The sequence below is a fragment of the Eschrichtius robustus genome, chromosome 1 (genome assembly GCF_028021215.1).
Source record: "Eschrichtius robustus isolate mEscRob2 chromosome 1, mEscRob2.pri, whole genome shotgun sequence".
Lineage (NCBI taxonomy): Eukaryota > Metazoa > Chordata > Mammalia > Artiodactyla > Eschrichtiidae > Eschrichtius > Eschrichtius robustus.
This window is the reverse complement of record NC_090824.1, coordinates 76124312-76196400: the sequence shown is the minus strand read 5'-3', so window position 1 is coordinate 76196400 and position 72089 is coordinate 76124312. Positions and strand designations below refer to the sequence as shown.

The window sequence follows — 72089 nt, the reverse complement described above, 5'->3', positions numbered from 1 at the left end:
TCTTGTTTTCTCATCCCTTTTTACCTCTAAGTCTCATCCATACTTACTTCCTGACACCGTATTTATAATCCCTCTGTCTTACTTCTTCTAATCTCCTGTGCCTTCTTCATTGCCTGTTCTGTCCCAACCTCAAGGCTCCCACCTACCCAGGGTCTGACTGAGAACAGATCCTGCTGGTGGTTCCAGGACTTAGAAGCATATCATAGGTCTCTCCACCAATACAGAGCTGCCTCTGTGGAAAAGAGAGGGCAGAGGGAGGAAGGTTTAGGGTTTTGAAGTTAGGGGGCTTTTGTTTGTTTGTTTGTTTGTTTTTGCATGTGGATGTTCAATCACAATTTGTTGAAAAGATTATCCTTTCTTCCTCGAATTGCTTTGCACTTTTGTCAAAAATCATTTGACAGTATTTGTGTGGGTATGCCCTGGGCTCTCTATGCAGCTCCGTTGATCTATGTGTCTATTCTTCCACCAACTCACACAAAAATATGTACACAGATGTTTAAAGCAGCTATCTTCATAATCACCTGGAATGGAAACAATGCAAGCGTCCTTCAACAGGTGAATGGATAAATAAGCCATGGACCATCCACGCAATAAAATGCTACTCAACGATAAAAAGGAACGAACCACTGATCCATACAACTTGGATAAATTTCATAGGCATTATAGTGAGTAAAAGAAGCCAGTCTTGGAAGGTTACATACTGTGCAATCCTATTTGTATGATTTTTTTAAAAAATAAATTTATTTATTTTTGGCTGCACTGCGTCTTCGTTGCTGCACGCGGGCTTTTCTCCAGTTGTGGCAAGTGGGGGCTACTCTTCGTCGTGGTGCGTGGGCTTATCGCTGTGGCTTCTTTTGTTGCAAAGCACGGGCTCTAGGCGCACAGGCTTCAGTAGTTGTGGCATGCGGGCTCAGTTGTGGCTCACGGGCTCTAGAGCGCATGCTCAGTAGTTGTGGCACACGGGCTTAGTTGCTCCGCAGCATGTGGGATCTTCCCAGGCCAGGGCTTGAACCCATGTCTCCTGCATTGGCAGGCGGATTCTTAACCACTGCACCACCAGGGAAGCCCTGTATGTTATTTTGAAAAGACAAAACTGTAGTGACAGAGAATAGATCAGTGGTTGGCAGGTGTTGGGGTGAGGGGAGTGTATGACTATAAAGAGATAGCACAAGGGTATTTGGGGGGTGGAACTGTTCTGTGTCCTGATAGTGTGCAATTCATTTATACAAGTTAAAAATTCATAGAATTGTGTACCAAAAAGATCAATTTTCCTATATAATCATTTTTTAAAAAAGAAAAAATAAAAACAGAAAAAGAAAGAAAATGTGGAAGCAAGGCATAAACGCACACACTCTGGGAGTCAGCAGACCTGGCTTTCATCATTCCATACTTGGCTTCATGCCTCAGTTTCTCTCTTTTTTTTTTTTTAATTTTATTTATTTATTTATTTATTTATTTATGGCTGTGTTGGGTCTTCATTTCTGTGCGAGGGCTTTCTCTAGTTGCGGCAAGTGGGGGCCACTCTTCATCGCGGTGCACGGGCCTCTCACTATCGTGGCCTCTCTTGTTGCGGAGCACAGGCTCCAGACGCGCAGGCTCAGTAATTGTGGCTCCCAGGCCTAGTTGCTCTGCAGCATGGGGGATCTTCCCAGACCAGGGCTCGAACCCGTGTCCCCTGCATTGGCAGGCAGATTCTCAACCACTGCGCCACCAGGGAAGCCCTCTCTTTTTTAAAAAAATATTTATTTATTTATTTTATTATTTATTTTGGCTCCACCGGGTCTTAGTTGTAGCATGCAGGCTTTTAGTTGTGGCATGTGGGATCTAGTTCCCTGACCAGGAATCAAACCCCGGCCTCCTGCATTGGAAGCATAGAGTCTTACCCACTGGACCACCAGGGAAGTCCCTCTTTGTTTTTAAGGTGAAAGTTTTAGAGCCAGATTACAAAAGACCTTCCCTGCCCTGATGTTCCTTAATTCCACAGATCTACAAACATGATCACATTCATATTAGGCATGTGCACACACACTCATGGTCCCATGCAAACAGATTTTGTCTGTATGTTACAACAGCCCAAGCTCTCCTTATCCCAGAGCCCTTCCCTTAAATAATCGTCTGGCAGTATTTATGGGAGAGGAAGGGGGAGCTTGAGGGAGGTGGCGAAGAGAAGCTGCCAAACATGTTGGCCTGAAGCAGGGCCAGCTCTCAGCCTCTATGAGGAATGTTTCCAAGAAGCTCAGGAAATTCCTGGTCCCACTCCCACATTCTCTTGTTGTTGCCTTGTTCTTGCCTCCGCATTACTCTTTCCCGTCTGCGGACCTGAGCCAAGCTAAAAACCTCCATGGGCTCTCAGGTCCCAGGAAGCCTAACAAGGCCTAGCAGAGGCTAGCTGCCAGCCTTGACTCTCAGAGGCTGCCTAAAGTTGCCTGAGAGGAAAATCTGCCCTAGAAGCATGTTTGAAGTCCTCTGGGATGACCTAGACCTCTGAACATGGCTTTGCATTGAGAAGAGCTCTGAACCAAACCAGATCTCAATGATGTGACTCTTCTAGAGATGCCTACCCATGAAGAGCCAGAAACTGCATGTCAGGGCTCAGCACTCACTGCTAGACATGGATGTTCATCTAGAAGGTCCTAAGTACTTCCCTGGTGGTCCAGTGGTTAAGACTCCCTGCTTCCACTGCAGGGGGTGCGGGTTCAATCCCTGGTCGGGGAACTAACTGCCAAAAAAAAAAAAAAAAAAAATAGGGAGTAGAAGGCCCTAAGCGTAAGGGGACTTTGAGATGACCAAACCCAAGCCCTGGGTTTTACAGATTAGACAACTGTGGTCCAGAGAGGGCTACAGAGTTGTCTTAGAGGCACAGCACAGGGAGCTGATAGTAGGGCAAGGACTACATTAGGTGCCCTGGCCCAATTATCCACCCAGCTGCAGACTGAGGGAAGGTGGAAAAGGAAGGAAACTGACCCTGAATACAGGCCCTGCTCAGACTTGTAGCAAGAAGAAACCAGAGGATGACATACAGTAGTGATGAGCTTTAAAGTACAGTCACCACACTGGCTAGTAAAACAGGCCTAGTGAGACTCTGTCCATTCAGATGAACAACTCCTTCTCTATTGTTAAGTAAGAAGACAATAAGGGAGTGGGAAGGGAGATAAGCGCGGAGGGAGGAAGCTGAGATGAAACCATCCCACCTACACTTGCTGCAAGCCACAAAGAAACCTAAAGTACATGGGAATTTACTGTACATGGGAATTTACTGAATGATTTGCAGAGATGTTTGAGATTAGTCCCCTAGAAAGTGGCTCCTGGGAGACAGTTTTGAGATGCTTCCAGGTATGCCACGGTTTAGTCTTCAGGAGGTACACTTTCATTCTGAAACTTCTATGCAGGACCTCCATCATGCATCATGAATCATGCATCATGAATCATGCACATGGAGGGCTGCCCCACATTCGTGATCAATTTCCCAAACCAATACTGAGGCGTCTTCTGCCACGGGCAGGTAGATTCAAAGCCCTTTAGTGCTCCCACTTGCTCTGTGAGGGCTGAATCAGTCTAAGGAGGCAAGAGTGGAGACTGGGAGCAGCCTTTCATTTTCCAGTTAGACAGAAAGCACAAAGTGCAAATACTGATGAGGCAGCACTTGGAAAGAAAGAACCTGACGCAATGGCCCTTTACTCTGTTCATTGAAGGTATGGGTGACCGATCTGTTTCAGGCTGGAAGACTATTGGCTGCTGGAATTGAAGGGGAATTTACCAGAGAGAGAGACAGAAGAAAATCAGCATGTCAGAAGAGGCAGAAGACACTATGATTTTGTCGGTACAGGTAAAATTGCAGGAGTAAGGAGGACGCTGGGATGCATTTACCTGTCCACTGAGATTGCAGAATTCCGAAGCTTGTTTGGTTTGAAGACTCTTCTGAAAATTAACATTATCCTTCTTAGAAGAATCACTGGATATGGTCATTTCTGTCTTTAAGCAGGTATCCATCTTCACATGTTAGCACCTCAATTTTAAGATTAATCTGCCTGGGTCAGTCTCCTAGAAGAGGTTAACACTCCTGTATCTGTGGGATAGCAATAGTCGCCCCACAGAACAGACACCTCTGATTTGTCTCCCGATGACTGGTGTTTATCCCCTTGACTCCGCCTGATGGCTCTAGGACAAGACTCGATCTTCCCCCTCCCAGAGTCCTCCTATTCAGAGCACTTTCTGCCCCACCGCAGCCCCGTTTCCCTGGCTGTGCAGGTCTGCACCCGGACCATCCGCTAGCACCTATCACTTGATTCCCCGGGTGGAGACTCACAGTGGTCCCATGGCCAGGAAGGTGCATGGAACCAGTAGCCAGAGCTGGTGATTGTGCAGAATAGATGCAGCAAAGCTCCAAGTGAGTGTTCAAAAAAGATCTACTAAAGTGTTCTCTTAGCACTAGCAGGAGGGAAAATGAGGAGCTTTGGGTTTGGAAACAAGAGTGAGATGAACTGAAGAAAAATTCTATCTAAAGAAAACAGAACTAGAAACTTAAAGTTTCCCTTTTTTCCCTCCTCCATCCTCACTGTTTGTAAGGAGTGAGATCCCCACTACAACCAAAATAGCTGGCCACCCCTCTGACCCACAGGCCTTCTTCCTCTTACAGAGGCCCCAGAGCTAAGCGTTCACTTCACCTAAAAAACACACCATCACTTCCAACATTTATAAATGTAGTACACAAAGACAATGACAGAACTGGTCAAACTGGTTGGCAGTAGGACCTTTCTCTAGTTCTATGACCTTGTCTAGAGCTTGATGCAGGTGTAAACAGGGGGTCATATGAAATGATTAAGTGATGACAGAAGCCAAGTTTAGTCTTTTCAATGGATGTAAGAAAGGGTTGCCAAGAAGTGAGCAGACTCATAGGCCAAGTGCCCTGGGAACCTGTGGGAGCCCCCAGCAAGCTCAGGCAGAGAAAGCCGTGACTCCACAGCACTCAGTGAAGGAGGGAGACTGGGGAATTTCCTTCTTGAGGAGACTCCAATAGCAGAGAGAGCAACGACAGGGAAGCCAGGAGACCCAAGGTCTAGTCTCAGTCGGACACCAACTAGCAGCTGCCGTGAGCAGGTCACTTAACCTTTCTGAGATTCAGGTTGCCCCTCTGTAAAAGGCGGGGGTTACATTAGGTCAGGGGTGGCCAGTGGGTGGCCCACACACCCTCACCACTCTCGAGCCTTCGGTAGAGGCCACTATTCCATCACTTCACTCTTTAGGTATTTTTCTACAGCGTTCTAGGCAGGCACTTCCAATTAGAGTTGGTCCACAAGCTGAAATCTGCTTATCCTTCCCCCACCTGATGATCGCTGAAGTCCTTCCTAGCTCCTGAATGGAGGGTTCCAACTCTGCAAGGAAGAGAGGACCAGCTTTCTGATTTAGCCATAGCTCCCTCAAAAAAAGGAAAATGGAAATTTAGGGTCATAAGTTCATACACTCCTCCTCCCCACCTGAGGCTGAGGAGGGTCTTCCCAGGGTCACGCTGTCCTTCCTTCTGTGCCAGAGATTTTTGTATCTGAGCTTCGCCCTCTGTCAGCTCGCCCAGCGTGACACTGTCCCAGACCGTAGCTCCTTTTTATCTAAAATAGCCCACACTTTAAAACTAATTGGGCATCAAGGAACCTACAAAGAGAGGAATTATCTCAGGTCAGTGAAAATCAAAAGTCAGAAGAGGTGGCATCTAAGGATTCCATTTGCCACTCACCAAAGCTAACCAGATTCACGGTTCTCACCCCTGTCAGGAGAGCGATCACACAGACAGCACCTGGATGGGGACAGCATCAGGAATTCAAGTGGTTGCAACTGTGTTTTATTGAAAGAAGCAGTGAAGTGGTTAACATAGGCCCCATCTCACAACCCTCTCCTCACCCCCCAAGCCACGCAGGGGCAAGCCTCAGGCCAGGGGCGCGTGTGTGTGTGTGTGTGTGTGTGTGTGTGTGTGTGTGTGTGTTGGATAAGAGTCCTAATTAACTTGAGTGATTGCCCTCAAGCCAGGGAAGCATGTGCTTGTGTGTGTGTGTGCGTGGAGGAGGGGGGAAGGTAAGAGCCCTAACTAACTTGAGTTCTTGCCTGCGGGGCAAGGAAGCAAGAGGGGGAGACGCGATGAAGTGGGGCATCTCTGGCTTCAGGTAGAGACCTACACAGAATTGTCAAAGTGGACTGGCACGTACGGGTCCCCCTCACAGGCCACGATGATGTGTTTCTCCTTCTGGCTGGTCTTGTAGGCACAGTTGGGGTACTTGGAGCTGCCCGTCTGGCGGCAGTCTGTGATGTGCATGATGGAGTTGCTCTCATAGCAGTTGGTCCGCCCATTCTTGCAGAGGACGTTTTTCTGGGAGCAAACGGCCTTGACATCTTCCAGGGACTCGTGCACAAAGGTGTTCACCGGCTTGCACCGTCCCTGGGTCATTTTTCGGCGCATCATCATTTGGTTGCAGTAGTTGGGGTTGTTGCCTGGGGAGTTGCCGGAGTCCATGTGCTGCCGCTGGAACTTCATGGCCGGCGATTCCCTGCCCAGGGAAGGCTGGACCCACCCCAGCACCAGCAGCACCAAGACCAGCCATGGCAGCAGGACCAGGGACTTCGGAGCCATGGTGGTCTCACTTTCCTGGAGGAGCCTGCCCGAGAAAAGGGGGAGAGGAGGAATAACATCGCCTTAGAAAGAGAACCCCAGCTCCCACCTGTAGCCTCCCTGGCTCACAGTCTCTAGGTCAACCAGAAAGATGTCCCTCTTCCTGCGAGCTTTTCCAAGTAACGAGACAATCACATATACTCTTCTCCACAAACATTTGATTCCCACTCCCTACAGAGAGGCCGTCCTCCCCTCTGGGTGGTGACCCCAGAAATGACCTAAAATCCTAGTAGCCCTGTCTTTGACTACAGAAACATTTTTGATACGAAATACCTTTGAAACATAAAACACCTCTGTACCCAGCGCTCACATGGCTCATTAGAAGATGCTTTTGAATAAACCATTAAATAAATAATCCAAATTTTGAATATGCCAAATTGTATCCCTGAGATAACCACCAAGTATTCATCCAGGATCACGGTGGACAGAGCCCTGTTGTCCTACAACACACGGGAAACTCAGCCCCAGTGTTTTACACTGGCACCATAAAGAGGTGCCATGGTATTCCAAAGAGAGATGCTCTCCTCCCCCAACCTGGGGGCTGCTCCTTCTCCAGCCCCATGGGCTCTCTGCAGCCTATGTGCTCCATTCCTGACTCCAGCTCTGCCCCCTGCCCACGTCTGCCTGGCCCGATTCTCAGGCTAGCCTCACCCACCCTGGCTCACCCCTCTCCAACCCTTAAGCAAAAACAGCTCCTGTGTGCCTCTTGGGCTGCTTACCTGGGTCTCTAGCTTGGTCTCTGAGAGAGAAAAGGCAGTTTCTGCAATCACTCTATCCCAGGGGAGTGGACCTTATACAGATTAAAAGGGGGCTTGGCTTCCAGGAGGAGACGGGTGGGAGGAGCATCTTGGTCTCGGTCCATAGGAAAACAAGGTCATGTGAGGAAGGGGTGGGGAATTGCCCAGGCCACCCTTTTTCCGGGGTTGCTGGGGAGAGTGAGCCTTTGTCTATAAGAACCTTTCTTTCTATAAGCAGCAGAGAAAGCCACTATAGCACTGATGCTCGAACCCCAACCAAGTCCTTGTTATCTCTTTGCAAGCTATTTTCACCAAATAGCCCTTGGAGGTTAGCAAAATGCACATAACATGTGATCACGGGAAGGGGAGAGAAAGGGAGGTCCTCTCTTGCCCTGGGTGTCCTGGAGCTGCTTTGGCCAGAATTCCACATCTCCCACCAGCTCCTCTGCTGGGGGAGCAGGGAGAGGTGGCCAGCTGCCCCCAGCTGGAAGGCTTCCCGGATCTGGAGAAAAAGGGGCAGAGTACCTGAACACGGAGGAGTAGAAAGCAGCTTCGGCGTGACCTCACCCAGTTCTGGCCACATCAACACTCCTGGGCTGTTGAAGGAGGGTGTGTGGCCATTCCTATCTATAGTGACCTCTCATCCCGTAGGCCAGAGTGGAGGAGAGGAACTAGGGATAAGCCAAAATGCAAAATCCCCTTTAGAGAAGAAATAGAGAACATCATATTTCTTAGCAGTAAAATTTCATCCTAGAAAGAGACGTGTATTTGCTGGAAGACAATTTTATTTTTATTTATTTATTTTTAAAGTATAGTTGATTTGCAGTATTGTGTTAGTTTCAGGTGTACAGCAAATTGATTCAGCCAGATAAAATGGAGGACAATTTTAATCCCTTTGGAGTGAGAATTATCAAAATATCTCTCCATGCTCTAGGTTTACACTATCTCAGTCCAAATTCTGGTTTAGCACCTTAAGCCCTGGGCAAGTTTCCTCATCTCTAAAATGGGGATGATAATAACATGTTCCTTTTAGATTTGTTATTAAGACAAAATAAGATACAGAGGGTTTAGAACAGTGCTTAGAAAGCCAATGATGGTTCATGTAGGGTGGGGTTAAGACCTCCCACAAGGAGTCTGTTTAAATAATACTGGGTGATCTCGGATTTGCTTTCCACAGGAGGCGGGGTCAAGTAACTGCCTGGCAAAACTTTTGTTTTGCTAAAATCCAGAGCTGAAAATAGCAGGCAGTTTCAAAGCCCTGGGGAGCAAAAGGGAGGGGGGAAGAGAGAGGAGAGGAAACTTGACGGGAACTTGACGGGAAGAACAGAATTCTTTAAGGGGAAGTTTTTAAATTGTTTTGCCACATGAAATCCAAGAAATTTTTGGTAAAGTCAGCATTATTTTCTAGTGTGTATAAATTTGGAAGTGGAAGTGGGGTCAAGGAGAACGTGGTGAGGCATGAGCTTTTAGTTTCATGTTTTTGTAGTTTACCTACCACCCAGGTTTTCTTTGCCTCTTAGTCTTTGGATCATACTCATACCATCTTGAGTGGTGTTAGAAGGAAAACTTTTCCTCTACCCATTTATGTTCTTCTCTGGAGGCCTGTGAATTAACTGACAAAAGACAGATTAACAGAAGAATTGACCAAGTTTATTCATCTGCATATGGAGGAGCACAAAAGAAGTAGTTCCCTGAACAGCTAGGGATAAATGTTTATACATCAACTTAATGGGAAGGGGGGGGGGGGCAAATAGGGACTCTTAAGGAAATAAATGGGTTTTTTTAAAGGAAAGATAAATGAGCTTTTGGGGGAATAAATGGGACATAAAATAATTTGTGATAATGTTTGTCTTTGCAAGTGTGAGTAGTGTGTCTTCTTCCTGGCTGTAAAACTCCCCTAAGGGGATTTATAGCAGCTTTACTCTCAGAAGACTCTGCCTTTATTCAGATGAGGGAAGCTCCAAAAAAGCTTCTTTCTGCATCTGCTGGGTTTCAAATATCTTCAGTTTAAAACAACCTTCATATTAACTCTGCAGATCTGAGACGGTATCCACAGTAACAAATTTAGAATTTGTTCATTTATTCATTCAACAGTGGGAATACAGAAAGAAGTTACAGGGCCTGCCCTAAAGGTACCTGATAGGATAGTTTGTATTCATGAGGTGAGTCCCACCAAGGTGTTGGGCATGGCTGCATGAAAACAGTCATTCATTTGGCACCTTTCCAGTGCCAGAAGAATTTCAGGGAGTTGGTCCAACAAGAAGATTTCAGAGTCACAGTTCAAATATGAATAAGTTTTCTGTAACCCAAATAAGTTTCCTCAACCCAAATAAGTTTCCTCAATAGCCTACCCCAGAGCATCCCAAACTATAAGAAGTCATTTTGCCTGTTTGTGCATGGCAATCTGGACAAACCCATGGGGTTGTTTTTGTTTGTTTGTTTGGGCTGTGCCGTGTGGCTTGGGGGATCCCAGTTCCCCAAGCTCACACCTGGGCCTCCCCGCAGTGAAAGCGTCAAGTCCTAACCACTGAACTGCCAGGGAATTCCCACCCTTGGGGTTTTAATTCAACTTCATGGAAACAATCAAAAACCCATCCTTGCTATAGCCTTACCCTTGGCCTTCTTGCCTTAGGGCAAGAGCTACAGTTGCAAAAGTTGATGCTTTGGGCTTCCCTGGTGGCACAGTGGTTGAGAATCTGCCTGCCAATGCAGGGGACACGGGTTCGAGCCCTGGTCTGGGAGGATCCCACATGCCGCGGAGCAACTAGGCCCGTGAGCCACAACTACTGAGCCTGCGCGTCTGGAGCCTGTGCTCCGCAACAAGAGAGGCCGCGATAGTGAGAGGCCCGCGCACCGCGATGAAGAGTGGCCCCCACTTGCCGCAACTAGAGAAAGCCCTAGCACAGAAACGAAGACCCAACACAGCCATAAATAAAATAAATAAATTAATTAATTAATTTAAAGAAAAAAAAAAGTTGATGCTTCTGCTGAACTAGCTCTAGGCTCCCTGCTTGATTCATGGTTCCTCATGCAGTAAGACATTACTACTGACTGAGAACACACAACACTTTCCAGCCAGTCCACTGACTCCTTGTAAGATTCTATTATTCTCTCCGTCTCACGTACTGTTCACCACGGAAGCACCCTGAATCCTGCCATTCTCCTGCTGCTACCAGAAGAAGGGGAGCCTCATGATCATCTTACGTTGGTAGGGAACTTTCTGTATCTCACTCAGATTTATTATAGACTCCTATTGAGAGCCCTGACCTAATTTTATTTGTTGATGGATCATACCTCAAAACTGAAACTGGAGGTTATCAAGCAGTATATACTATCACTAACCTAAACTCTTCAAAATAGAGCTTGTCAACTAGCCAAAGGCCAGCGAGTAAACATACAGATAGCAGGTATGCTTTTGGAGTAGTATATGATTTGGGGATGCTTTAGAAACAAGCACCAAAATGGACAACAAGTTAAGGAAATTTTAGATGCATTCCTACTTCCTAGAGAGTAGTTATTCTAAAGATTGAGGCCCACATTAAAAGAGATGATATGGAAGGTAAAGGATTGCTCTAGCAGATCATTATGCCAAAGAAGCTGCTTTAACCAAGATTATGATTTTATCTAAACCCTCAAAGAATAAATCTCTGGAAGGATTCAACAAGGTTCTAATAAAATACCAAAATTTAGCCCCTGATTTTTGAAAAAGAAGAATGAAAAAATTCTGGTTGTACTCTTCACTTAAATAATCCCTGATGTTCTCAAGACAGCTGCTTGGTGACTTTCATAGCTAGAGAGGAGAAGTCAATACCTGTCAAAGGACAGGCTGACTCTTGTTAAGAGGTTAATGCAGCTGGTGACTTTAAGTTGAAGCCAGTGCTCATTCCCATTCTGAAAATCCTAAGGCCTTTAAGAATTATGCTAAATCTACTCTGCCTGTGCTCTATAAATGGAGCAACAAACCCTGTTGTAAGCACATCGGCTTACAACATGGTTTACTAAATATTTTAAGTCCACTGTTGAGATCAACTTCTCAGAAAAGAAGATTCCTTTCAAAATATTACTGGTCTTTGACAATGTACCTGGTCACCCAAGAGCTCTAATGGAGATGTACAATGAGACTCATGTTGTTTTCATGCCTGCTAACACAACATCCATTCTGCAGCCTATGGATCAAGGAGTAATTTTTAATTTCAAGTCTCATTATTCAAGAAATACATTTTGTAAGGCTATAACTGCCATAGATAGTGATTCCTCTGATGGATCCGGGCAAAGTAAATTGAAACCCTTCTGGAAATGAGTCACCATTCTAGGTGCCATTAAGAACATTTATGATTCATGGAAAGAGGTCAAAATATCAAATTAATTGGAGTTTGGAAGTTGATTCCAATCTTCATGGATGACTTTAGGGGAATCAAGACTTCAGTGGAGGAAGTCACTGCAGATGTGGTGGAAATAGCAAAATAACTGAGGCAGGAGATAGATGGGCCCCAGGCTAAGCAGCTGAAATCTGTCCCCTGTGGACAGATACTCCAAGATAAAGATAATGGCAGGAACAAGGAGGAGCTGAGTCCTGCCCAGATAAGAGATAAAGAGACCACATATTTCTCATTCTTGAGGTCAAGGAGACCTTCCCAACTACGCATGTGCAGAAAGGCTCCTCAGGGGCCAAAAAGGAAGGGGGCACCACCCCATAATAGGTGGTGTCAACCTTCCCACAGTCCTCTTCGCTGGAATCCATCTTGGCTAAGAGATGCGTGCACACACAGGGGAGACTCTGAGTTATAACAAATACAGACTCAGAGCCAGGCAAAGCAAGATGATTGGCCAGAGGGAACCTGGAAGAAATGCCCCATATAAGTGATTCAAGCTACCACTAGGGCGCGACTCTCTCTCTGAGCCTGCCCCTGTGTGTCTATTCACTAGTAATTTCTTTTTCCCCTTCTAATAAACACTTTACTTGTTTCACTACTTTCTGTCTCTTTGTTGAAATTCATTTCTACAAAGCAGACAAGCCAGGGCCTCATCACTAGCCACTGACCCTCGTGGTCTAATGGTTAGGATTCAGTGCTCTCACTGCTGTGGCCTGGCTTCCATCTCTGGTGAGGGAACTGAGATCTTGCTTCAAGCTGCTGCCGGCTGAGGCCACTTGAGAGCAGAACCAGAATTAGAAGTAGAGCCTGAAGATGTAATTTAATTGTTGCAGTCTCATGAGAAAACTTTAACAAATGAGGAGTTACTTCTGATGGGTGAGCAAAGGAAGTGGTTTCTTGAGATGGAATCTACTCCTGGTGAAGGTACTGTGAAGATTATTGAAATGACAACAAAGGATTTAGACTATGACATAAACTTAGTTGATAAAGTAGCAGTTTGAGAGGATTGACTCCAATTTTGAAAGAAGTTCTACTGTGGGTAAAGTGCTATCAAACAGCATTGCATGCTAGAGAAATTGTTCGTAAAAGGACGAGTTAACTGATGCAGCAGACTTCACTGTTGTCTTATTTTAACAAACTGCCACAGCCACCCCAACTTCAGCAACCACCACCCTAATCAGCTATCAACATCAAGGCAAGGCACTCCACCAGCAAGAAGATTATGACTTGCTAAAGGCTCAAATGATGGTTAGCATCTTTTAGCAATAAAGTATTTTTATTAATGTATATACATTTTTTTAGAAATAATGCTTCACACACTTAGTAGACTACGGTATAGTGTAAACATAACTCTTACGTGCACTGGGAAACAAAAAAAATTCATGTGACTGGGTTTATTGCAATGTTCACTTTATTGCAGTAATCTGGAACCAAAGCCATAATATCTTCAAGATATGCCTGCATACATTTTTTTGTTTGTTTGCTTCATCTACTTTTTAAATTTGGTTTTACAATAAGAGTTTGCTAAACATTTTTTCTCTTAAATATAGCCAATTCAAAGGATCCGTCATCTGGCCATCAGTGAATAGGATCTTATATTCATCTCAAATAGCGACTCAAACCAATAAGTCTTTCCATGGCTTACCAAAGACATCAGTCATCTCAAAAAAGAGTATGCAGCCTTCACAAGATCCAGAAAGTTCACACCTAGTGTTAGTCTAAGAAAGTAAAAGCCTTCATTGTTATAGGCGGTAAGAATGGTGTAGTGAAAATGGTGTCTCCAGTTTCCCAGGAGAACGTGGGATGCCTCCAGTTACAGACCCGCTAATCTGTGACACCAGGTAGGTGCTACTGGAATGGAATTTTTTGAACACTGAAAAAGCAACAAAAATTGAGATGACAAAGGCCCCTTAGGAACTGAGACTCCTTCTGACAAATTACCCTGAGAGCTGGTTATTAGACTGGCCACCAAGTTGCACCTGGGTAAGTGCACCCTCTGGATAGCGGAGACCAAAGTGAATATTCTCGTTGGTTACAAAGCCAAGCTATCAGGATCTAGAACAAGACAAAAGGAAAAACCTCATCTTGTCTTTACATAGGGGACCCACGGCAAAGTTTGCCCAAACAGATGCCATTCTGGTGAGAACCATTAACTCACCAGTCTGTGAGGCCAGCTTGAACAGCAGGCTTATAGGGTCTACGCCTCTGTTCTGCCCCATGGGTTTTCCTCCTTATGACAAATGACAAAGACACAGAAATACAGTGACCATCTCTGAGAGGAAAAGGAGCAATACCAGAGTCACTAAGTCCAGGAAACTAATTCTGAAAATACTTTTTCCTTCTAATTTAAATTTAGAAAGAGAGAAAAGGGACTCACAAATTTCCCTTCCACTGAATCCTGCCGGCAGATATCCAGGAGGCTGATGTGGTAAGAAAGCTCACCTTCTGCCAGCCTACCAGATGTCCCAGGATCTCTCAGCTGCAGCAGCCTTGGGGGAAAGAGGGGTCCAGGCAGCATCATGCTAACTATGCCAACTGTTAGGGATGTCAGGGATGGGGACATCCTTAACAGGAGGGGAAAAACAAATTTAATTCGTATATACAGAGGTCTCATAGAAGTGGGACCTAAGAAGTGTCCAAGGCAGGTAGCTTTTATACTTTTTAGACAAAGAAACAATAAATTGCTGAGGAATTGTCAGAGCAAAGAAACTTAGTCTTGGGTGCTTAATCGGTGAAGAACCTAAACAGAGTTTGGGGTTGGGGTAGTAAATTAGTAAAGAAATAACAAGGTTAGTTTATACAGCCTTCTTGGCCCTGATTTCCTTAACTCTGGTGATAAGGGTGTCTCTTTCTACCTCCTAGTACAGAGAGGGTACCTTTCACATGGGAGATTTATTTACTGCTTTCAGGGAGACAAAGGGCAGGATCAGAGTGTCCTTTTTGCACTGGCTGTTTCTTAAGTAAATTTAATTCAAAATACTCAGTATGCCACTTCGGCCTATTTTGCACCGGCCTGCCCTGAGCCCTAACAGGGTCACCTATTATGCGTCAACAACACAATTCTGGACAAATTGTAAAGGTGGGACATGGCCATGAACCAAAGCCTCAAGAACCTCTTGGATACCTTTAGACATTTACCTAGCTTCCACCCTCCATGGAATTTAAATAAGTTTTAGTTATTGTATATCAACTTTCAGGATGAGTTGTAGCATTTCTTTGCCAAAGAGCTACAACCTTTACAGTCACTAAAAAGCTGCTGATTTAGTGTCTTCCACCTGGGGCATCCCAACTTTTATATCAAGTGATTGAGGCACAAGCTTTATGGTAGCCATTATAAAAGAACTCTCTATAGCGTTACTTCTTACTCAAAAACTGCAGGCAATTAAAGCAAACAAACAAATAACAACAGCAAAAAAAAAAAAAAAACCCTCAGAAAAACAAAGGAAAGCTGTCCTTTCCACTCACAATCCTCTGGAAATGCTGAAAGGACTCATTGCATCCTTAAATTAAAATTAGCAATATTGTTGGATGGACCTAGAGATTGTCATACTGAGTGAAATAAGTCAGACAGCAAAAGACAAATATCATATGATATCGCTTATATATGGAATCTAAAAAAGGGTACAGGGACTTCCCTGGTGGTCCAGTGGTTAAGAATTCGCCTTCCAATGCAGGGAACACGGGTTTGATCCCTGGTCAGGGAACTAAGATCCCACATGCCACGGGGCAACTAAGCCCTCGGGCCACCCATGTGTCTCAACTAGAGAGCCTGTGTGCGGCAAACTACAGAGCCCATGCTCTCTGCAGCCTGCGTGCCCCAACTAGAGAGAAGCCCGCGCGGCACAACGAAAGATCCCCCATGTCGCAACAAGACACGATGCAGCCAAAAAAAAAAAAAGAACTTATTTACAAAACAGTAACAGACTTACAGACTTAATAAACAAACTTATGGTTATCAGGGAGTAAGGTGGGGGACGGATAAATTGGAAGATTGGGATGACATATACACACTACTCTATACAAAATAGATAACTAATAAGGACCTACTGTATAACACAGGGAACTCTACTCAATATTCTGTAATGGCCTATATGGGAAAAGAATCTAAAAAAGAGTGGATATGTATAACTGATTCACTTTGCTGTACACCTGAAACTAACACAACATTGTGAATCAGCTCTACTTCAATAAAAATTTTTTTAAAAAAAATAAATAAAATCAACAATATTGGGAATTCCCTGGCGATCCAGGGGTTAGGATTCAGCGCTTTCACTGTGGTGGAACTTGTTCAATCCCTGATTGGGGAACTGAGATCCCGCAAGCAGTGTGGTGCAGCCAAAAACAAAAAAAATTAGCAATATTTTCAGGAACGCTTGAGCTCTCTTGTCACAGCTGCTCCCACCCACCATCTTATGGCTCTACAGGCCACTCTCTCAGGAATACATAGGTTATCCCCCTATGAATTGATAACTGGGAGGCACGTGCATTTGGAATTTCACCTCCAATTCTAGACTCGTCCCGACCACACACAGACAAGACAAAATACTGCGAGGGACTCATGTGCTATACCCAGCCCTATCACCAACAGGTTGGGACTTCCATGGTGGCGCAGTGGTTGAGAATCTGCCTGCCAATACAGGGGACACAGGTTCGAGCCCTGGTCTGGGAGGATCCCACATGCCGTGGAGCAACTGGGCCCGTGAGCCACAACTACTGAGCGTGCGCGTCTGGAGCCTGTGCTCCGCAACAAGAGGCCGCGATAGTGAGAGGCTCCGCGCACCGCGATGAAGAGTGGCCCTCGCTTGCCGCAACTGGAGAAAGCCCTCGCACAGAAACGAAGACCCAACACAGCCATAAATAAATAAATAAATAAAAACCAACAGGTTAAGGCCATCTTCCCACAACATCTTTCTAAACAATTTCTTCATTATTGTCAACCAGGGGATTTTATCTATTGGAAGAGACATCAGAGAAAAACTGTTCTTGAACCTCATTGGAAGGGACCTTGTCAAAATACTGTTAACAACAAATACAGCAGTAAAACTCCAGGAAATCAATCATTGGGCTCATAGTTTACAACTGAAGAAGCAATTCAGAATTCCATGTAATTGGAAGGCTATTTCAATACAAGATCTCAAACTGAGGATTCTCAGAGATCCTTCAGAAACCGCTGATCTTCAGAAGGAGAGCGCTAGCCTAAGACCTGTGGAACAAGCAGATGATCACAGATAGTGGACTGCTTCTATCCAAGATGTTGGACCAAAACTCCTATCCATTTCTTGTTTGTTTTTTTAATCTGCTTGCTTATAATTCTTCTTCTTATTATTTTCTATAGACCTCTTGGTGTCATTCACCCATAATGAACATTTTTCTCATTTCTTCCCTCCTTATTACAGTTGTTAGGTCAGAACATACTCATTCTAAAAAGGTAAATATGTGATGTGATGCATGTTAATTAACTCTATGGAAGGAATTCTTTCACAATGCCTGCGTATATCAAATTGTCACTTTGTAAACTTTAAATATCTTACAATTTTATTTGTCAATTATACCTCAATGACGTTAAAAAGGAAAAAAAATACCCATTCTAATGCCATTTTTAGGTTATCCCAAATCTTAGCCACTGTTCCCAATCTTACTGACTGCCGAATATACCAACCATCACCAGATCCCCATGATAAAACCCTCTGGGCAATTCTGATTTCATCAAATGTGACCACAGGCAATCACAGCCAATGGCATTTCTACCCGTACCTACATGGAAAATTGACTCCAAAGAAGTCAACTGATGATTTTGCTAGTGTCCCTCTCTCCCAGGGGAAAAAAAACAATTTACAAAAATCTATTGTTCAGACCCTAGATAATTCTAAATTTGAACTCAGCAATCTTTGTAGGGTGATGAGCCAAATTCTTAGCACCTGAAAGAGACTAGTAGCGATCCAAACATGTAAGACCTTGGTTCCAACCTCATGTCATAAACAACTCTTTTTTCGTTGGATCTCCGTGTATCTCTCCTGGATACTACTTCCTTTGCGATCAGGATGCCTGGTCTTGTTTGCCTCAGACTAACACCTCAGGAACATTAGGAATAGTATTCCAAGACTTGTCTGTAATTGACCCTAATTCCATAAATCACCAAGGCTGGAATTCCAACTTAGATATGAAGTCCAGATGAGGCCATTCTGGATTATTTAGGTGCACTGCTTGGAAGAATTACTGGCTCAATTTTTATTTGAATAATCAGAGCAGTGTTCCCATCAGTGGGAATCATACAAACAGAAAAGACTTTAAGAAACCTACTACTGGGGGGAAGGATAAATTAGGAGGTTGGCATTAACATATACACACTAGCATATATAAAATAGATAATCAACCAGTACTTACTGCATAGCATTGGGAACTATACTCAATACTCTGTAATAACCTATATGGGAAAAGAATCTGAAAAAGAATAGATGTATGCATATGCATTAACAGAATCACTTTGCTGTACACCTGAAACTAACACAACATTGTAAACCAACTATACTTTAATATAAAATAATATAAAATAAAAATTAAAAAAAAAGAAACTGGGAATTCCCTGGTGGTGCAGTGGTTAAGAATCCGTCTGCCAATGCAGGGGACACAGGTTCAAGCCCTGGTCCGGGAAGATCCCACATGTCGCGGAGCAGCTAAGCCCGTGCGCCACAACTACTGAACCTGCACTCTAGAGCTCGTGAGCCACAACTCCTGAGCCCACGTGCCACAACTACTGAAGCCCGCGCACCTAGAGCCTGTACTCCACAACAAGAGAAGCCACCTCAGTGAGAAGCCCGCGCGCCGCAACGAAGAGTAGCCCCCGCTCGCCGCAACTAGGCAAAGCCCACGTGCAGCAACGAAGACCCAACACAGCCAAAAATAAATACATAAATAAATAAATTTATTTATTTAAAAAAAAAGAATCTGCCTGCCAATGCAGGGGACATGGGTTCGAGCCCTGGTCCAGGAAGATCCCACATGCTGTGGAGCAACTAAGCCCATGCGCCACAACTGCTGAGCCCACGTGCCACAGCTACTGAAGCCCACGTGCCTAGAGCCTGTGCTCCACAACAGCAGAAGCCACCGCGATGAGAATCCTGTGCACCACAACGAAGAGCAGCCCCCGCTCACCGCAACTAGAGAAAGCCCACACACAGCAACGAAGACCCAACACAGCCAAAAATAATAAAAATAAATAAATAAATTTTTAAAAAAAGAAACCTATTACTAACTCTGGCAGAAGTTGTTAATGATACCACCTCTGCCCTAGATGGAATACTGATGAGTCTCAACTCAACAGCATGAGTAGTGATGGACAATCATATTGCTTTAGATTTCTTGTTGACTAGTCACAGTAATGCCTGTGCCAGTGCTCATACTTCTTGTTGTACTTGTCAATGAAATAGGCAAGTTTAACAGGCTATCCATTGCCTTAAAGGAGAAGCTGTTTGGATGTCTAAGGTTAAGCTTCACGGCCTATGGGATTTGTTCTCTGGGCCTGGGTTGGCCAGCTGGGCTTTGTGGTTTCGAAGCACCTCAGAGAGACTATTGCTCTTGTTTTAGTGATAGTGGGCATTATGCTGGTCTGTTGCAGAATCTTAAATGCTTCTGTGCAGCCTCTCTCTCATCAGATGATCACCATGATGATACAACAGAAACATCAAGAAGATCTTGCAATACAGTTGACCATGAAGATAACTGAACTGTTTTTGAGCAATGAAGATCTGGAATTCTAGTTTTCCTTAAGTTGGTCAACCTTTTGGAAGTGAGAGAATGAACAAGAAGAGGGACTGAGACACCAAATATACAAACAGACAGAAGCCAGACTATAAATAAAGATAAACTTCTGATCCCAAATCTGTAGCAATAAATTCAGGGAGCCAACGCACTATACATAGCAAACCAGTCCAGGAAACCAAAAAACAACCCCAGTAGCAAAACACGTTGGCTGTTTGCCGAAAACAGCTGTGACTTGATTAATAACTGAAATTTCCCTAATTTTTGTCCCCACTTCCCCAAATTAGGACCAACTGGAGAAAGCCAGATATGCGCCTCTAGCTGTAGGTTGTCCTGCTTCTAGTTAGCCCACCTCCAGCTCCATGCCAACAGCCTCCAATTAGGGCACATCTGAAAACTGCCCTTTTTTCCACCATAAATCTTTCCCACTTCCCTGCTTTTGAGTCTTTGCCAAACACAAGTGATAGTGGTTGACTTCCTTCTACAGTAAACTCTGAATAAATAGACTCTTCTTGTTCCCATTTGAGTGGTTTTGTTCATTTCCACATGATCTTTAAAAGAGCAAGGAAGGGGGTATGTAGAGGGTGAGGATGTTTTTTTACAGGGAAGGTTCAGAAAATCTCAAGGATGTTTCGCCATTAGGCTGGCTCCAAAGGCTCAGCACAGCCCCCCAAATACACACCCACACCCACACCCACACCCACACCCACACACACACACACACACACACACAAATATTCCAGAGTTCCTTGTCAAACTTAGCAAGTAACAAAGCAGAGAAAAATTAGAAGGAAAAAGATGGAAAAGTGGAGGCAGGCAAAGAGGTGACTAGTGATTGGAAGGGGAGGGCAACGAGCAGAAAGGATGGAGGAAATACCCAAAGAGACACCTGAAGCCAGTGCTGCCCCTGCACTGGCTCCGCCCTGCCCCCACCCTGGTTCCCTGCAACCCAGCTGCCCACAGAGGGGAAATAGGGTCACCGCCAAGATGACATCCTTCAACTCACCTTTTTCCATCCAGAAATCCCACATGTGATTCTAAACCTAAGATGTAAGAATTTTTTTTTTAACATCTTTATTGGAGTATAATTGTTTACAGTGTTGTGTTAGTTTCTGCTGTATAACAAAGTGAATCAGCAATACATATAGACATATCCCCATATCCCCATATCCCCTCCCTCTTGCGTCTCCCTCCCACCCTCCCTATCCCACCCCCCAAGGTGGTCACAAAGCACCGAGCTGATCTCCCTGTGCTATGCGGCTGCTTCCCACTAGCTATCTATTTTACGTTTGGTAGTGTATATATGTCCATGCCACTCTCTCACTTCGTCCCAGCTTACCCTTCCCCCTCCCCGTGTCCTCAAGTCCATTCTCTAAGTCTGTGTCTTTATTCCTGTCCTGCCCCTAGTCTAAGATTCGTTTTTAATGACTGATTATATGGAGAATGGAAAGGACAGCGGTGGAGGCTAAGCTGAGTTAATGACCAGCACTTCTCCCACCTCTAGCTCTTCCTGTCTTGTAGAGAGCTCCATCCTGGCTGCAGGGGCCTCTTCCCCGACTCTCTGCATTTAGGCCACTCCCTGTCTAACAATGACTTACGACAGGTCTTAGAGCAGAACTGGGCAAGAAACTGCAGGGAGGGAGGCAGAATCAGGGATCTCCATCTTCAGGTCCCTTCGTCTGGGGACTCTTCCTCTCCCGTCCTTCCCTTTGGCCTGAGACACTGAAAGTGTTTGGAGATAAACACTTCAGAGCTGATTCTCAAACAATCATGCCTGAGGAAGTATGCTGGGTCTGAGAATATTTGGGGGCACATGAGAGGCAACGAGGCAACTTCGGCAAAGCTGTGTTCTGTCTCCAGGTCTCAGCCTCCCTTTCTGAGCTTCTTCCCCTGCTCATCTCCTCCACACATCTGTGCAGAAGCTCCTTGCTTCTTCTCTCCTTTCATCTACCTCCTTAAGAATCCAAAATCATTTAGAACCCAGTTAAATTGAATATATACTTTAAGCCTTATTTCCAAACATAGAATACAATTTTTATCTTCTTATTAAAGAACTTCATGTGACGAGGGTGGATATGGATGCGTTTTTTTGGAATAGGGGAATGCAGTACCTGACACCCCGAAATCTCACCGAAGAGGCTGTGATAAGCCCGAGTGTGAAGGGGAATGGTGTGTGGAGAGGACATCCAGGTGCAGGCAAGTGAGAAACAAGGGGATGGTGTCCTGAGCTCTGGAAGGTATGAATGCGACTGACATACCCAGGCCCTTGGGATCCTGAGCTTGTCCTCCTAGAGGAGGGACTGTGCAGCGTCAGGCTTCATAAGACTCTTTGCAACGTCCCCCTGCTCTTCCTGCCCCCAAGCATGGCTAGGCTATCCAGGTCCCCAGTCTGCATTCTCGTGAGGGGTGGTGGGAGGACCAACTTGAGTGTTCAAGGCAGGCTCCCAAGACTACATCACATCGTGAAGATGTATCAGTGACTGGCTTGATCCCAAGCCTGGTGGCGGGGGGTGTAGGGGGGCTTGGAAATTAACCTCTGAAATCCCCTTAAATTCAAAGGCAGCCCAGGAAGGTTAGAACTATACCTCACCTGCGGGCTCCAGGCCCTGGGGAGCCTCCTTAGAGAGACTGCGGCAAAGCCCACCCACACCTCCTGCACACTTTTCTCAGGTGGGGCATCTGCCCCTCTCCCAGGTTACGCAGTTTTCCTGGCTCCTTTTCAGGAGCGAGGCTCTGGACTCTGGACTGTCTGGAGCCAGCTCCACGGAGACAGAGGTTACTGTGGATGGCAGTAATTTGGGAGTCCCTTAGAAGCCCAACAGCGTGGCCCCTCAAGCCTGTCACAAAGCTATGCATTTATCAGCCTTAATTGAGAAACCTATTGTACACTCTTCTCCCAATTTCCTCCTGCCCATGTTGCCGAAATCTCGGCTTCTCTGTGCACCGATGCCGAACAGAAATCTGCTCACGGGCAGGCGGCCCCGCAGGGCCCCTTGGCTTGATCGGAAGCTCGGGAATCTCTCTCCATGCCAGCCTCCTTCAGGAGAGCAGAGGGTCGGAGGATATCTCTGAGTCCAGATCGCCTCTGACTCCCTGCCACAGGGCTGTGCCCGGATCGCACCCGGCCCGCCGACTCGGCTGCGGAACTCCGAGCCTGCGGTGGAGAACGGGGGAGAAGCTGGCCCAGCAGCCGCCGAGGCTTCTTTTGCCTTGAGGACATCTCTCGCCCGCGCCGGCCTGGACTTCCACTCCGAGAAAATACTAAATTTTGGAGGATCAGAAAGAGGGCATAGGGAAGTCGCGACGCACCCGTCAGCATCTACGGTGAGTCTCCCGGAGTGCACTCCGTGACCTTTGACCGTCCCCTTATGGGAACTTCGGTTCCAATTTGGGGATTTCCCTGCAAAGGGAAATCCTGATGTGGAATTCTCCCTACAAGGGAAAATTCTGATGTGGAATTCTCCCTGCAAAGGGAGATTCTGATGTAAGGCGTCGCTTTGGAGCAACGGTGCAGGTCGAGTGGGACTCGGAAGTCACGTCCGCCATATGTTTCTCGTTTTCCTTTTTGAGCATCCCTTTGTTGTTTCCTTTTACGGTTTATATTTTATGTGTGACTTCCAGCTGATAAGGTGAAGGTTTATGTTTTGACTTGAGCAGGCTAACATTTAACGTCTGTTACCAACTGCTCAAGCCAAAATGGGAAACGCTTCCTCTAAGGTTCCACCCCAACCTGGGAACCCTTATGGAAAATTTTAAATGACTGGTCGACCTATAGCTATGATCCAAAGACAGAGAAAAATGGCCTGAAATGAGTCTCCTACAATTAGATCTTTATTGCCACAGGATGGGGAAAATGGACTGAGGTTCCCTTATGTTCAGGACTTTATGCCCCTTTTATTATAATCCGGCTCTAGGTGGCTCCATAATCAAAAGCCTGAGGAATCAGGGGCTTCCCTGGTGGCGCAGCGGTTAAGAATCTGCCTGCCAGTGCAGGGGACCCGGGTTGGTCCGGAAAGATCCCACATGCCGCGGAGCAAATAAGCCCGTGCGCCACAACTACTGAGCCTGCGCTCTAGAGCCCACGAGCTACAACTACTGAGCCCGCGTGCCACAGCTACTGAAGCCTGCGCACCTAGAGCCCGTGCGCCACAGCAAGAGAATCCACTGCAATGAGAAACCCGTGCACTGCAACGAAGAGTAGCCCCCGCTCGCTGCAACTAGTGAAAGCCCACGTGCAGCAACCAAGACCCAATGCAGCCAAATTAACTAATTAATTTAAAAAAGCCTAAGGAATCAGAAAGACAAACAAAAAAACCCCACAAAAACAAAAAACTCTCCTGACATTCTTTTTTTTTAAATTTATTTAACATCTTTACTGGAGTATAATTGCTTTACAATGTTGTGTTAGTTTCTGTTGTATAACAAAGTGAATCAGCTATATGTATACATATATCCCCATATCCCCTCCCTCTTGCATCTCCCTCCCAACGTCCCTATCCCACCGCTCTAGGAGGCCACAAAGAACCGAGCTGATCTCCCTGTGCTATGCAGCTACTTCCCACTAGCTATTTTACATTTGGTACTGTATATATGTCAATGTTACTCTCTCACTTCGTCCCAGCTTACCCTTCTCCCTCCCCATGTCCTCAAGTCCATTCTCTATGTCTGCGTCTTTATTCCTGTCCTGCCCCTAGGTTCATCAGAACCATTTTTTTTTTTTTTTAGATTCCATATATATATGTTAGCATATGGTATTTGTTTTTCTCTTTCTGACTTACTTCACTCTGTATAACAGTCTCTAGGTCCATCCACCTCACTACAAATAACTCAATTTCTTTTCTTTTTATGGCTGAGTAATATTCCATTGTATATGTGTGCCACATCTTCTTTAGCCATTCATCTGTCAATGGACACTTAGGTTGCTTCAATGTCCTGGCTATTGTAAATAGTGCTGCAATGAACATTGTGGTACATGACTCTTTTTGAATTATATTTTTATCAGGGTATATGCCCAGTAGTGTAACTGCTGCATCATATGGTAGTTCTATTTTAAGTTTTTTAAGGAACCTCCATACTGTTCTCCATAGTGGCTGTATCAATTTACATTCCCACCAACAGTGCAAGAGGGTTCCCTTTTCTCCACACCCTCTCCAGCATTTATTGTTTGTAGATATTTTGATGATGGCCATTCTGACCGGTGTGAGGTGATACCTCACTATAGTTTTGATTTGCATTTCTCTAATGATTAGTGATGTTGAGCATCCTTTCATGTGTTTGTTGGCAATCTGTATATCTTCTTTGGAAAAATGTCTATTTAGGTCTTCTGCCCATGTTTGGATTGGGTTGTTTGTTTTTTTGATGTTGAGCTGCATGAGCTGCTTGTATACTTTGGAGATTAATCCTTTGTCCATTGATTCGTTTGCAAATATTTTCTCCCATTCTGAGGGTTGTCTTTTCTTCTTGTTTATGGTTTCCTTTGCTGTGCAAAAGCTTTGAAGTTTCATTAGGTCCCATTTGTTTATTTTTGTTTTCATTTCCATTTCTCCAGGAGGTGGGTCAAAAAGGATCTTGCTGTGATTTATGTCAAAGAGTGTTCTTCCTATGTTTTCCTCTAAGAGTTTTATAGTGTCTGGCCTTACATTTAGGTCTCTAATCCATTTTGAGTTATTTTTGTGTATGGTGTTAGGAAGTGTTCTAATTTCATTCTTCTACATGTAGCTGTCCAGTTTTCCCAGCACCACTTATTGAAGAGGCTGTCTTTTCTCCATTGTATATTGTTGCCTCCTTTATCAAAAATAAGGTGACCATATGTGCGTGGGTTTATCTCTGGGCTTTCTATCCTGTTCCATTGATCTATATTTCTGTTTTTGTGCCAGTACCATACTGTCTTGATTACTGTAGCTTTGTAGTATAGTCTGAAGTCTGGGAGCCTGATTCCTCCAGCTCTGTTTTTCTTTCTCAAGATTGCTTTAGCTATTCGGGGTCTTTTGTGTTTCCATACAAATTGTGAAATTTTATGTTCTAGTTCTGTGAAAAATGCCATTGGTAGTTTGATAGGGATTGCATTTAATCTATAGATTGCTTTGAGTAGTATAGTCATTTACACAATGTTGATTCTTCCAATCCAGGAACATGGTATATCTCTCCATCTGTTTGTATCATCTTTAATTTTTTTCATCAGCCTCTTATAGTTTTCTGCATACAGGTATTTTGTCTCCTTAGGTAGGTTTATTCCTAGGTATTTTATTCTTTTTGTTGCAATGGTAATGGGAGTGCTTCCTTAATTTCTCTTTCAGATTTTTCATCATTAGTGTATAGGAATGCAAGAGATTTCTGTGCATTAATTTTGTATCCTAAAAAAAAAAAAATTGTATCCTGCTACTCTACCAAATTTATTGATTAGCTCTAATAGTTTCCTGGTGGCATCCTTAGGATTTTCTATGTATACTCTCATGTCATCTGCAAACAGTGACAGTTTTACTTCTTCTTTTCTGATTTGGATTCCTTTTATTTATTTTTCTTATTTGATTGCTGTGGCTAAAACTTCCAGAACTATGTTGAATAGTAGTGGTGAGAGTGGGTAACCTTCCCTTGTTCCTTACCTTAGAGGAAATGGTTTCAGTTTTTCACCACTGAGAACAATGTGGGCTGTGGATTTGTCATATATGGCCTTTATTATGTTGAGGTAAGTTTCCTCTATGCCTACTTTCTGGAGAGTTTTTATCATAAATCGGTGTTGAATTTTGTCAAAAGCTTTTTCTGCATCTATTGAGATGATCACATGGTTTTTATCCTTCAATTTGTTAATGTGGTGTATCACATTGATTGATTTGCATATATTGAAAAAGCCTTGCATTCCTGGGATAAACCCCACTTAATCACAGTGTATGATCCTTTTAATGTGCTGTTGGATTGTGTTTGCTAGTATTTTGTTGAGGATTTTTGCATCTATGTTCATCAGTGATATTGCCCTGTAGTTTTCTTTTTGTGTGGCATCTTTGTCTGGTTTTGGTATCAGGGTGATGGTGGCCTCATAGAATGAGTTTGGGTGTGTTCCTCCCTCTGCTATATTTTGGAAGCATTTGAGAAGGATAGGTGTTAGCTTTTCTCTAAATGTTTGATAGAATTCACCTGTGAAGCTATCTGCTCCTGGGCTTTTGTTTGTTAGAAGATTTTTAATCACAGTTTCAATTTCAGTGCTTGTGATTGGTCTGTTTATATTTTCTATTTCTTTCTGGTTCAGTCTCGGAAGGTTGTGCTTTTCTAAGAATCTGTCCATTTCTTCCAGGTTGTCCATTTTATTGGCATAGAGTTGCTTGTAGTAATCTCTCATGATCCTTTGTATTTCTGCAAAAAGTGTCAGTGGTTACTTCTCCTTTTTCATTTCTAATTCTGTTGCTTCGAGTCTTCTCCCTTTTTTGCTTGATGAGTCTGGCTAATGGTTTATCAATTTTGTTTATCTTCTCAAAGAACCAGCTTTTAGTTTTATTGATCTTTGCTATTGTTTCCTTCATTTCTTTTTCATTTATTTCTAATCTGATCTTTATGATTTCTTTCCTTATGCTAACTTTGGGTTTTGTTCTTCTTTCTCTAATTGCTTTAGGTGTAAGTTTAGGTTGTTTATTTGAGATGTTTCTTCTTTCTTGAGGTAGGATTGTATTGCTATAAACTTCCCTCTTAGAACTGCTTTTGCTGCATCCCACAGATTTTGCATCGTCGTGTTTTCATTGTCATTTGTTTCTAGGTATTTTTTAATTTCCTCTTTGATTTCTTCAGTGACCTCTTGGTTATTTAGTAGCGTATTGTTTAGCCTCCATGTGCTTGCATTTTTTCCAGTTTTTTTTTTTTCCTGAAATTGATATCTAGTCTCGTAATGTTCTGGTCGGAAAAATACTTGATACGATTTCAATTTTCTTAAATTTACCAAGGCTTGATTTGTGACCCAAGATATGATCTATCCTGGAGTATGTTCCATGAGCACTTGAGAAGAAAGTGTATTCTGTTGTTTTTGGATGGAATGTCCTATAGATATCAATTAAGTCCATCTTGTCTAATGTGTCATTTAAAGCTTGTGTTTCCTTATTTATTTTCATTTTGGATGATCTGTCCATTGGTGAAAGTGGGGTGTTAAAGTCCCCCACTATTATTGTGTTACTGTCGATTTCCCCTTTTATGGCTGTTAGCATTTGCCTTATGTATTGTGGTGCTCCTATGTTGGGTGCATAAACATTTACAATTGTTAAATCTTCTTCTTGGATTGATCCCTTGATCATTATGTAGTGTCCTCTTGTAATAGTCTTTATTTTAAAGTCTATTTTGTCTGATGTGAGAATTGCTACTCCAGCTTTTTTTTTTTTAATTTCCTTTTGTATGGAAAATCTTTTTCCATCCCCTCACTTTCAGTCTGTATGTGTCCCTAGGTCTGAAGTGGGTCTCTTGTAGACAGCATATATACATGTCTTGTTTTTGTATCCATTCAGCCAGTCTATGTCTTTTGGCTGGAGCATTTAATCCATTTACATTTAAGGTAATTATCGATATGTATGTTCCTATTACCATTTTCTTAATTGTTTTGGGTTTGTTTTTGTAGGTTTTCCTTCTCTTGTGTTTCCTGCCTAGAGAAGTTCCTTTAGCATTTGTTGTAAAGCTGGTTTGGTGGAGCTGAATTCTCTTAACTTTTGCTTGTCTGTAAAGGTTTTAATTTCTCCGTTGAATCTGAATGAGATTGTTGTAGGTTTTAGGTTTTTCCTTTTCATCACTTTAAATATGTCCTGCCACTCCCTTCTGGCTTGTAGAGTTTCTGCTGAAAGATCAGCTGTTAACCTTATGGGGATTCCCTTGTATGTTATTCGTTGCTTTTCCCTTGACGCTTTTAATATTTTTTCTTTGTATTTAATTTTTGACAGTTTGACTAATATGTATCTTGGCATGTTTTTCCTTGGATTTATCCTGTATGGGACTCTTTGTGCTTCTTGGACTTGATTGGCTATTTCCTTTCCCATTTTAGGGAAGTTTTCAACTATAATCTCTTCAAATATTTTCTCAGACCCTTTTCTTTTCTCTTCTTCTTCTGGGACCCCTATAATTTGAATGTTGGTGTGTTTAATGTTGTCCCAGAGGTCTTTGAGACTGTCCTCATTTATTTTCATTCTTTTTTCTTTATTCTGTTATTTTATCTTCCAGGTCACCTATCCATTCTTCTGCCTCAGTTATTCTGCTATTGATTCCTTCTAGAGAATTTTTTATTTCATTTATTGTGTTGTTCATCATTGTTTGTCTGCTCTTTAGTTCTTCTAGGTCCTTGTTAAACATTTCTTGTATTTTCTCCACTCTATTTCCAAGATTTTGGATCATCTTTATTATCATTACTCTGAATTCTTTTTCAGGTAGACTGCCTATTTCCTCCTCATTTGTTTGGTCTGGTGGGTTTTTACATTGCTCCTTCATCTGCTGTGTATTTCTCTGTCTTCTCATTTTGCTTAACTTACTGTGCTTGGGGTCTCCTTTTTGCAGGCTTCAGGTTCATAGTTCCCATTGTTTTTGGTGTCTGCCCCCAGTGGGTGAGGTTGCTTCTGTGGCTTGTGTAAGCTTCCTGGTGGAGGGGACTGGTGTCTGTGTTCTGGTGGGTGGAGCTAGATCTTGTCTTTCTGGTGGGCAGGGTCACATCTGGTGGTGTGTTTTGGGGTATCTGTGAACTTAGTATGATTTTAGGCAGCCTCTCTGCTAATGGGTGGGTTTGTGTTCCTGTCTTGCTAGTTGTTTGGCATGGGGCATCCAGCACTGGAGCTTGCTGGCCTTTGGGTGGAGCTGGATCTTAGTGTTGAGATGGAGATCTCTGGGAGAGCTCTCGCCAAATGAGATTACCTGGGGCTGGGAGGTCTCTGGCGGACCAATGTCCTGCACCCCGCTGTCCCACCTCAGAGGCACAGGCCTGACACCAGGCTGGAGCACCAAGACCCTGTCAGCCACACAGAATTATCAAGATACTGGACATTAGCAAGTGAAACCACAAGAGAAGAGGCCCGTGCTATGCCTGGTCCTGCTGAGCAATTTTCAGACTTCAGCTCATTCTGGCAACAGGGCGACTGGGTTGGTGACACGAGGCAGGATGGGGTCTGTGAGGCGGGCAGCGCTCACCTGGTGCGCAGCCTGAGGGACCTGGTCGAAGCCCTTGGGGAAGGCCGACAGCGGCCGGACTCTGGACTCCTGCGGCTGTGGCCTCTTTGGGGTCTCCCTCCTGGTGTCAAGTCACTCTCACTCCTGCTTTGGCAGCCATGACTTTACCCTGAGCTTCTTCACGAGGCTAGCGCTCCCTGAGGTGATGCGCGAAAAGTGCGGGCCTCGCGGACGCGCGAGAAACGGGGGCCTCTCCTGACATTCTAAATGATCCTCTTCTAACTTCTCCCGGCTCTTGGGGGGCGGGGGTGGACCGAGCTAACCCCACTCCTGCAAGTTCCCTTACTCTTTTAGATTCTTCTGATCAAACTAAGACCCCACCTCCCCAGAGGGACAGTCCCTGCTGGGACAACATTTTATCAGCCAGTCTGCCCCTGTTATCAGAGCCCATTTGAGCACTACCTGGTTTAAATTTTAGCTATGAAACCATGACCACAAAAAGAGAAAGGTGATTTTTAACAATATGGTCACAATATTCTTTAGACTCTGGAGAAATTTGGTTAAAATAAAACTTTTCTTAAAATTGCAAAACCAGTTCTTTTTGCATGTGCAGTTAGAAAAAGCTTGCTTGTTAAAATACTTTTCTTCAAAATTCTGACCCTGAGAGAGCAAAAATATGCCTAGGACAAAGCTTGAAGTTAACTCTTATCATGTCCTTGAGCTACAAACACAGTCCACTTTGCCTGAGACTTCAGCCTTGGGTTAACTAGTAGAATTTCAAGCCAAGAGGAAAAAAAAAAAAAAAAGAGGCAAAGAGACATTTAAATCCCAAGTGGAGACTATGAGATCTCTGTCTGTCTGGATATATGTATATGTCTCAGTATGTGTTTTTGTCTTTGGATAATATTGCTGAGGTTAATTTGTAAATGAGCTCTATTTAATTGGCTTAAATGAAAAGTAAGCACTTACAATCAAATGATTCTAAATACAAGAAAAATTAAATAAATTTCAGGTTCATGTGGACTGGGAAATATTCAATACTAAATTAATACTTGGTATTAATGCTTAAGTTTGTTGATCTAATTAATATAGACATGTCTTTAGAGCCATCAACGTTAAGTATAATGCTTTTATTGTGCCTAGGTTTAATATAAACTAAATAAGATCTTATTATATGTTACAAATTTGTCAGCAATGAAAATAACTCGATGTGAAGAAACTTTTAAGGAAAAAAAATTGCAAGTGAGATAAGAGCTTTGGGTGAACTTTTTAGGAATAATTATGTTTTAGGAATATTTGCTTAAGAATGATCTCTCCAAATATTCGACAACTTGAAAATTTAGAGTGTGCTAAATTAAGTTAAAGGATGAAAGCTTATTAAATAACTAGGCCATTTCCAAATAAAATAAGGTACTGAAACATTAATTACTGAACATTGGCTTCCTTTTACAGAGAAACAAAAGGTTTAGAACTATTAAAAAATGTGTTTGGTGCCACACTGAGATATTTTCTATAAGAAAGCACGTTCTTCAAAAATTATTATTTGTATGTATGTTTACCAATCTACAGAGTGCTGATATAAAGGACAGTTCACGGTTGCTTAAGGAAAGTAGGACGTGTGTTTTTAGTAAAGAAGGTATGAGGAATGGAATTGCATTTTATTAAGAGAAAAGGAAGTAAGTCTGACTTAACAGGTGGCAGTTTCTGAATGGGAAAATAAAGTGATGGACACAGAAAGTGATGAAAAAGGTTTGTGGAAAGTGGACCCTGAGAAATGAGTTTTATACATGGTACAAGTTTTCTTAAGATGTTGAACTGCCTTGGATGACAGATTTTAAGCTTCTTTACCTTGTAAGTGATCAGTTCAATATTTGCGTTTAAAATCTTTTCTTGTTACTTTGCTAAGGGAATAACTATTACTTCACAGTGACATATGATCTTATCTGACTGAGTGTTCTAAACTCTTTTGATTTTTTTGATAAAACTTCCCAAATCAAACTGTAATGAAGTTTCTCTGACCTCTAGCTAACTTTGGGGTGCTTCAAAGGGCCCCTGAAACATCCCAAAGAGAGATATTACACTAATTAGGTTCGTTTCATATGTTAAAAGCACGTGGGAAGTATTGTCAAACGTGTAATAAATCTTCTTAGGTTATATGGTGATTGTTACTAATATAGATATTCTAGAGATTGTATGGAGTTTCAAAAAAATTCTGATATGTCCTGGTAAAATGTTATCAGTCCTAATTCTAGTTATTATCTTAAGTGCCATATGTTACAACAGTAACCAAGTTACCTTGTTAATTACATTGTAATCAGATTTTAAACTTCCTTAAGTCTTTTGTCATTATAGACATGGTTTCACTCTGATGCCTTTGCAAAAATGCTTCCTCTTCAAGAAGTTTTATAAAAAGGACTTTTAGATAAATACAAGTTTCTGACTTTCAGACCATAATGCTAAACTGGATATAAAGAAGCTCTTCTCAGGGCTGCCCGGGTGGTGCGGTGGTTAAGAATCTGCCTGCTCAGGCAGGGGACGTGGGTTCGAGCCCTGGTCTGGGAAGATCCCACAACTAAGCCTGTGCACCACAACTACTGAGCCTGCGCTGTGGAGCCTGCGAGCCACAACTACTGAGCCCACGTGCCACAACTACTGAAGGCTGTGTGCTTAGAGCCTGTGCTCTGAAACAAGAGAAGCCACCACAATGAGAAACCCGTGCACCTCAACGAAGAGTAGCCCCTGCTCGTTGCAACTAGAGAAAGCCTGCACGCAACTTGAAGACCCAATGCAGCCAAAAAATAAATAAATAAATAAATTTATTTAAAAAAAAAAGAAGAAGCTCTTCTCCTCAAGCTACTTATGGTTTACAACAATTTGGTAATTTACCCTTATGGGTAAAATTAAAACATTTATCTTTTCTCTCTCTCTGCTCCCTCCAGAGACTGGAAACTCTTGGGTCCCCAGCAGCTTTAACAGATAAATTAAGAAGGCTACCTCACTAACAGGTACAGAAATCTCAAGGTATTTTCAGGAACTTTAAAAGGGAGGAATTCACCTAGATCTGGTAAGTGAAATCTGTGACAAGCCCTTGGTGTGACTTTCCTGAGAGGTCTTTTAAGAGTTCAGTCTGAGACTCCTTAAAAAAGTTTCAGCAAGCAAAAAGCCTATATGATCAATTATAGTTATATAAATTATCAGGCCAAGTTTATTGAGACCAGACTGAAATTTTGTTCTCCTCTCTGTTAAGAGAACAAAGTTTTCTTGGAATGCTGCTTTAATAACAGACTATGTATATTTCCTTGGCTTTAAGTGATTTTCATTTGCTTTTAAAATCTTTTGTTACTTTGTTAAAGTAAGTAGTATTTCACAATGATCTATGAAGATTACGGCGCATGTAGATAAAGTTCATTCTGCTTCTACAAAAATTAAACCCTCATTGCCAGACTTTTGCCATCCTGATGTCCTTAAAACATAACAACAGTCTACTCCTAAATTAGGGAATTTAAAATGGGTAAACAACAGCTGTCAATCAAACAGGGTTATGGGAAATCCAAGACAGCTGCTTGGCTTTTTCCGGTTCCCTGACAAACCTCATTTTTTATTTGATGGGATAAAGCCTTCCCTGGCTGCAGGGTTAATGCCCTCACAATAAAGAAAAAAAATTATGTTTTACTGAATATTAAATTCTAGTTTTGTTAATTAAGGTCTGTGTTTACCAAGACTCACTTCCCAGATAGTTCCTTGCTATTATGTTATATTGCTAAAAAGTTTAATTGAATTATTAAAGGACACTCTAAGTTTGTTTCTAAAGCTTATCTCAGTAATCTGTCTTTGGATGAAGATCAGATGCCCCACGACCTACAACCAGGGGATTATACATACTGGAAAAGACATAATTTAAAGGACTATCTCCAAACTGGATGGAAGGACTCTTATCAGGTACTCTTAACTGGCTCATACACAGTAAAACTAATGGGAATTAACTCTTGGATTAATTTCCACTCACAAAGGGCCCCTGCACTGGACTGGCCTATAGAGAGGACAGCTGACCTCAAAATCACCTTAACGCTCAAACATGGGAGAAACTACACTCACACCAAGATGAGAAAAAGACAACATCAGAAATAGCTTATCCAAGATCCTGGACCTGACTCATATTCTCATTTAGAATGTTTTCTTGACTTCTTGGACCTTTGCATATGAATCAGATGTTTTTCTATCATAGGCACGATCCTATGCTAGTTTTAAAAATCAGTCCAATTGTTGGGTTTGTGGTCAGTTACCTATGTCTAGTACTTCTGGGTTACCTGAGCGGATTTCTCCAGTCCAAGGCTCTAATTGGTTGACTCTTAGGAAATTTATCTTAAAAGGAAAATTATAGTCATGTTCAGGCCACTATTGATATTACTAGATGAGATCCCCTCACCTGACCAATTAATAATACCTGCTCTGACCCTGACCATAAATATGAATTTTCCTCTATTACTCAAAGTTCAATCAGAGCAACAAGCAAAATTTCAGCCAAGGAATAAAACTTCCCACAATTATGGGATGGATTTATGTAATTAACACCAGGCTATGGTAATTTAAAGTTAAAGGCTCCTCTATGCTGGGAACAATTAAATCATACTAAAGATAATCAGTCTAGTAACACTAGGAAACTGGGCTGAGCACCTTATGGACAATGCCAATATATAGTTTCCCTGAAGAATAGGGACTGGTACAGAGCAGACTAAGTCAGATGACCTGGGATATACTGGGCTACACCTAATGGAAGTTCTTGGCTTAATTCTTACTTATGACTTTATTAATACTGCCAGCTATGCTATTTGTATTTTGCCTATTTCAAAAAAATTATTGTTTCTTACATTACCAAATGTGTGACTGAACCTCTGATAAAATGATGATATATAGTTCCATATGAGATCAATGATTGCAATAGTCTTAACTCTAGGTGTGAGAAGCGGCAACAAGAGGGAATATTGTCCTGGACCATACAAGATTAGGAAGACACGTGGTCCAGAGACTTCCACATACTAGTAAAGGCCTAGTCCAGTAATAGCACATGGAGTGCCTATCAGCAAAATCTTCGCCAGACCTGGGAATGAGCATTCCTAGCTCCGTGGGACAAAATGGTCATGAAATGTCCCAAACCATGGTTGAAATTTTGACCATAAAGGGGCCCTGCTGACTGAAAACTGACACTTGCCATCTACTTCTACAAGGATTAAACCATGAGCTACTGTAGCTGTTGACTTTCAACACCCCCTACAAGGAGTTCAGGGTGGAGATCTTAAATGACGCACTCTGTGCTCTAGGAAAAACTGACAGGACAGGCCTTCAAATAGTTAAATACTTTCAGGAGAAGATTTTATGAGCCCCAATTCTTGCATCTTCTCATACCTAGAGAAACACTGACATCATTAACAGTGACACTATGGTGTGATTTTAGGCAAGTCCTTTTATTGCTAAGAACTTGAGTTTTCTGAGCTGTGTTAGATTTGGGATGCCACCAGCCATTCTCAAAACAATGTCTACTGGCAGCTGGTACCTGCAACCTTACTTCTTAAAGGTCTCCTCTTGTAACTATGACACTTTTAGATGATAACATTGATTTAGATCATATGTTAACAAAAAGAGAAAATACATATGTAGTGACCAACAGCTCCTGTTATTTATATGTTAATACCACATCAAAGGTTAAAACCTACTTTGATGAAACTAGATAACCAGCTACCTGACTACAAGTCTCCCCAAAGCGCCAGGCCTAGACTGGGTTTCAGGCTTATTCTCCTAAAAAGAAATGAGATCTGTTTTGTCTATTAACGTTTAGGTTGTCACTCCTCCAAATACTTCTAACAGAGTCTGTTACACCTACATCAATCACACTGGGCTAATAAAAGAGGACATAAAATTATATATATGACCAAATGGCTCGATTCCTTTAGACAGGGTAACCCAAGCACTGACTCTGTCTGGACCAGGATCAACTACTACCAAACGTAACATGGCTCTTAATCCTGCTTGGGCTCCCGGCTACAATAATTCTTTTACTAGTCTTTGGCCTCTGTTTTTTAAAACTACTTGTTAAATTCTGTCTCTACCAGATTACAATAGGTTCACATCAAGATAATGATGATGCAAAGATTCCAGCCATTTCTCAGAACAGATCCTGCCAAAACAACAACAGAAGTCACCCACCCTAGGGCCCTTAATAAGACAGGGCGAGAGCTCCATAACCCCAACTAGGTTGGGTCTACGAGCCCCTTGCCAGCCTGAAGAAGCTACAGAAGACAGGCCGTCATCCCTCATCCTCCCAATTAAGATTTCTTGGGGTTCATGGCTCTTGGGGGGGGATTTAAAATAGGAGATAGACGGGCCCCTGGGCCGGACAGCTGGTGTTTGTCAAGTGGAGCAAAACTGAAGTTTTGTCCTCAGCCAGACAAGAACGATGCCTGTTTCCCTTCCTCCCTTGATATGGAGGGAATGAACTAGCAGTGGGGAATTAGTTTGCAGCAAAAATAGAAATGAAGTTTTCCCTCTCCTGAGAACAAGGAAAATAAAGGGAGCAGGCTAGAGAAGAAACATAAACTGGCCTGAAAGAGTTAATCATTCCTAGTTTTTTTGTTTGTTTTTTAACTGTTACTAACCTGTAGTGTCTGTAACTAGATTTGTACTTCACAAAGCTAACCTATTACTCTTTAACACTATGTGGATTACATCCTGCACCCCCTTATAGCAAATCACCCCTTGTAGCATTTGCATCTCAGAAGAAAAAGTCACAGGCCAATAACCCAGAGACAAAAGGACCCAATTACCAGGCTGCCTGATGCCAGCTGTGACTGCTTTGAGATAATGCAGGAAGAAGAATGCAAGAACTTCACTATTTTGATCCTTATCATATACCCTGTGAGCCCCACATATAAAATCCTTTCTGATTCCCGAAGGAGGGGGGGCACTGTTCTTGAGGCGCTAGCCTGCTGTGTCTTCCCTTCTGCCTGGCAGAAAAAATAAAGCCATCTCTTCCTCCAAAATCTCTGTCTCCGAATTGCTGTTCGGCATCGGTGCACAGAGAAGCGGAGATTTCGGCAACACCCACACCACAACACTTCACCTCACATGACAAATCAACTACAAAAGGGCAAAAAGCTTTCAAGGCTGTACAGGTTCCTGCTGATTATCCCTATTTTATAACACTTCCTATTTCTCCTTCTGTCCATCCCACCCACGTACACCCAACAGCACACACTGGGAAAGAAAGGGGCTCCAACATCTTGAGCACAGGCTGCCCTTTCCCAGAGGGTGGCTCTGACTTGCGTGTGAGCCCGCCAGGTGCAGTCAAGTCTGGACTCCAGAACACACAGAGACAGGCCCCAGTCTCCCACCTCCACCTCCCAGCCTTCCCACACTATCACAGGGTTCCTCAGCCCCAAGGACAGAGCGCCTTCTCCATATGTCCTTTCCCACCCCAATTACCAGCCCTGGGTCTTCTTAAATTGAGGCCAGATATTGCCCAGGGTGTCTGAGGAAAGACAGAGACTTGGGTGTCTGGGGTTCCTGATTGGAGAAGACCTAATTACCTAATTACCTTTTAGCCTGAGTTGGTCAGTGGTCTCTTGGTTTCAACCATTTTAGGAGAGTCCCTGCACCCCCTGCTTCCCTTCTAGAGTAAGCCCCAGTGCCCTCATCCCTTACATAAGGGATAGCCCGCTTGTGCCAGCTCTTCTGGTGGCTTATCACAGTGGCGTTAATTGTTGACCAGGACTCCTGTGTGAAAGAAAACAGCTGAAAAGAGAGGAGGGCAGGGCACCCGAGGGATGTGGGGACCTCAAAACCGCAGCCTCTACCAGAGCTACATACCTTTTCTTCTCCTGAGAAGAGCTAAACAACTAAATCAAGGACTGTGTTTAAGATCCAAGTGCTGAGAATTCTCTCCAACAGAAGCAGCCTCTAGAGTTGTAACATAAATCAGACCTTGAGAAGAGCTCCAGTAGACATGAGGATGGAGTTATTTGGAAGCAACAAGAGGAAAGGGGTGGAGTGAGGGGGAATCAGGGAAGGTTTCAGAGCAGAGATTACCTTAGGGAAGACTTTTAAGGATACAGAGTTTTGTCTTGTTTTGTTTTCCCCATTAGGGGGAGGGGAAAAGTAATTCAGACAGAAAAAAGGCCAGAAAGTGACGTTAGACACATATGGCGGAGTACTGTGTGTTTAGAAACTAGCGAGTTTCTCCATGTGGCTGGGAGGAGGCAGGGGATGGCACAGAAATAAAATTTAGACCAGGGGAGGAGTATCTTTTTTTTTTTTTCATGATAAAATCAAAGTTTAATATCCTTTTTTTAAATTTAATTTTATTTATTTTTTATACGGCAGGTTCTAATTAGTTATCCATTTTATACATATTAGTGTATACATGTCAATCCCAATCTCCCAGTTCATCCCACCCGCCCCCCCCTTCAGCTTTCCACCCTTGGTGTCCATACGTTTGTTCTCTACATCTGTGTCTCTATTTCTGCCCTGCAAACTGGTTCATCTGTACCATTTTTCTAGGTTCCACATATATGCGTTAGTATACGATATTTGTTTTCAGGGGAGAAGTATCTTGAATGCCATACAGAACACTTCAATTTGTAAAAGATACAGTTCCCTTGAACTCAAGGATGGACCGGACACAAGCAATGCAAGAGGCCTTCCTCCAGGCATCCCATTATACACCCGAGGAGACTGAGGGCCCAAGTGGACCCAAGGTCAGAGAGCTGCGTCTTGGCAGCAGAAGCAGAAACCAGTGTCAGGTCCCCAACTTCCAGGGCAGCGTTCTCACTAAACTGGGCTGCCTGGTGTGCCGTGGGGCAGGGAACCCGCCCTCGGGTTGGACACCCAAAGGGCTGCAATTTCTCATTGTGAAATAATCCCCTTCTTCTTCTAGCCTTGGATTTCCCCCTTCTAGCTCTTCCTGCTGCATCCTGTGGTGGGAGAAGACAGAGGTAGCTTTGCTGCTCCCCCTACCTGTGGAGTTAGGGGCCTGGGGACTCATACTGGGGTACAATCAGGGGCACTTCCACTGGAGCAGCTGGAGTAAGGGGACAGGAGGCAGGGGAGCCTGTTTAGGGAGAAGAGGCCCCCCAGGAAAACAGCTACTCCAAACAGTACCCCTCCCTTTCTTTAAGAGGCATCGCATGCTGGTTCCACCAAGGAGGCAAGGTCTTGAGAAAAGTCATTTGCTTAGAAATTTCTTGGGTCACACATCTTCCGTCTCCTGCTTTCCTCCTGGTATTAATCATCTGGACGGTTACAACCAGCACAATGGTGCCTCTTTACCCACAGGCGGGGGATGTTAAAGACAAACCACGTGGATCGGGAAGTCGATTCCGGAATATCAAGTGAAAAGAGTCAGCTTTATCGAGTTTAGGGGAAAAGTCTCACATCTACATAAGTGGAGTCTTTTATGGGGTCACTAAGTTCAGCCTCTTGACCTACTGGCTGACCTGCTTTGAGCTTTGAATTAAACAGTCCTGATGCCTTCCCTCATTGCGAACTGATCCGGCCTGAGTTCCCACTCCCTGAATATGGGTTTCGTTTCTCCAGAAAGGCTAATCCTTAATCCCTCTCTGCTTTCCTGGTTCTGCCCCAAACTCAACTTTTTTATTTTTTCTTTTTAAGTCATTTTATCTCTCATAAAGAAGCTAGCAAAGCAGACCTCAGCAGGGCTATGGTTATTTTCTATGAGCAGGAGAGGGTATCCCACACTCAGTACACACGTGTGTGAGGAAAAGTGTGGGTGCCAGAGAGTCCGTCCCCCTCCACCAGCTGGGTCAGTGGACTTCTGTCACTGTACTGTGCAGTGACTGTGGCCAAGTCATGTGATCTCTCTGGGCCTTAGTATTGTTTTCTGAGAAACGAAAGAGTGAAGAAAGATGATCTCTAAGATCACCCTGAGTTAAAACATTGTTTTGTTTCTTTAAAAGTATTTTCTTCTTCTAAAGATCTTCTGCTCAATATTTCCCAGGAAGAAAGGCAATGTAAGATCTCAATATCAGATCTATTTTCTTAAGACTTTTATGTTTTTCACAGAGCCGAAGTTGCTTTTATGGATCTATTCACCAATTGCCTTCGGTCTAACTGAAGAACAACTCATTCACACACCTTAGTCCAGAAACACAGATACACAGAAAGGGAGAAGAAAGTTCTCACCTATACCCGCCATCCTCCCTCAACTGAATCCCTGTCAAAGACCAGCAAGAAACGGGTTTTGAATATTTTCACACAATACACAAATTCTTCCTATGAAAAAATTAAATGTCTCCAGTATATGCACAGATAAGTGAAGTTCAGAGAAAGCATCATCCTGTGTTTGTCAATTCCCAAATGTCTTCAGCTCAAAATAATCCTCATGCCATTGTAACACATTCTAGAACTCTTTAGGGATTTATCAAATACATAATTATTTTAAGAAAGATCAGATCCAGGTTTGCCATTTAGGAGATGAGAATTCCAAACGTGGAAGACAAGAAACTGGAAGGAACCTTGTGATGTTGGATTGAAACTTGAGGGAACAGTGTCTAGTCATGGGTTTTTATATTGAAATAAAATGGAGATGTAAATCTGTGTGCGTGAATTTACATTCATATAGTTCCTCGATCTGTTCACTCAAAGAGGCTGAGAATAGCAACACCCCAACAGTGACAAGCACACGTAGATTTTAGCCAGAACATGGCTTTTAAATATCATGTACTACCCTTAAAAAGAACCTTGGAGAAATAGCTCCTTGAAGAACTGGCTGATCCCAGGGCTAAGACGGGGAGCATAGGAGATGAGACTAGAATATCTTGTGCCAGAAAGCAAGGAAGTACCCAAAGAATGATAGGGACATGTCAAAAGGCCACAGAAGTCACTTTAAGGGGCTCCCAATGGCCAAATCTGTGACAATTTGAGCATGAAGATGAACAATGAAAATAACAGATTATATAACCTACTAAAAAATGAGAAACCATGAGGCTACACTGATACAATAAATAAATGAATAAATTGAAAGTTTGATGAGGAACAAGATATTGACACAATTTCAAAGTACAATCTCCCCCAACATTTATTAATCACAAAGGAGAAAACAGTAACTGTACCAGAGAAGCCTGGCAGACACTACCTTAAGTGATCAAAGTGAATAACATAAGTTAATAGGGCAATAGTCTAAATGTGACGTGCCACCTAATAAGGTACAACAAGAAGAAAACAGCACCACTTCCCTGATATTCCTATCAAAGATGCACAAAACTTGAACTTAATCATGAGGAAACACCAGGCAAACCCAAATAGAGAGGTATGCTACAAAGTAACTGTAAAAGTCATGAAAGTCAAGAAAATGCTGAGGGATTATTCCGACTTGAAGAAAAAGAGACATGACAACTAAAAGCAGCAGATGGTAATCATGTACCAATATTCATTTCCTGATTTGGGTGGCTATTGATGATCATGATTAAGTAGGAGAATGTCCTCGTTCGTATGAAATACACAGTGGTGTATTGGCAAGTGTGGGAGGGTGGCAGAAGTGATGGGCATCATGTCTTCAATTTGGTTTATGTCTCAATTGGTTCAAGAAAAAGAAAGCTCTTGGAACTACTTGCAACTTTTATGTAAATTTGAAAATTGTTTTCAAAATTAAAAAAATAATAATAAAAAATATGTCACAGTGGGAAAGTCCAGACAGAGGACTGCTAAATCTAAGAGGACCTGAGTCAAAATTTCTAATGCAAGCATGCTGCAAAATATTCAAAACCAGACAGACGAATGGATAAAGAAGATGTGGCACATATATACAATGGAATATTACTCAGCCATAAAAAGAAACGAAATTGAGTTATTTGTAGTGAGGTGGATGGACCTAGAGTCTGTCATACAGAGTGAAGTAAGTCAGAAAGAGAATAACAAATACCGTATGCTAACACACATATATGGAATCTAAAAAAAAAAAAGGTTCTAATGAACCTAGGGGCAGGACAGGAATAAAGACGCAGATGTAGAGAATGGACTTGAGGACACGGGGAGGGGGAAGGGTAAGCTGGGACGAAGTGAGAGAGTAGCATGGACATATATACACTACCAAATGTAAAATATATAGCTAGTGGGAAGCAGCCGCATAGCACAGGGAGATCAACTCGGTGCTTTTTGACCACCTAGAGGGGTGGGATAGGGAGGGTGGGAGGGAGAGGCAAGAGGGAGGGGATATGGGTATATATGTATACTTTTAGCTGATTCACTTTGTTACACAGCAGAAACTAACACAACATTGTAAAGCAATTATACTCCAATAAAGATGTTAAAAAAAAAAAACACCAGACATGAGAATGAACACAAGAAAGTCTGGGACAAAAGGGTATGAGTGAGATGGTCTCCAGTAATCACTTAAGATACTTGTGAGGACAGGCTAGGCTATGATACCTGGGTGATCTGGCTGTTAAAGGGCCAGAGGAAGTGAAAACAGAAGAGAGGGGTAGATGTAGTCCAGAAACAACACACTAATTCTAAGAAACATTCCTAGCAGGGCTGTTAAAGCTCTGATTTACTGTTTCGACTTGAAAGTAAAGGGATGATAAATAGCACTCAGCATGGAGTCATATGAAAATCTCGAGTCTAATCTCATCTCCTGCCTCGACAAGGTAGAATTAGGAAATGCAGGGAATATTTTGCATCTTTACTTCAGCAAAGCATTCGATAAAGTCTCTCAATACAATGGCTGCCTTCCCAACTGGTTAAAGCAGATCTGGTGATGCTATGACAGAGCTGTCTCCTCAGGCCTGTCTTGTTCACTGTTACAAACGACTTAGATGAAGATGCAAAATCTCATCACAGTAGATGGCATGACGGACAGATGACAGACAGAGAGAGAAAATAATATGGATGATAGAAAAGCTCTTGCCAGGCTGAAGCAGTGGATTATATCCAATAAGAAAAAGGATGAAATTTCACAGGTATGAATTTTTTGCTTTGGGGAACAGAACACCAATTGCTTAAATACAGGATGGAGGTGGGGTGGTGATGAGCAGCTTATCGGCATTACCTTTGTTCATGCTACATTCATTGAGTGCTTGCCCAAGAGTGAATTAGACAGAGATCCTGCCCTCAGCGACCTTGCAGTCTAGTGGGAGATGTAAACAAGTAAACAGGAAATTAAAACACTACATGACGGACCTCCCTGGTGGCACAGTGGTTAAGAATCCGCCTGCTGGGGGCTTCCCTGGTGGTGCAGTGGTTGAGAATCTGCCTGCCAATGCAGGGGACACGGGTTCGAGCCCTGGTCTGGGAAGATCCCACATGCCGCGGAGCAACTAGGCCCGTGAGCCACAACTACTGAGCCTGCGCGTCTGGAGCGTGTGCTCCGCAACAAGAGAGGCTGCGACAGTGAGAGGCCCGCGCACCACAATGAAGAGTGGCCCCCACTTGCCGCAACAAGAGAAAGCCCTTGCACAGAGGCGAAGACCCAACACAGCCATAAATAAATAAATAAATAAAATTTATAAAAAAAAAGAATCCACCTGCCAATGCAGGGGACACGGGTTTGAGCCCTGGTCCGGGAAGATCCCACATGCCAGAGAGCAACTAAGCCTGTGTGCCACAACTACTGAACCTGCGCTCTAGAGCCCGTGAGCCACAACTACTGAAGCCCGCGCGCCTAGAGCCCGTGTTCCACGATGAGTAGCCACCGCAATGAGAAGCCTGCGCACCGCAAGAAGAGTAGCCCCCGCTCGCCGCAACTAGAGAAAGCCTGCGTGCAGCAACGAAGACCCAGCACAGCCAAGAATAAATAAATAAATTTATTTTTTTAAAAATGCTACATGACAATGACTATTAGTGCTAAAGAGCACAGAGGAGGCAAAGCAGTGAAATTCAGCTCTTGTGGAATTTGGAAATATTTCCCGGAGTAAATCACAGCTGAGTGGAGACCCAAAAGATGAGTAGAAACAAAGTAATTTTGAGGGAAAGAATTTTCCAGGCAAATGCAGCAGCAAACCAAAGATCTGCAGATGAGGGAGGGCATGGCTCACTGCACCTTGAAAGCCCTGGAGGTGCCTCTGTGGCTGCAGTTGGAGGCTAGAGGAGCTGGAGAAGACATCAGGGAAGGACCAGAGGCAATTATAGTAAAGAGTCTAAAGGAAATGATGATGGCCTGAAATAAGCCGTGGGAACAAAAAGCAGTAAGTAAACAGTTAAAGATATGAAAGAGATGAAATATGCAGAACTTGGTGATTGATTGGTTTAGGGCAATGAGAGAAAGGAAGGCATCAAGTAGAACGCCAGGATTATACTGTCCTGTGTAGCAATTTAATTTTTCGTTTAATACTTTCAATAACACTAAGAGATTGTTGGGCTACACCCCACAGACCTGCAAGCCCTGTACTTGCCCAGCCTCAAGATCCAAGAAAGAGCTGATAACAGAGACATCAATGGTTTAATGGATAGGGGGATCTTACATCTCTGAAGCAAGGCCCTGGAGCGACACCCCACCATGTGCAGCAGACAATGGGGAGGACAGGGCAGCAGTCTCGGAGGAGGAAAGTTACCACTTGTAGGGGGAATTGACGTCAGGTTTGCTCATCAGTTACCAGGGAAACCAACAGAGGAGCACACCACTTTGACAAACTATCAGAGTGGAGATAGTTCTGATCTAAAGATTAGAATATGACTAGTTGGGGCCAGGGGGAAGTATGTAAGCTCTGTGATGAAGAGGGAAGGTCAGTCAGGTGAGTAGGGTGTAGGTGAGGCAGGGACTGGTTGAGCAGAGGATGTACAGAGGGCAAGAGAATAGCCATCTTGGGTGGCCTGATCTTACAAGATAGATGCTATTATTATTATATCTACAGATGAGCAAACTTGAAGTTAAATAACTTGCCAGGGTTAAGGTTAGAAAGTAATAGATTTGATATATTCAAACTCAGATTAACGAAAACACAACAGACTGGGCATTTATTTTTCACATATCAGGTATAAGACATAAATAAGAAATAAAAGAAAATTTAATGTCAATTTCTATTTAACCTTAAAAGTTTATGACTCTATTTTCTGAGTTTCAACTTTTTGTCCATAGATGTTCATAGATGTCCAAAAGTGTTGACATTTGAATGTCCGATCATAGCAACAAGGATCATAAAATAAAACATCTTCTAGGTCCTCCTTTGTTACTAATGGAATGTCCAACAGCAGAGGAGTGCAGAACTCCTCGGAAGTGATGACTCTAGGAATTCTGGCTTAGACTACTCATTTACGAGACAAAGAACACAGATGGAATACCCAGTATTATGAGAAAGATAGACTATGAGTTTTCGAAGATTGTCTTCAGAGGAATGACAGGCTGTTAGCTGACTTAGTAGAGACTATGGAAGCCAGAAAACAGAGGATTATAATGTTGAAAGTACTGAAAGAAAATCATGCCAATCTAGAATTATTTACCTGTCACTTTAAAAAGAAGGTAAAATAAAGCATTTTCAGACAGAAAAATAAAACTTCATAGAGTTTATAACTAGCAACCCTTCACTAAAGGAAATTTCAAAGCATGTATTTTAGGTTGAAGAAAAAAGCTACTAAGTAGAATTCTGAAATTCAGGAAGGAATAAAAAACAAAGAGCATGATAAATATGTATGCAAATATTTAAAAATCACCATATAAAACAATGTCTTGTCCAATTAAGAAGATAAAATTAAAATGCACAACATCAATAACATAATTTGGAAGTGTTATAAATTGTCAAGTGTTCAACAGATGACTAAAAGGTATTGATTAAGTTTAGACTTTTATATGTTTAGCATGCATTTTGGAACTTCTAATGTAAACAAGGAAAAGAACAGAAACACAGTGTATGAATTCCAAACTAGCAGAGAGAACAAGTGGAATGTGGACCAGTTAGGATAGGCTAGGTTGTGCTGCAGTAACAAACAACCTCAAAAATTAAGTAGTTTAAAGTTTATTTTTCATTCCTGCTATATGTTCATCCTGGTCCAGCCAAGGGGTTCTGCCCACTGTAGTCACTTGGGAACACAGGTTGACACAGGCTTCAACTTGACATACACTTTCACAATCACAGAGGGAGAGGAAAGAGAACATGGTAACCCGCAGGTCAGCTCTTAACCCTTCTGGCAGAAAGGACACTTGTCACTCTACTTGCACTTCGTTGACCAGAGAAAGTCACATGGTCACATCTAAGTACAAGGGACAGAGAGGTAGAATCCTTTTAGGTACCTGGAACAAGAGAACTAAACATTTGTGAATAGCCTTAATGGTTCTCATAGAATGACTGACAGGTACACAACTAATCCAAAAGAAGGAAAGAAAGGAGAGGTAATAGAAATACCAGACAAATGAGACAAATAGAAAAGACAAAATAAGATGGTAGATATACACTGAAGAAGATGAAGATGAATAATTACAACAAATAAAAATGGGCTAAATGGTTCAGTTAAAAGACAAGATTGAGAGATGGGGAAAAAATCTAACTCTATGCTATTCACAAGAGACGCTTCAAAAACATAGGAATTCATAAAGCTTGAGAATAAAAAATAAAAAAGTATGCTATACAAATTGTGGCACATTTGTGCATTAGAATCCTAAAGAGTAATGAAAATGAAAAATATGCATATCTACTTGTAGCAACATGAATGGATTTCATAAACGTGATGTGAGTTAAGTTATAAAAAATATGTTCAATGTGACTCTTTTAAAAAAATTTATTTATTTTATTTATTTATTTTTGGCTGCGTTGGGTCTTCGTTGCTGCGCACGGGCTTTTTTTTTTTCTCCAGTTGCGGCGAGCTGGGGCTACTCTTCTTGCGGTGCACAGGCTTCTCATTGCAGTGGCTACTTGCTGTGGAACACGGGCTCTAGGCGCGCAGGCTCAGTAGTTGTGGCTCACGGCCTCTAGAGCGCAGGTTCGGTAGTTGTGGCGCACAGGCTTAGTTGCCGTGGCATGTGGGATCTTCCAGGACCAGGGCTCAAACCCACGTCCCCTGCATTGGCAAGCGGATTCTTAACCACTGCGCCACCAGGGAAGCCCTCAATGTGATTCTATTTAGATAAAATTCAAGAACAGGCAAAATTAAACTGTACTGTTTAGAGATACGTATATAGGAAATAAAAGTAGCAGAAGAAGGAAGGAAATTGCTATTTCAAACATAAATATAATGGTTTCTTCTAGAGGGAAAGAGGGAGCTGTGGTTAGGGAAAAGCACATGGTTGGGGCCTTTGAAGTGCTGGCAGTGTTCTATTTCTGACCTTGGCTGAAGTTATAAGAGTGTTTGCCTCATAGATATTCTTTAAACTTTCCAAACATGAATGTTTTTGGCACTCTGATATATATATATATATATATATATATATATATATATACACACACACATACACATATATATGTACACATTTATCTGATATATATCTGATGATATCTCTGATATATATATATGATGTAGCTTACAATTTTAAAAACTGCTTTAGAAGGAAATCGTTTATTAGGCGATTAGATGTGAAAATTAGGAGTTTGATGGATTATTTGCTGGAGTAGTTTCAGAGCATCCTTATTCCAGAAAGTTGAAAAGAAAGTCAGAGATGAAGAATGGAGTTAACAAAGAACCTGACAATGACAGGAAGGTGCTATTAGTGCACTAGCTTGATGAGGGTAGGCTGGGGAGAGGTGTGCATATCCTGAGGAAAGAGTCCGTACAGGAGAAGACACTGAAAATACAGCACAGAGATAGAGCATTGCCCCAAGAATTGGGCAGAGACGGGATCCAGCTTGCAGGTAAAGGAACAGCTGTCCTGTATGTGAGAATGGTGCACAGGGGTGAGGTGCGTACCAGATAAGGAAAGGGATGCAACTGAGAAACAGTGAAGTTGACCTAGAATATGAGCAAAACAGAAATGTCCTTTTCAGCAATGGAAACTGCTTCTACAAGTGGAACTTGAGTCCCTTCTCCCCTGTGGCTCAAACCTCTGTTTTGAAACAGGGTTCTGAGAAAGTCTGCATCACCTCTGTTGTCCTCTAGGTCATGGGGCAAGTTATCTGGTACGGTCTGAGTCTGTGATGCATTACTGAAGGGGTTCATTTCCAATGCATTAAATCACAGCTACAGGTTTTACTGCCATCACACGTATTAAAAGACAATATTAATCTCTAGGGATTTTTCTCAAGTAATTTGACATATATCACAACTTTAGTTTTGTAACTGAAAGTGGGGTCTGGCTGCTCACCGCTCAAAAGCCAAGAGAGGCAAGGTTGGTGGAAAGGAAAGTTTGTTTTATTTTGGATGCCAGTAATGGGGGATGGGGGTGGGCGGTGGACTTCTGTCCAAAGGCTGACTCCTCCACCAACTGACAATCAGAGGGCAAGAGCTTTTATAGGCGGGAGGGGGCTACATGTAGAAACAGCACAGTTAGCTCTGACAGTCATCTTGAAATTGGTCATCGGTGATCTGACCAGAGTCATCTTGATTGTTTTAAGTACAGTTAATCTTCAGTTCCAGAGTCAGTTTGTTCCCATTTCCTTGAGGCAAATTCTCAGAATTGTGGCAGCTTATGTCATGGCTACAATCTGGTCATCATGTAGCTAACTTCTTCCACCTGGTGGGCGTTTCAGTCTCTACAAGACAGTTCACAGGACATGGCTCAGCATATTATCTCTAGCCCTTGAGGAGGAACTAAAGGTCCTTCACTATGCTTAATGACTAAACTATTATTATTTAGTCTTGTTGGACTGTTTTTCTTCGCTTCTGCATTTTCTCATTTCTCTGATGAAACTTAATCTTTGGCTAAAGTTTTTCCACAGACAAAAGGCAGGCTGAGGACATGTGGGGGAAGGACCATAGGGTCCTGGTCCATTTCAGTTTCTTTGTATTCATAAAATGTGATACTTATCTCCACAAATTACTCTGGAGAATTTGAATAGAGCTAGTAGAATGAAGAGACCAAATATATTTGTTGCAGCTTCATGACTGGTTTGCTGTGTTCAGGGAAAATTATTTCACCTCTCTGGATCTCAGTTTCATCATCTGTAAAACAGATAGGCTGGATAATTGGCAAGCAATAATAAAAGATAATTTAAATGTGTGTGTGTGTGTGTGTGTGTGTGTGTGTGTGTGTGTGTATTGGGGTGGATTTGGGGTGTGGAGTCAGTTCACCTTTTTAATGATTCCTGCAAAACTGATTGGCATTTTTCTGGGTGAGTGCAGACTTATGCACAAAAGTCCTGATTTACTATTTTAAAGATCAGTCATTTTTCAGCTTCTATAGTTTGTTTTCTTATCTGTAAATTGGGGATAATTAAAGTACCTTACTGAATGTTTGTGTCCCCTCAAAATGCATATATTAAAGCCTAACCCTAAGGCTTCCCTGGTGGCGCAGTGGTTAAGAATCCGCCTGCCAATGCAGGGGACACGGGTTCGAGCCCTGGTCCGGGAAGATCCCACATGCCGCGGAGCAACTAAGTCCGTGCGCCACAACTACTGAGCCTGTGCTCTGCAACAAGAGAAGCCACCTCAATGAGAAACCTGCGCACCTCAACAAAGAGTAGCCCCCGCTCGCCACAACTAGAGAAAGCCTGTGTGCAGCAAAGAAGACCAAAACGCGGCCAAAAAAATAAAATAAAATAAATTAAAAAAAAAATAGGAGTGACAGTGATTAAAGTTTTTGATTGGGAGGGAGGGATGGTCTGACAGTTCTCTAAATTTTATCTTTATATAGAATTGGGGAGCAGCACAAATGGAGGGGACATGTCAGGGAATGCAGGGCAGGCAGATCCAGGCTTGGGGCACCTGTGAAGGTCATGAGTCATTGTAGACACACTGAGATTAATGTCAGAGGAACATGCAGCAGGTAGTGAGACGTTCAAAGCAATGTCTCTGAGAGAAAATTGGTACACTGTGTATAAACCGAGCATAATTCTAGAGGCGTGATGGTCGGAGCCATGGCAATGCCTGAGTCTGGGGGGTGGGGGAATGGGATGGAAAGAAAAAAGGAAACGAAGGAAGTGGATGAAGGCTGGAGCAAGAGGCGTCTAAACAATGCGCCTGAAGGTGCCTTTGGACACTCCGTTCTGTGTGGTAGACAGAAGAGTAGCCAGGAAGAGGCAGGGAGCAGACCCAGAGCAGTAGCATGCCTGCGTCCCCTGTCCTGCCCTTTCTCCTGAACTCCCTCTCCAGAGCCCTTAATCCCTGTTAAGCTCCTGGGGGAAGCTGCCTTATAGCAGCTTCAACTCAGACAGTTGCAAATAGCATTTCAGAGCTGAAAGCTGGTCAGCCAGCTCTGATGACTGGAGTTGCAGCCCTTATTCACCGGAATAATGAAATCATTATTAAGTTCTCAGGGGACAATGGAATGTTTGTTTAACATTTCTGAGATGCTGCTGATTGCTCAAGTTCCAGAGAGTGTCCTCTTCCAGAGAAAAGCATTTAAAATTAGATTGGGAGTGGAGAGTGGGGGGTGGTGGGGGGAGCTTGGGAAAGTTTGCTCTGAACTTTCACTGACCTTTCATTGAAAGGGCGTGCTCCTTGTACTCTGTCCATCCTGTCCAGTGGTTAAGCTTGAGGAAAGAAAGGGGGCGCTCTTCCCATGTCGGCCTGCTTATCTGTCTGTTATCATCTGCCTCTGAACCACTTCCTCTTCCTGATTCCAGGCCCACTTAACTCTTCATCTGTGACTTCGTGGAACATAATGTAGTGAAGAAAAGCATGGGCTCTGGGGGGTACAAAGACATGAATTTGAGCCCAATGCCACCTAAGGCTAATAACATTGTCTTGGTTCCTGTTGCTGCACATCACACTTACTAAACAACAATATTTTAATTCTCTCTTCTGATTTTATGGTTTAATTGTAACCCTTAAGTATTAAGCAAGGTATAGTAGGGGTGGGGGAAAAGTTGCAAACATATCCTAAACCTTTTTAGTAGTCTTGTTTATTATAGTGGTAGGGCAAATAATTCTCAGACTATTTTAGATGTATTACAAGAGTGCGCAGATGAGTACAAGGGTTAATGTTGTGTGTTGGAAGAAGGGACATGTGAGTACCTAATGGGGGGAAGGTAATGCAGGGGAGAAAGAAACATTTTCCTCTGTCCATTAAGGTTCAGTGACTGAGGACCTACAAAACAAACAAAAGATAGACTAACAAGAAAACAAAGCAAATTTAATTGCAGACATATGTACAACACCAAGAGTGAACCGTAATGGACTTTGAGTGATTATGATGGGTCAATGAAGATTCATCAGTTGTAACAAATGTCCCCCTCTGTTGGGGGATGTTGATAGTGGGGCATGCTAGGCATGTGGCAGGGGTGGGAGTAGGGGGTACATGGGTACTCTCAGTACTTTCTGCTAAATTTTGCTATGAATCTAAAACTGCTCTAAAATATGAAGTCTATTTAAAAGGAAAAATTTTAAAGGGGGATGTTGATTTCTTCAAAAATTTCGAAGACCTAAATGACAAAGAAAGACTGGAAATATGACAGATTAAAAATGGCTAAAGAGTCATACAAATAAATGTGACACGTCACACCAGGCTGGAATCTGTAGTAGTGGAAATATGTTATCGAGGATATTATTGGGCCAACTGACAAATTTGTATACAAAACGGATTTGAAAAAAACTATTCCATCAGGGTTAAATTTACTGCTCCAGGTGAAGTTGTTTATTTACCATTTTCTGAATTTTCCTTTTGAATCATTTGCCATTCCTGCTGCCTAGGGTGCTTTTGCCCATCCATTCGCGTACTATTCAGCTCCAAACTCCAACTAACTACCCCATGACCCTTGATAGACTTGTCTTACTATTTCAGCCCTGAGTGATCTAATCTTCCTGTGAACTCACAGAACCTTTTTCTGCACTGCTTATACTGTGCTTTGTGGCCTTGAAGTTTTGGTTGTTTCCCTATATAAATTTAGTTTCCATCTAAACGGGAAGCAAACAAATATAGGGATGTTGAGTTATTGTTACTGAAAGCTCGGCCTCTCTCTACACTGGTGACGAATCGAATCTTGGAGACAGAGTTCTGGGTGAAGTAGAAAAGGATAGCTTTATCACTTTGCCAGGCAAAGCGGGGCACAGCAGGCTCCTGCCTCAAAAAACTGTGTCCCAACCCGGGAGGATTGGAGGAGAAGTTTTATAGCAACGGTTCAAGGGTGGGGTCTCTGACAAGGTCAGGGGTGAGCAGGGCCTGCGCTCCCTTCATCTCGTCTCAGGTGGTCGGTCCCCTAATCTGGATGAGCTCCTCTGGCCCCTTTAATCTGGCCTCAGGTGGTTTCTTGGCTGCTCCTCCCTTGATTAGCAACTGTTCAAATCTGCCCTTTGGAACTCAGGGAAGGTCCTGGAGGCTGGAGTCTTGCCTACAAGAAACGGGGGACAAAAAGGCCTCCGTGCCCAGGAGCCCCACAGGGCATCGCTTGGTTTCATTATGCTTCCTTTTACCTCATTGACCTCTCTTATGATAGATGTTCACTATCATTAACTTATTTGACAATTATTTATCAAGCATCTACTATGCACTAATCCTTATTAACACGCAGATAGATGAGACACAGTGCCTGCCCTCAAGGGACTTAAGAGTTCTATAGGGGGAGCCAAACTATTTAAAAAAAAGTTTTAAATGTGCAAGGAACATAAAGAAAGGAATAGGAATTGTTCCAAGGAAGGCTCCACAGAGTAGTTGACACTTAAATTGAGACTTGAAATGGGTGTAGGTGTTCACAGGTGGACAGGTCCCAATATAGTACACGGCTGAGAGAGGGTAGATGACCCGGGAAAGGCATCTGCATAACCTCCAGGTCTGTGCCCCTAGCCTTTTGCATGAGTGCCACAAGCCTCAGGCTATACCATCCCTACGGCTGAAATGCTCATGAAAGGGAGGAGCAGATGGGTGACCTCAGGAGACTGAAGCCATTGCTGGAGACTGGAGGAGCTACAGTGGGACAGGGGCAGTTTTGGGGATTGCCACAGACAGAGAAATGAGAAGGAAGCCTTGATATTAATCAGGAACATGTAGAGGTCTGTGAGATTGATGGGGTTCAATGAACCCAGCCTGAGAACAAGCCGTCAGGCACTTGGGCAGCCCGTACACAATGGCTATGCACTCAGAGAGGAGGCGCTGGGTGATTTCTGCAGGGACAGGTTGATTAGACCACGATAGATGATGCCAATAAAGGAGGAAATTAGGCCACTGAGAAAGAAGGGGGAAATCAAACAGAAGTTCTTTATTCTATCAGTGATCTTTCATTACCATTAACGCATGGGATAATTGATTAATTTAGAGATTAGTCCATCTCTTCCTCTTTTTTGGCAAAAGGAAACTATACGTAGAGAACTAATGAAGGGAGAGTCAACATTTATCCTTAGTAATCCAGTAGATCAGCTCACAGCCCTTCTCTGCAGCTCTATAATAATGACTCTGAATCTCTGTGTTTGCATTTTGAATGCATTTAGTTTTTCTCTATTGTTTTCTTTTTGTTTGTTTTTTTTTGGCTGCACCTCATGGCTTGTGAGACCTTAGCTCCCCACCCAGGAATCGATCCCACACACCCTCAGCAATGAAAGCACAGAGTCCTAACCACTGGACTGCCAGGGAGTTCCCTCTATTCTTACTACTTATGCTAAATTAACATCTGTTCAGAATTTGTCATTACTTAACGCAGTTTGTTGCGTGGCTGCTGATGTTAGAACTGTTAGCATGTCTCCTCCAGGGAGAGCATCATGCAACTTCTCTTTGTCTAGTGATGAGGCTCATTACATCACTCTTTCCTCTGCAGGAGGACCTCAGAACCTCAGAGACACCCTCCTCACTTAAAGATTTGCTGTGGAGAGAGAGTTTGTCACCTGAGATTTTGCTGCTGCTGCCCCTGCTTGGTTTAGATCTTGCACAACTCCTTGTGGTGAGCTGATCCACATTTCATTCCAGTGATGGTCTGCAGTCAGTGATGTCTCTTTCTGTAAGAAATTGGGGGTTTCTCTTTAGCATTTTCCTGAGGCCACGCCAATTCTAGGACAGGAGATCTATTCCCTGGAGAATCCCCTGTTGACCCTTCGGCTGACTCTTCTATTATGTATGTCTTCTCTTTCTATCTCTTCATCAGCATCTCACACACACTCACTTCACCTCAGCCGCACCGGCCTCTGTAGGCACCTAAAAGATGCCAAGCCTTTGCCTGCCTCTGGACTTTTGCACGTTCTGTTCTTTCTGCCTGAAATGTTCTTTTATATGACATCAGGTTTCAGTTTAAATTTCCCTTCATCAGTGATTCTTTCCTGACCACCCTGTCTATAGTCCTTGTCTTAGTCCCTTCAGGTTGCTACAACAAACTTCCAAAGACTGAGTGGCTTACAAACAACAGAAATTCATTTCTCACAGTTCTGAAGGTTGGGAAGTCCGAGATCAAGGCACCACCAGCACATTTGGTGTCTGGTGAGAGCCACTTCCTCGTTCATAGATGTCTCTCTTTGTCCTCACATAGTAGAAAGGGCCAGGGAGCTCTCTGAAATCTCTTTTATTTATTTATTTTTAAGTATTAATTAATTAGTTAATTTTTTGGCTGCGTTGGGTCTTTGTTGCTGCACGCAGGCTTTCTCTAGTTGTGGCGAGCAGGGGCTACTCTTCATTGCAGTGTGCAGGCGTCTCATTGCGGTGGCTTCTCTTGTTGCGGAGCACGGGCTCTAGGCACACGAGCTTCAGTAGTAGCGGCACATGGGCTTCAGTAGTTGTGGCACTTGGGCTCAGTAGTTGTGGCTCCCGGGCTCTAGAGCGCAGGCTCAGTAGTTGTGGCGCACAGACTTAGCTGCTCCACGGCATGTGGGAATCTTCCCAGACCAGGGCTCGAACCTGTGTCCCCTTAACCACTGCGTCTCCAGGGAAGTCCCTGGAATCTCTTTTAAAAGGACACTAATCTCATCCATGAGGGCTCCACTCTCAAGACCCCACCTCCTAACATCATCCCATTTGGGGTTAGGATTTCAACGTAGGAAATTGGGGAGGATGAAAACATTCAGTCTATAGCAATTCTCTTCTTTTCACCCACCAGTTCTTCTATCATATCACCTTACTTTTCCCTTCATAGCTCTTATTATAATCTTCAATTATTTATTTGTTACTTATTTAACATTTCTCTGCCTCCACTCCAATGTATGTTCAAAAGAGTAGGGCCCTTGTCTGTCTCTTTCACAACTGAGTTCCAGTGCTTAGCACATTTCCCACATTTCTTGGCAAATAATAGGCATTTAACTAATAGTTGATGAATGAATAAACTAATAAATAGTGAAAATTACCCTCCACTCACTCTCTGGCAAGCTATTTTGCAGTTAATTTTTTATCAGTCTTATAGAATCAGTGTAATCCTTTATTATAACGCCATCAAGGTTTCCGATTATATAGGACAAGAATAACTACTTACGATATTCTCTTGCGAAACTAGAGGCAGGTGCCTGAAAGTCAGGAATCATATCTAATTCACATAATCATAATAGCATACATGAATCCCACAATTATAATGATTCAAACCATTCACTAATAGGTGGAACTAACAGAGTTTTTTTTAATTATTAGTAGGCCTCACTAGGCATGGTGACCTCAGAAGTCTTTCTGAGTTTTCCTTATATTCTTATGATCTCCCTCTGCTACCCCATCCCTGCCACACACATACTTTAATGTGCTGATTCATTCCTTACCCTAAAAGAAGTTAGTTTTCTAGGGGGAAAATATTCTTATCTTTTTTTGTTCAGAAGAAGAGGAAGACACAGAAATTCTGACCAGAGAAGTGAAGATTATACACTTACCCTTTACCTAAGACTGGATCTGGGACAAGTGTCTTATTCTAGAAGTTTCCTTGGAAGGGAAATGCTAAAGGGAAGAATGAGTGGATATCTGTTGGGGGTTCCCATAAGAGAGTTCGATGAAAAGAAAGGGCCCCTGGACTTCCCTGGCAGTCCAGTGGTTAGGTCTCTGCGCTTCCACTGCGGAGGGCATGGGGTTCCATACCTTGTCGGGGGAATTAAGATACTGCATGCCGCGTGGCATGGCCAAAACAAAAAAAGAAAGGAAGGATGCCTGGGTTCAATGCCTGAGAAGTTGCTTCTTGCACCAGATATCTCAGGGGCAGTGAGCTCAGGACACCGGCGCTATGCTGCATGGCATGTAACATGTGCGTTTGGCATGTACCTTTGTGTTTGCTACATTTAATTTAGGTCTTTGTTTCCCTTTTGTTAGTAAAGATAATTCCCAAAATGCCAAATGGATTTTCCATCCACACTGGGGTCTGTGGGCGTTAACGTGGGAGAGAGAAAATGAGACAGAAGTTAATGAAAACCTGCAGCAGAGTTCATGGGTCTCAAGCTTGATTTGATTAAACCTGGAAGAATTTTTTCAGAAAAGTGATTCTTTTATACCTCTAATAATAAATATGCTTAAAATGTTACTAGATTAGAATTATATTTTAAATAGTTGGTTTCTAAGTAACGACCAAACTTTAAAAATCATATTTGTTTTACAATTTTTTTAATTGAAGTACAGTTGATTTACAATGTTGTGCTAGGTTCTGGTGTACAGCAAAGTGATTCATATATATATAATATATATATATGTATATATATATTCGTTTTCATATTCTTTTCCATTACGGTTTATTACAGGATATTGAATGTAGTTCCCTGTGCTATACAGTAGGACCTTGTAGTTTATTTTATTTATAGTAGTTTGTATCTGCTAATCCCAAACTCCTAATTTATCCCTCCCCTGCCCCCTTTCACCTTTGGTAACCATAAGTTTGTTTTCTATGTCTGTGAGTCTGTATCTGTTTTGTAAATAAGTTCATTTGTATCATATTTTAGGTTCCACTGTTTTACAATTTGTATGCATCAAGCACCACTATTTACAGAAAGCCATCCCTTTGACTGTCCTCCCCTGGATTGCTGGTGTCTGCATATAGAGGCCCTTATGGCTATGGAACCTTAAGGAGAGGCTTTCTGGACTCGCAATGCTCACTGGCATCAGGGAACAGATGCACATCACGGAAGAAGGTTTTCACAAATTTTCACATGGGCTAACTTCTTCCTTCTGCATCTTCATTCACAAGCCCCCTCAGTTCAGACTCTTCCCATCGTTCCAACAACCTGCATCCCAGAAGAAACATGAGAGTTTTATCAGGAAAAGAGTGGGAGTCAGCTTTCATGTTTACCCTGGAGAAGGAAGGCTACAGGAAGTTTCTTCATGTTTTTTTTTTTTTTTTTTTTGGTAGGTCCTTGTGTCCTCAAGGTAAATGGCGTGACATTTCCATCAGTATTTGAAAGCTTCTATCTGGCAAGGCTCTGTGACCTATGGGCACCATCAGTTCTGTTCAGAACTGTGTGTCCTCCCTCTTTTCAGGTTCACTGCCTAGTGGGACATGAAAATTACAGTGACAAGAGTAAACATGCGAAGGTAAAGATTCCCAGCACCCAAAGGAGATCATAAAATATTTCAAGAGCATTCTCCAAAATGTATCAGGAGTCATGGGGAAAAGGGGTTCCAGGGCCCAAACATTTGGGGATAAAGAACAAAATAAAGTTAAATAGAATTATAACAGAACTTTTCATATTTCTAACATGCATTGTAAATATCTTGGAACCAACTACGATAAGCAGATTGCTTAAACTCTCCTCAACCCACAGGAACTACTCTTTCTCCCCAGCAAAGCATCCAGTAAGGCTAGCGTTTCTGCAGTACTGGTCTTCTAAGATCCAAGGAGATTAGAGATCCTTAAAAGTCACTATCAGAAGAACAAAAAGGAAAAGAAATGAAGGTCGAAGGGAGAAATGGCTTTATTTACTTTTACCTCCTCTGAATGGCCTTAACAATGGTTTTAGTTATTCTTTTCAAAGCCTTAACCTGTAACCACTGACTAACGTGAATCAGTAAACATGTTTGATCCCTTAAGGCACCTTGTGGAAACTTCGTTCCTACAATACTGATCATCTAAGATAATGGGGAATCAAAGACCTTTGAGATGCACTATTCAGGGGAAGAAAAGAAATGCAAACCAAATGGATGCGATGGTTCCGTTTTAACTCCCCTGGTAGGTTCTACTGACTTTTTAGATAGCCCTCTATAAAGCCTTGTTAACCATAGGAGCCGAGCTCCAATGTGGGTTAGAATCAAACATTCCATCCCAGCCCCAGTTTTCAGAGGATTTGTTAGGGTACCTAAAATACAAACTCATTTGCCAGCTTTTGCTCTGTCATGCCCCTATTTGACTGTTGGTCCCACAGAAACCCCTGAGACAGGCCACTGAGTAAAAGAAGAAACCAGTTTTTGTCAGGATATGCTGGGCTGGCTAAAGAGCTAGTTCCCAAGGAGAGGGGCCAGGAGTCCAGAATAAGATGCCCGGTTGACTCAGGCTGATGTCAAAATTCCAGAAGAACCAAGCCAGTGGGAAGGCTGGTACTACTGGCTTTATAAGTGAGGTGGGAGCCATGGTAATGTGTGCAGTGAACAGTGGAGAGAAGGATCCTCTCCACAGCTGGAGGGTCTGGGCAACAGGAGCCAGCTCTCAATGGGAGAGTGCTGGTGAGACATTTGAATCTCTGGGGTTCCAGTCATGGCTCCAGTCCTAGAGGACAACTAGAGTTCAAAGCAGGAAACAGACAGATGATCACTGAGACATAGAACAGAAAGTAGGATAACATATAATTGGTAGAATATTCTGATTTACACATTTAATGACTTTTAGCGGACTCGATGTGCTGTGTCAGATGTACAGTATGTCCCTCCATTCATCAATCAAACATTTCTGAGCATGGACTCTGTGCCAGGTAACAGGGATTCAAAGACACACCCAGTCCCAGGGAGCCCCCAGTCCTGTGGACTTAACTCACTAGATGTGGCCACTCATCTGCCTCCATGCCTGGCGAGGCATGAGGAAGCTTCTGGAAGATTCACCTTCTCATGAAGTCTTCATTCGCGTTCCCTTATACCCTCCCTTCCCTCCTCCTTCTCTTTCTTCTTTTCTTCCTTTCAGATGTTCCATACCTGCTGGTCTATTTTAGTACACTTTATTACAGCACGTGTGTCCGTCTGCAACAATACATGCTGACCTAGAGCATCCTAGAGACAATTACCTGGGGGTAATTGGGTATTGGTTTTTTCTTTTTTCTTTTTGGCTGCATTGGGTCTTCGTTGCTGCATGTGGGCTATCTCCAGTTGTGGTGAGCGGGGACTACTCTTTGTTGTGGAGCATGGGCTCTAGGCACATGGGCTTCAGTAGTTGTGGCACGCAGGCTCAGTAGTTGTGGCGCACGGGCTTAGTTGCTCCGTGGCATGTGGGAATCTTCCCGGACCAGGGCTCGAACCCGTGTACCCTGCATTGGCAGGTGGATTCTTAACCACTGCACCACCAGGGAAGTCCCCGTAATTGGGTATTGTTAGTGGACCTTCACACATATTTGTGCTTTTGCTTAATAGACTTCCAGACTATTAGAGAATGTTAATCCTGGAGATCCTGATTTTTATTAGAGTTTCTAGACCTCTCTTTTAGAGAAATGCAGGAGCATCTGAATTCATCATCACCCACAATTAGTGAGAGCAAAGAGATGCATCCTAAGGGTGCTTACTTTCAAAATGATTCCCAACTTTCATAGAAATATTCTGTAATTTTATATAATTAGCTTACTTTCCAACTGCTAACAAAGATCTGTAGCACAGTCACTTCTAATTTTTGTCAACAGAGTGGCTCTCAGGAGTGTTGCCACTCGGTAGAAACTTCCCCATTCCCACTTCTTTGAGACTGAGGAAAAGATGCTCAGTCATCATACAAACCAGCCCTTTTTCTCAGTTCACCTTCCCCTGCTCCCCGTAACACACACACACACACACACACACTAAAGACCTCCTTTAATTTAGACCAGGAGAAAACAGCTGAGGGTCCCAATGCATGGACCCCTCTATCTTTGCAGAAACTGCAGGATCTAACATTGGGATTCAAGGTGAATCTAATATTACAGCCTTCAGGATATAATAATAACTTCCTGTTCTCCCTATTCTGGTTCTTGGGGTGGGAAGAGCACAGAAATTTTCCAGTTAGAAAATTAAAGAATATACGCAAACAGGATATTTTGCTGAGACGTGAATTTTTCTTTCTTTTTCTGTACGTTCCTCATTCCCCTAGTTCCAAGTAGGAGCCGCACCCTTTGTATTTCCTTGGTTCAGGGATATCCGCTTTCTAAAGCTTCTGCTTTAGAAAATAAACATACTACTTCATGGAGAACAAAACCCAGTATTTTCGAGTTATAACTCAAAACTTCCAAAGCTATTTCCATGCACTATTCCCAGGAGTTTCACATACTGTCATGTAATTACAGTTTCCAATGTCCTTCATTTCTGTGTAGGTTTCTATTTCCACTTGGTGTCATTTTTCCTCTGCCTTAAGGACTTCCTTCAGGCAATGAATTCTTTTAGCTCTTGTATGTCTGAAAAAGTCTTTGTTTAATAAGTCTAATAAAACGACAGCTCTCATAAGCTTTATCAGTTTTAAAAGGTATAAATAAAATGTCAGAAATAAGATGTAAAAAGAGATGCTGTAAATATTAACAAAAGAATATGAACAACTTTGTGCCAATATATTTAAGCACTTTAGATGAAATGGATAAATTCCTAGGGGGGAAAAAAAAACTTGCCAAAATGATCTCCGGAAGAACTAGGGATATCACTTATATGTGGAATCCAAAAAAATAATATGAATGAATGTATATGCAAAATAGAAACAGACTCACAGATATAGAAAACAATTTGTGGTTACTAAAGGTGAAAGGGAAGGGAGTAAGGACAAATTAGGGGTATGGGATTAACAGATACCAACTACTATGTATAAAATAGGTAAGCAATAGCACAGGGAATTATAGCCATTATCTTGTAATAACCTATAATGGAGTATAATCTGCAAAAATACTGAATCACTATGTTGTACACCTGAAACTAATATAATATTGTAAATCAACTATACTTCAATTTTAAAAAAAAGGACTAGGGCTTCCCTGGTGGCGCAGTGGTTGAGAATCTGCCTGCCAATGCAGGGGACACGGGTTCGAGCCCTGGTCTGGGAAGATCCCACATGCCGCGGAGCAACTAGGCCCGTGAGCCACAACTACTGAGCCTGCGCGTCTGGAGCCTGTGCTCCGCAACAAGAGAAGCCACGATAGTGAGAGGGCCGCACACCGCGATGAAGAGTGGCCCCCGCTTGCCGCAACTGGAGAAAGCCCTCGCACAGAAACGAAGACCCAACACAGCCAAAAATAAATAAATAAATACATAATAATTTAAAATGAATATCTGCTAAAAAAAAAAAAGAATAAATAAAGGAACTCCAGTTTAAAAAAAAAAAAAAAAGGACTAGAAAACTCAGCATGTCTATAACCGTTAAAGAAATTGAAATAGAAGTTAAAAATAGTCTCAAAGAAAGTATCAGGGCCAAACAGCCTTACAGATGAGTTCTGTAAATAATAAAACAACATATAATTCCAATTACAGAAAATAGAGAAAGAGGGAATATTCCTCAACTCATTTCTGAAGGCTAACATAGAATCTGGATACCAAAATCAAACAAGATAGTTCCAAAAAAAAATTTCAGACCAATTTCATTCATGAACATAAATGCAAAAAACAAGAACAAAAAAAGACAAAAAAAACCCTTAAATATTAGCAAGCTAAATACAGTGATTAAAAAAAGAAAATTTAGCATAACCAATATGAGTTTATCCCAAAGTTGGTTTAATATTCTAAAATCAATTAATGCAATTCACCCCATTCACTGATTAGGAGAGAAATACTATACGATTTTATCATTAGATGAAGACAAATCTTCAATAAAATTCACAATGCATTCAAGAGTGGAAACTAGGAGTAGAAGGGAAGGAAACTTTCCCAACCTGAAAGTGAAAGTCTACGGATATCCACAGCACCAAAAGCATCTACCACAATGGCCCTTTAACATTTTATTGAAAACATTTTTATAGCAAGCATTAAGTGTGGAAGGTCACAAACGACTGTAACACAACTACAGCTCCTGGCTTCAGGGGAGAAGATGAAAATAAGAGTATCCAGTTTTGTCACCATTATTCCAGGAGGGTAAAATCCCCAGTCTACTCCATGAGCACCTAGCCAATCAGTCCATGGATGGCTGCCCTAGAGTCAGGTGCCCTCCTTTGATTCAAAGCCCTGTCACCATTTTGATGGAGTCTCAGAGAACATGGTCATCTATGGCTGCTCCTTCTTGTGGGTTAGAAAAACTTCCTTCAGAAGAGGATTGTATATATATATACATACATATATATATATACACACACACACACACACACACACACATATATATGTATATATATGTATATAATGGATTCCAAGAAAGAAATAGGCTCTTTTTTTCCAGTGCAGCCAAACTGCAAAGCTTATAACACAAGTAGGTGCTCTGTACAGATCTTACTTCCTCTATATCTGCGGTGCTAGAATGTAAATCTGTAGGCAAGTTAAATACTAAAGAGTACGAGAGCGTGAAAGTTACGGTAAACTCAGAAATCTGTTTTTTTGAAAGTTAGGCTGTATTTATGCTGGCTGAATGTTCTGTTTAATCACCTGTTATCCTCCATTGCCGTGTCGGTAACCAAGAAGCTTCCAATCCATCTCTCCCTGTCTTGAGAGGAACCCGGAAAGCAGCTCCGGTCTCTGTTTGGCCCGGGGTCTCAGGTGGCGCAGCGCCCCCTGCGGGCCAGTTGAGGCGGCGCCGGCGAGAGACGCCGAAGGGACCGCTTGGTGTGGGAGTCGCCCGGCTCCATGCCACCTCTCCTCCAGGTAGCGGCTCCTTCCCGAGCTGTGTCCCCCGCATCAGGGGTCTGTTTCTATAAAGGAAGCGGGTTTCCCTCACGGGAGTCGTCCCAAATCCCTTCCGCAGGAGCCCGCAGGGGAGAAGGGAGCCGAAGGTCCCGCAGGAGGACCCTGCGAGGCGGGCCACTCGGGGCTGCCCAGGGCCAGCGCCATCGGGAGTTCTTATTAGAGCAGCTCATGGGCAAATCAGCCCAGCTAGCCCGGCTTGTGTAGCCGCTCCGGCGGAGCAAGGCTTTTCCAGAGGTAGATTCCCTCTGCGAGGTAGCAGGGCTTTCTCCCCAACTCCCCAGCCGCATCTTGTCCTACACCCAAAAAACCGACTCCGTGGCAGGAGTGTGGGGTGGAGCGTGGAGTCAGGGTCGGGGGAGAGGCTGTGAGAGAGATGCTCGTGACTGGGAACAATGAGGGATCCAGATGCAAGAGAAGAAGCGTTTACAGGGAAGACTTTGGCAGGGCTTCAAAGATCTGGAGGTGTAGGGTGCAAGTCACTGGGCTTCCCACGTCAGGGCTGGGGGAAGACTAGCCGTCCAGGTGAACAGGGCCCCCCTCCTCACAGCCCACGCGATGGGCCTGGTGGAGTCCTTCTTACAGCAGTGGCAGTGCGGGGGCCGGCTGCCTGCTTTGGCAAAGCAGTCGGTGACGCTGACATCGTGAGCACCGTTGCGGCAGCTTTGCAAGGAGCTGCTCTGCTGGTACAGGGCACAGATGGAGTTCTCAGAAATCTGCTCTGGTGGCCAAATCCTCGTGAATGAGGGTGTTGATCTGCTTGCACCTACCCCTCCGGATCAGCCACCGTCGCCTCATCATCACGTCACAGTACCGGTGGTGTCCTCCAGGGACTCATGACCTGGGGTTGTCTGTACACCTTCTTGAGAAGGGCAGGCCTGGAGTGAAGACAATTGGCCCCAGGAGGAGGAGGAGAAGAAGGGTCCACATCAGATTCATGTTCCCTGTGAAAGCAGGTCGAGGAAGAGTGGGGTCAGGGAGCAGGCTGTCGTCCCTTGCCCCCAAGATACCTAGTGTATTTCTAAGAACTCTCAGCCCAAACACTTCATGTCCCCGCTGGCCCCTATCTACACTTCTTCTTGTACTCACAGCAACTACTGTTCTCACATTCTCCTTCCACCTCACACCCCTTCTTTTCTCTGGGTAAGAAGTGAGAAGAGAAGAGAAGGACTTGTGAAGAAAGGAGGTGCCTACCACCCACTCACCCCTTTATAGGCCTGACATACAAAGGTATTTTCAAACTCCGAAGTGATTCTTGCTCCTCACTTGAGTAGTTAACCTAAAAAAGTGTTTGCATCTATCAGCCACCTGATTCCACAGCCTATGAATGAAGCAGGTGTCCCTGCCAAACCTTTTCTACAGTAGGTGAGCTCACTACTAATCCATATGCCTCGCATCTTAGAAAATATTTCCACTTCCTTAAGTACATATGCCTGTTTTAAATGCTGTTAAAAAGAAAGTGGAAGCATTTCAGTTCTAAGAGAGTAGACTTATGTTTTCCCCACAGATTCCTCTGCCTCAGAATAAAAATTCCTGGCTCCTCAGGGCTTCCCTGCTGGCGCAGTGGTGAAGACACTGTGCTCCCAATGCAGGGGGCCCAGGTTCGATCCCTGGTCAGGGAACTAGATCCCACATGCCACAACTAAGGAGCCTGCATGCTGCAGTAAGACCCAGCATCTTACTTATAAATAAGTAAGTATTCTTAAAAAAATTCCTGGCTCTTCTATGTATAGGGCCTGTCATCATGAAACTTCCCAACTAGTGCCCAGGGAGTCTGAGTAAAGACTGAGTGTATATTCTGACTCTTTTACTGAATACCTGGGAGTCCCAGGGCAGGGTTTTTGCAGAGCAGATGACAACCACAGAGATAGATATGTCCCTTTCAGTGGTGGATACTCCTAGCAGAAATGGAACCTCCGTTGCCTTCCCTCCTTCCTCTAATCCTATAGGAATTACATTGTGGATATTTTCTTCCCAGACCTTAAAGGGAAGGCCATATGGAAAACTCTCAGGTCTGTCAATGATCTTTTTTTTTTTTTAAATTATTTTATCTATTTATTTATTTTTGGCTGTGTTGGGTCTTCGTTTCTGTGCGGGGGCTTTCTCTAGTTGCTGCGAGCGGGGGCCACTCTTCATCGCGGTGCGAGGGCCTCTCACTGTCACGGCCCCTCTTGTAGCGGAGCACCAGCTCCAGATGCACAGGCTCAGTAGTTGTGGCTCACGGGCCCAGTTGCTCCGTGGCATGTGGGATCTTCCCAGACCAGGGCTCGAACCTATGTCCCCAGCATTGGCAGGCAGATTCTCAACCACTGCGTCACCAGGGAAGCCCCTGTCAATGATCTTAAACAGATTGCCTAGTAGGGCTAATTTCATGTTTACTATTTCACACCCACAGTCTTTACCAGCATCACACAGAGTACCTATGACACCACCGCACATATGAAGAAAAAAACCTGCAGTTTGGTGACTGTCGCTAGCTTGCTATTATTGGAGGTGGGCAAATCACCTCATCCTTATACTCTAAAGTGAAGGTTATAGACTAAAGATCTTTTTCACCTCAATCATTCTCTGTCTTTCACTCCCTAACTAAGCATTACTTGTGTGTATGAGTCCATGTGTGATTTTCTGTGTGTACATATTGTTTTGTACATGTTCAGGTAAGCAGAAATATTTTGTTTGCAAGTTGGGTTTCCATTTGAGAACTGTTAATCCAATTAAATCTAATTTTTCTTAAAAACAGTTGTTAATGAATTTAGGCAAAAAAAAAAAAAATCCATCTCTTTTATGTAAAGATTACATTCTTTTTGTCTTCACAATTTAAACTGTGAATGTTCTTATTATGGGAGAAGCTGCCTGAGACGTGGGTCTGCATTTCAGTAAGGTAAGGGAAGAAATAGTACATACGCCTGCCCAGAGCTCCAAAATCAGTTATGTTAGGGGACCTGCTAATGAAGGTGGTGGCAGGCGCACATACAGTCAATCAACAAGTTGTAATATAAGTAGATTTCATAGGTCTTATCTTGATAGGTCTCCCTGGCAGATAGGCCTCAGAAGCCTTTTGTCTGATTAGGCAACAGAGCAAAAGCTGACTGACAGCTGGCAGGAAACTGAGTTGAGATCTAATAACTAGATCTCAATATCCTTTATAATTGGCCAAGAAAAGAGGAACTGCCTTTTTTGGAACTTCACTATGCTTAGCTATTCTTGTTTAATTCACACCATAGTTCTAACAAGTATGTGTTATTATTTACAGGTTTCACAATTTCGTGTGTTCATGGCTCTGCATAACTGGCCATTGGGCTTAAAGAATCCAACCCTTTGGCCAAGTGGTACATATAGGGTCTCATTTCTCAGAATTTAGTAGAGCTCGGATTCAAATCAAGGTCTTTACCTGACCTTAACTTTTTGAAGAGGGTATGTGGCAGGCCGCAGGACAAGCAAAGATTTAGAAATTCATTCAACATGAAAAAAACTTGTCTTTATATTGAGGGAAAAGTTACCTTTGTAGTGAGAGACTAACCTAGTCGTCTGAAAACAACCAAGAGGAAAAAGCACATTACCTAAAATTATTAGTTGTGATTAGTGGCAGTTACTGAATGATACGTAGATTAGCCAACAAAAATTTCTATGAAGAGATTTAGTGTAAGGTAAATATGCATAGAGGAAAGCTATGGACGAACCAATCAGGAAAAGCATAGAAGGTGTGCTCCGAATACAATTTTAAAGGTGGACCATGGTTGCAGATTGGGCATGATATTGGGTGAGTCTCTTCTCAGGATGCTTGTGATAAGCGTGATGGGCAGTATCTGAGTGAACAGACAGGATGTGATCAGTAGGTAGGAGTAGAGTGAGTGAAAACCCCTGAACTATTGCCACCTTCAACAGAGGTGGGAACTACTCAGCTCTAGTTGATCCCTTGTGGTAATGGAGACTCAGTGCACCGACAACATCTCCCGATTTTTAAAGGTAAGACAGGAATGCACATTTTTATGTGAACTATCCCAACTTGAAGTGTTAATATTCCAAAACCCAATATTAAAAGTAAAACTATATGCTGATCAAGAACAGGTTTTGAGCCAGATGCACTCCCTGTGACTGCAGTGTTGATTTTTAGTTCATATTATAGACACTTGAGTACAGGTCCTTCTACCCAGTGTGGTTGTCGGTATCACAGAAGGGCTAAACTACACCTAATTCATTTTTACATCCTCATCTCTCATGAAAATGCTTTCCACAAAATATACATGAAAAAAAAAAAAAAACTTACTTCATGGTAAAAGATATTAATGCCTTTTAGGCAGAACAAGATTTCAGGCCGAATCCTATTAGCACTGCACTGAGTCCTGTCCAGGTCACCATTATGTCCATGTTTACATAACGACATCAGTTGTAAAATAATTACATTTCCACATGACAGAAATATAAAAAGGTAGTTTAAAAAAATGTGGATTAATTTTCTTGGAAGGTTGTACAGTGCCATTTGAGGACCTAATCCAGTTTCCTTTTTTAAAATTTTATTTATTTATTTATTTGTTTGTTTGTTTATTGGCTGCGTCAGGTCTTCGTTGCTGTGCGCGGGCTTTCTCTAGTTGCAGCCAGAGTGCGCCACTGCGCCATCAGGGAAGCCCCAGTTTTCTAACTAAGAGGTTAGACCAGGGATTTAATATCTCTTATCTGGAGGCCTTTCCTACCTTGATGCACTTTCCCTGTCTGTACAGTGTCCCACACCATCTTCTTAGCCTAGAAGGCTCATTTATTCCCTAAAGTCCCTAAACTCTGCTTATCCTTTATGGGCCAGCTCAAATGGACATTTCTTCTGGAAGCCTTTCTTATCCCATGAGGCCAAGTAAGACCCTTCATCCTCAGGGTCCCCATAAAACCATCTTCACACAGTGTTATTACCTCTATCACATAGTAATAAAATTATTATAGGTCTACAATTATTTTCCTCTGCTTCTCTGAGAACCAAGAGTATGTTTCATGCATCAAGTTACATACTATGACTTCCCTAATTTCAGGAATACAGTGTCCTATCCATTGATGCTCATTTTATAAATTAAAAAATTTTTTTCCTGTTAACATCAAGAAATGAAATGTACTAGTAAGATAAATGACAACTCTAGGACAGACTGTTTTGTAGAAAATAGCACAGATTGAAAAGAACACAGGAATTCAAGCTCTAGCTTGGAATCCCTTACATGACACCAAATGTTCATTCTCTGGCAGATTTTACAGACTTTCTTCTGGGTGTTTTTAGGTCATGCTACTTCACAGGAAGTGAAGGCAAAAACTGCGCCAGGGTAAAAACAAGAGAAAGTGAATTCAATGCATAGGAAGCAGAAAAAAAAAAAAAAATGACAACAACAATAACAAAAAGTCATAGATTTGTCACAAACTACTTACTTATAGGATTTTGAGCAGTGAGAAATTCAGAGCTCAAGTTTCCACCACAGGGAAGTGAGGAGATAAAGAACATTTGGGTGAGAAGGAACCAGGGTGATTACTAAAATGAAAGGGGTGCCTGGGTTCCTCTGGTGCAAACAAGCCTCCTGGCTCTATTTGTTCTGAGTACCAGGCCTGCCTTCATGTACTTCAGTCTTTCAATGTGTTGCCCCCAAGTTGAGTTATAAAATCTATAGCCATTCTGGGACTTCCCTAGTGGCGCAGTGGTTAAGAATCCGCCTGCCAATGCAGGGGACACCGGTTGGAGCCCTGGTCCGGGAAGATCCCACATGCTGCAGAGCAACTAAGCCCACGTGCCACAACTACTGAGCCTGAGCTCTAGAGCCCGTGAGCCACAACTCTTGAGCCCTTGTGCCACAACTACTGAAGCCCACGTGCCTAGAGCCCATGCTCCGCAACAAAAGAAGCCACCGCAATGAGAAGCCCGTGCACCGCAACGAAGAGTAGCCCCCACTCGCTGCAACTAGAGAAAGCCCATGCGCAGCAACAATGACCCAACGCAGCCAAATAAATAAATAAAAATAAAAAATCTATGGCCATTCTGCAGCCAGTGATATTTTTCATTTAGGAAATCCAGACCCAGTGGTAGAGCTCTGCCCTGCACAGGATGCCTGGAATTAGATTTGTTACAACAGAAGCAGCAGTGGTTCATCCCTGGGTACGCATTGATCAGCAAATGATAAAACAAAGGGCTCATTGCATAAGTGGACCATGTCCTAATCTGTGCGTTTCTTCATGTCCTAGATTCAGAGCCCTCCTTGTTCTGCTCGCCCCACCCACAGGGGCTGCTCTATATCTCCAGTCCCAAGAACTGGGGGGAAACCAGCTGCCCCTGAGCGCCAGGACCACCAGCTGGATCTGTTCTCACAGGAGCCACAGCAGAGATACTGGGTAAGACAATGAGCCCCAGACCTGGAACAGGAGAGACAGCAATGAAGCAGCAACTGGGGAGCGGTGAGCTGAAGTTAGTGCCCAGGACACATGACAGACTTCGGGGAGCAGAGGGGAGAGGAGCTAGAACCACAGTGACAGCAGGGTGTCTGCAGGGTGAGTGAGGAGGGAGTGCGTTATCTGTGGGCCGGGATGCAGAAGATACCCTTCTTTTCACAGGAAACATGGCTCCAATACAGCAGAATGCCCGGCTTCCTCTCTTTTTGCTGCTGGGGCTCTTGGGAATGGTGATCTCACGCCATGCCCAACCTCCTAATTTAACCTGGGCTCAGTGGTTTCAGATTCAGCACATAAATATGGCCCACCCTCAATGCAATGATGCAATGCGGGTGGTTAACCGTTACAGAATGGAGATGGGTAACCGTCACAGAATGGTATGCAAAGATAAAAATACTTTTCTCCACACAACGTTTGCTGAAGTAGCTCGTGTTTGTACCACCGGAAATGTACGCTGCCCTTCATCACGCAGGATGAATTGTCATACTAGCTCAGTTCAAGTGCCTGTAACCTACTGCAACCTCACAAGAAATGCACCACGTTATATGGACTGCCGTTATACACAGACACAGGCACAGAAGATCTTCTTCGTTGCGTGTGACAACAGATCACCACGGGACAATGCCACATACCCCGTGGTTCCAGTTCACTTGGATGCGATCATCTAAACTCTGGGCCAGCACTTTGGGCCGTGCTCATCTGCCAAGCGCCACAGTCCTGTCCCACCATCCACCCCAGATATCAGCATCAGTCCTCATCTCACCAGCCTCCAGGTCCCTTTAAGCTTTGCTCAGCTGAAGCTCCTTGTGCACGCACAATAAACTTTACAGAATTACCTACAAGGCTCCGTGTGTCTGTCTGTGCTCTTCTATCATGTAGTTACATTCTGGTCTAGAGGCTCTTCCCCTTCTTCTAATCTGAGATTTGTGGGAAATAAATAGATGTGAGGATAAGAGGCTCCTTGTGTCATGAAGTTGTGCAGACTTTTCCTTCTCTCTGCTTTAGGCCAGGAAGCTGAGGCTTCCTCGCATAGCTGCCTATTTCAATACCAGGAGGCAAAGAGCCCCCAGTAAGTAGAAACAAATGTATTTGATTCTGATTTAAGAACCATACATTTTATGATAAAAGAGAACGATACGGTGTAAAAACAAAAAGAAAGGGGGAAATGCCATAATTGTGATAAGACCAAAAGAAAAAAGCAAATTTTAGCCCCAGAGATTTGTTTTTAAATAAGTGTATCAAATCTTCAGATATTAATGGTTATCCTAGGGGTGGATCCAGAGTTTGAGTCTAATGTGGAATGAGGCAAATTGTTCAGGTAGTATATGGACAGATTCCAGTACTACCTGGAGAAGAGGTGAAACTCTTTCCTGGCGATTTCTGTGTCCTGGAGAAGGGAGCAGCTGGTCATCTGGTAGCAGAAGGTAAGGAAGGAGACATGGAATTGGGATCTCTCCCGAGGATGAATCAGTGGCTTGCTCACATTCAGGTCAGGAAGGGGCACAGGCTCCAGGATTACAGAAATGTAGACAGACAGAAAAGGGAGCGGATAATGAAAGCCCCTACTCTGCCTCCATCACAAGGCTGCACTCAGGAATCAATGAGGAACAGGAAGGGAAAGCTCTTTGCAAACTGTGGTCAGATGCAGCATTCAAGTGACTGTTCGGGGGACATGTTGGGTCTTTTGCAGCACCTGACTCAGAGTAGAACGCAGGTAGCATGTCATTAAATCTGTACCTCCGTCCCTGAGTCTGGGATTCCTGACCTCCTATTTTTCAGCTCCTCTTTCAGGCCCAGATATACAGCAATTTCCATTCCTCCCACCCTCCATATGGGCAGTCATTCTTGCTCTTGGTAGTACTACATACGGCATCTGCACTTGAGCATCTTCTCTGGAGAAGCCACTGGAGGATTTGTTCCTCCAGGCGGGTCTGTTGACTCAAGCTATTGCATGGAGATACTAGGTTTGGACAATTCCAGGGCTCAACAGAATCCACTGACTTTAGGTTAATACAGAGTGGCATGAAATGAGCTTACCCTTCCAACAGGCTTGGAGTAACAGAAGGAGAAGGTGGGATACCGCAAGGCTGGAGTCACATTTGCCATGATGCAGTGAACCTTCCTTGTCTCAGCAGATCATATGTCACTTCCCAGCCATGGACACAGCATCTCTAACACCGTATGGTAGAGGGATCAGCCAACTCAGCTGCCCCATCTCTCTCTGCCTTGTGTCGTCATCCCCTCTCCCATCGTTCACTCATCATTCATTAATGCAGTAGTTAACCCATGTGCAGATGTGCTCTAGGCAGATTTCTAAGCTCGTGAGGATGCAATGTAAACAAAGACACATTTCTGTCCTAGGGTGCCTATTCTACTGGGAAGAAAATGAACTTACAAAATTATTTTTCCAGGTGATAAGTGTCAGGAGGAAAACTGCACTGAGGAAAACAATGTACAGTCATCTCTCAGTATCTTCAGGGGATTGGTTCCAGGAGACTCTGCAGATATCAAAATCCACAGATGCTCAAGTCCCTTATATAAAAGGGGGTCATACCGTTGGCCCTCCACATCCGTGGCTTTCACATCCACACAGAGGGCCATCTGTCGTGGGTCTCAGTGAGTCCATAGAAGTGAATCTGCAGTGTGGTTGGTAGGGGCCCAATGAAGGAATGAATTCTGAACAATATCAGAAGCAGCTGGTCATGCAGAAACTAAGGGGATAGTCTTCCTGAGAGAGACAGAGACAGAGAGGAGACAGAGAGAGAACATTCAAAGGGCCCAACATGAATGTAGATTAGTCATGTTAGAAAAATAAAAGTTAGTCTAGCAGGACAAGAGCATTTTAACCATGAGCATTAGTGATAGAGGTTATTGAGGCTCAGATGCTTCATACCTATGGAGATGAAAATAAAGAGTAAATTTCCTATGGGGTACAAATGGAGCATGTTAGATAATACTGTGACCTGAAGATCAGTCTGGCAGCTGTGCAGGGACTGCGGGGACAGTCAGGAACTCGTGGTATCCAGGCCAAATCCCAGAGGCATGGGATAAGGTAATAGCAATAGGGCAGAAGAAAAAGTGCAGGTTTAGGATTATGTTTCCAAGTTCGAATCATCAGGCTTTAGTGAAGGATTGGAAGCGGAGGGAGAGGGGAACAGAAGAGATTTCCTCATGTCAGTAAA

General features: G+C 43.2%; 2 protein-coding genes and 1 pseudogene across 2 annotated transcripts; 1 reads left to right on the top strand and 2 right to left on the bottom strand.

The window, feature by feature from the left end:
• Positions 1-5811: 5811 nt before the first annotated feature.
• On the bottom strand, positions 5812-7471 carry LOC137759013 (ribonuclease pancreatic). Its single transcript, XM_068534942.1, has 2 exons — positions 7375-7471; positions 5812-6641 (listed from the first exon to the last, which is right to left on the bottom strand). The coding sequence occupies exon 2, from the start codon at positions 6614-6616 to the stop codon at positions 6161-6163; it is 456 nt and encodes a 151-aa protein (XP_068391043.1). The 5' UTR covers positions 6617-6641; positions 7375-7471; the 3' UTR covers positions 5812-6160.
• Positions 7472-62781: 55310 nt separating this feature from the next.
• Positions 62782-71513, bottom strand: LOC137758992 (ribonuclease 4-like; annotated as a pseudogene).
• Positions 68808-69708, top strand: LOC137758981 (non-secretory ribonuclease-like). Its single transcript, XM_068534919.1, has 2 exons — positions 68808-68850; positions 69070-69708. Exon 2 carries the CDS (start codon positions 69075-69077, stop codon positions 69573-69575), a length of 501 nt encoding a protein of 166 aa, XP_068391020.1. The 5' UTR covers positions 68808-68850; positions 69070-69074; the 3' UTR covers positions 69576-69708.
• Positions 71514-72089: the final 576 nt, after the last annotated feature.

Coding starts and splice junctions, on each gene's coding strand:
- LOC137758981 (XM_068534919.1), top strand. CDS start 69,075: ATGGCTCCAATACAGCAGAATGCCCGGCTTCCTCTCTTTTTGCTGCTG.
- LOC137759013 (XM_068534942.1), bottom strand. CDS start 6,616: ATGGCTCCGAAGTCCCTGGTCCTGCTGCCATGGCTGGTCTTGGTGCTG.